This window comes from Nicotiana sylvestris, chromosome 10, assembly GCF_000393655.2.
Source record: "Nicotiana sylvestris chromosome 10, ASM39365v2, whole genome shotgun sequence".
NCBI lineage: Eukaryota > Viridiplantae > Streptophyta > Magnoliopsida > Solanales > Solanaceae > Nicotiana > Nicotiana sylvestris.
In genome coordinates, this window is record NC_091066.1 from 30,753,181 (window position 1) to 30,825,269 (window position 72,089).

The 72,089-nt window shown below is 37.4% G+C and overlaps 2 protein-coding genes across 2 annotated transcripts; one reads left to right on the forward strand and one right to left on the reverse strand.

Moving 5' to 3' along the window:
• The first annotated feature begins 35,774 nt into the window (after window positions 1-35,774).
• On the forward strand, window positions 35,775-36,116 carry LOC138879146 (uncharacterized). The gene has a single exon (XM_070158735.1). The coding sequence runs from the start codon at window positions 35,775-35,777 to the stop codon at window positions 36,114-36,116; it is 342 nt and encodes a 113-aa protein (XP_070014836.1).
• A 7,819-nt stretch (window positions 36,117-43,935) lies between these two features.
• Window positions 43,936-44,861, reverse strand: LOC104220146 (mitochondrial import inner membrane translocase subunit TIM23-2-like). The gene has a single exon (XM_009770962.2). It carries the CDS (start codon window positions 44,735-44,737, stop codon window positions 44,180-44,182), a length of 558 nt encoding a protein of 185 aa, XP_009769264.1. The 5' UTR covers window positions 44,738-44,861; the 3' UTR covers window positions 43,936-44,179.
• Window positions 44,862-72,089: the final 27,228 nt, after the last annotated feature.

Consider the following 72,089-nt stretch of genomic DNA (forward strand, 5'->3'; position numbering starts at 1 on the left):
ACACTTATAAACAGGAGGCTACATGACATATAGGATGTTATCCTCTCTTTTCATCTCAGATCGTGCAATACAAGAATTCATGTTCCTAACGATACATTATATTTTCAGCAATGCCTCCAAAGAGTACGGCCGCCCAGAGGAGAAAATCCGTGGCCGATGAGACTACTAGTCGAGCACCACGAGTTACCAAGGCTCGGGGAAAGTCTCATGGTGAGGTTCCATCTCAGACTTCACATTCCCCACCCTTTCCTGAAGAGATCCAAGGGGCACCAGCTCCACCGCTCGCCCCTGTACATTCAGCACCTCAGTCGGATAAGCCGGGTCAAGAGATGAGAGATGTTGTTCAGTTATTGACCCGATTAGTAGCTGCACAGGCTCGGCGTCAGGAAATAGGTATTGGTCATACAGATAGGTCCATGAGTGCGAGGGTTCATGACTTTATTAATTTAGACCCTCCGGTATTCACTGGAGCAGATCCAAACGAGGACCCTCGGGTATTTATTAATAGAATGCAGAGGACGTTAAGGGTAATGAAGGCCACTACGACTGAGTCAGTTGAGCTAGCTTCCTATAGACTTTGAGATGTTGTAGTTAAATGGTACGAGTCTTGGGAATTGTCCAGAGGTGGGGATGCCCCTCCAACGGTATGGCAGGAGTTTACAGAAGATTTTCTTCATCATTATCTGCCACCAGAGCTTAGGCGAGCCAGAGTTGATAGGTTCTTGACCCTTCGGCAGGGAAACATGAGTGTTCGGGAGTACAATCTTCAGTTTGATTCGTTGGCTATGTATGCTCCCACTATTGTATATAAGATGGAGGATCGGTTTCACCGGTTTGCGATAGGATTAGAGCCTCACTTGCTTAACGATTGTATGTCGGTTTCACTTCAGCCAGACATGGTTATTTCTCGTATTCAGGCATACGCTTAGGGTGTAGAGGAGCGTAAACAGAAACAGATGGTCGATCGTGAGTATGATAGGGCCTAGAATAAGAGAACAAAGTCTTCGGGTCCTTCTGGTGAGTTTTGAGGTGGTTAGCGGCAGCAGTATTCAAGGTATCCATCCCAGCCCTCGGCTAGCACGCCCCCTCAGTTTGGTGGTAAGAGATTTGATTGTTCTACATATTCAGGGTCTGGCCAGAATTTTAGGGCCTCAGGTTCTCAATATAGGGGTGAGTCAAATCAGATGAGGCCACCCTTGCCACGATGTACTCAATGTGGTAAGAAGCATACCAAGCAGTGCTGTATGGGGTTAGGTGTTTGTTATACTTGTGGTTATCTAGGCCACGTTATGAGGAATTGTCTAATGAGAGGTGATGCAAGCATAGCTCAGTCATCGGGATATGCAGCTGGTTTGTCATCATCAGTACACCCCCCTGGGCAAGGTCCCCAAGCACCAATGAGTTGTGGTAGAGGCAGAGGTGGAGCATCTAGCTCGAGCAGCCCTCAGAGCTGCATTTATGCGTTGGCAGGACGATAGGACTAGGAGTTATCGCCTAATGTTGTTACATGTATATTATCAGTCTCCTCATATGATGTATATGCACTGATTGACCCAGGTTCCACCTTATCATACGTTACTCTGCTAGTTGCTGGTAAGTTTGGAATAAAACCTGAATTGGTTAAACCTTTTGAGGTATCTACACCTGTTGGGGACTCGGTGATAGCTAAACAAGTATATAAGGGTTGTATAATAGTAGTTCATGGTCGACCTACCGTAGCAGACTTAATCGAGTTATATATGGTAGAATTTGATGTTATAATGGGTATGGATTGGTTGGCTTCTTGTCATGCCAACATTGATTGTAGATCAAAGATAGTCTGATTTCAATTTCCAGGGGAGACTGTTTTGGAGTGGAAAGGTAACATGGCATCGCCGAGAGGTAGATTTATTTCCTATCTGAAGGTAGGGAATATGATCAGAAAGGGCTGTATTTATCACTTAGTTCGTGTTCAGGATGTGGAAGTAGATTCACCAACCATTCAGTCCATCCCTGTGGTTAATGAGTTTCCTGATGTTTTTCCCGATAAGCTTCTAGGTCTCCCGCCAGAGCGAGAAATTGAGTTTTCTATTGACCTACTACCAGATACTCACCCAATATTTATTCCTCTCTATAGAATGGCCCCCACAGAGTTGAAAGAGTTGAAAGAACAACTAAAGGACTTTCTTGAAAAAGGTTTTATTAGACCTAGTACGTCACCATGGGGAGCACTTGTGTTGTTTGTGAGGAATAAAGATGGTTCCTTACGAATGTGTATTGATTATAGGCTACTGAATAAGGTGACAATCAAGAATAAGTACCCGCTCCCGAGGATTGACGACTTATTTGATCAGTTGCGAGGTGCCAAGTGCTTTTCAAAGATAGACTTGAGGTCCGGGTACCATCAGGTAAGGGTTAAGGATGAAGATATTCCGAAGACAGCATTCAGGACTAGATATGGGAACTTTGAGTTTCGAGTTATGTCGTTCGGTCTGACCAATGCCCCGGCAGTATTCATGGATTTGATGAACCATGTGTTCAGGCCTTTCTTAGATCCGTTTGTAATTGTATTTATTGACAATATATTGGTATATTCTCATTTAGAGGATGAGCATGCTGGTCATCTGCATACTGTGCTCAGAGTTCTACAAGAAAGGAAGTTGTATGCAAAATTTTCTAAGTGTGAATTCTGGTTGAACTCTATAACTTTCCTTGGGCATATCATTTTGGGTGGATACACAAAAGATTGAGGTAGTAAAGACTTGGCCTAAGCCCACAACACCGACGGAGGTTTGTAGTTTTCTTGGTTTGACAGGTTATTATAGGAGATTTGTGGAAGAATTTTCTTCCCTTTCAGCACCTTTAACAAAGTTTACTCAGAAGGGAGCAAGGTTTCAGTGGACTAATGCTTGTGAACGGAGTTTCCAGGCATTAAAGGATAGGTTAACTTCAGCAGCGGTTCTAATTCTCCCAGAAGGGACCAATGGTTATGTTATATGTCGCGGCGCTTTAGGCATTGGATTGGGTTATGTGCTGATGCAGCATGGTAAGGTTGTGGCTTATGATTCTAGACAATTAAGAAAGTACGAGAAGAACTGCCTAACCCACGATTTAGAGTTAGCCGTGGTAATTCATGCACTAAAGATGTGGAGGCACTACTTGTATGGAATTCACGTTGATATCTATACGGATCATAAGAGCCTCGAGTACATCTTCAAGCAAAAGGAATTGAATCTTCATCAAAGGACATGGTTGGAGCTACTTAAAGACTATGACGTTGATATTTTATACCATCTGGGGAAGGCGAATGTAGTTGTTGATGCCCTCAGCCGTAGATCTATGGGTAGCCTATCGTATTTGCAGCCAAAAAAGAGGGGAATAGCCCATGAGGTTCATCAGCTAGCTAGTCTTGGAGTTCGGTTATTGGACTTAGGTGACATTAGAATTACTCTTCAGGATACGGCAACATCCTCTTTAGTAACTAAAGTAAGGGAACGCCAGTACAAGGATCCTGTGTTAGTTCATTATAGAGATACCGCCCTTCAGAAGGAGAAGACACCGTTTGAAATTACAGAAGATGGGGTCCTCAGACATCGAGGACGATTATGTGTACCTAATGTTGCAGGGCTGCGTCGGCAGGTTATGGGAGAAACTCACTATTCCCGTTATTCTATCCATCCAGGAGCAACAAATATGTATCATGACCTCAGGGAAATATATTGGTGGGATGGAATGAAAAAGGATATAGCAAAATTTGTTGCTCAGTGCCCTAACTATCAGCAGGTTAAGATTGAGCATATAAAACCTGGTGGATTATTGCAGGATAAAGAGATTCCGACTTGTAAATGGGAAATAATCAATATAGACTTCATCGTAGGCTTACCTCGTACCCAGCGTAAGTTCGATTTGATATGGGTGATTGTTGATAGGCTCACAAAGTCAGCCCATTTTCTGCTCGTTAGAACTATATATTCCCCAGAAGATTATGCGAGGCTTTATATCAAGGAGATAGTACGACTGCATGGTGTCCCTGCATCTATTATCTCGGATAGAGGAGCTCAATTTACAGCTAACTTCTGGAGGTCCTTCCAAAAAGGATTGGGGACTTAAGTAAGTCTTATTATAGCATTTCATCCCCAGACAAACGGATAGGCTGAGCGTACTATTAAAACACTGGAGGATATGTTACGAGCTTGTGTAATAGACTTCAAAGGTAGCTGAGATGATCATCTGCCGCTTATTGAGTTCGCATATAATAATAGCTACCACTCCAGCATTCAGATGGCTCCATACGAAGTTCTTTACGGACGAAAGTGTAGGTCGCCTATAGGGTGGTTCGACGTTGGAGAATCTGGATTACATGGTCCAGAACTGGTTCAACAAGCCATAGAGAAAGTAAAGTTGATTCGGGATCGACTATTGACAGCTCAGAGCTGTCAGAAGACATATTCTGACGTGCGACGTCGAGATTTAGAGTTCGGGGTGGATGGCTGGGTATTTTTAAAGGTGTCACCTATGAAGGGTGTGATGAGATTTGGCAAGAAAGGCAAACTTAGCCTACGGTATATTGTGCCTTATAGGATCATTCGGAGAGTGGGTCAAGTAGTTTATGAGTTAGAATTGCCCTCGGAATTTGAGTTTGTCCATCCGGTTTTTCACTTATCTATATTACGAAAGTGCATTGGCGATCCTACCCGAGTGGTGCCCACGAATGATGTACAGATTACAGAAGACTTATCATACGACGAAGTTCCTGTTGCTATCCTAGACCGACAAATCCGCAAGCTGTGGAATAAGGAGGTAGCCTCCGTGAAAGTACTTTGGAGAAACAACAATGTGGAAGAAATGATTTGGGAGGCCGAGGAAAAGATGAAGTCTATATATCCATACTTATTTCCTCCTTCAGAGAAGGGTCCGACTGAGACGTCATAATCATAAGGTAAGAGTATAAATTCTTATGTTGGTTATTATCGTTGGTCATGTGAGGCTATTGTCATTATTCATAATCATGGTCCTTGTTGATACCCAATTTTTCCCTATATATATTTCTAAATATGCAAAATATCTTCAAAATGGCATATATATATGCATATATAAGCATGTTCAAGTGTTTTATTATTTTTTCCCATAATTTTAAAGCTTTAAATTGATTTATTTTCTAACTTTTTACTCATAAAAATCCCCAATAAGTATTTCCAAAATTATTATTTTGATAATTCAACTATTGTATTTCTATACTTATGCCAAAATATGGCTAAATTAATTTTTACATATTTTTACAATTTTATTTAGTATTTTTAAAACTAAATTGCACATAATTGCAATACTAACCTTTTTAGATTTAATTATGTTTTATACGCATAAAATTTCCTGTATTTTTAAATTATTAGTTAGGTATTATAAATCATTTTAGCCTTTTAAATTAGTTTTCAGAAACCATTTACTATTTTTATAATTTAAATAGGGGAAAATGGCTATTTAAATTATAGCCAAGTTTGGCGTTTAATTATAGCCAAATCAAGACCCCAGTTCCCAGCCCAATTATAATCCACCGGACCCAAGCCCAAACCCAATTTTATAACCCGGCCTCCAAACCTTTTAATCTTGGCCGTTGATCATAGAGATCAACGGCAACCGTTCACTCTTACCATAATTAATCCCAAACGACCCCCCCCCCCAAACCCTCTCATTCTCACAATCCGCGCCCTTGAATCCCCTCTCCTCTCCAACTTTCTCTGAAACCTAAAGCTAACTCTAGTCGGTGCCACCCAAACTAACCTTAATCCCCTTCGATCCTCGCTCAATCCATGGACTCCCATGGCTGTTTGAGACGTATATCTATCTCTTACGTCTCCTGGTTGCCCGTTTTTGTGGGTTCGTGGAAAGATCTTGAAGAGATCTAGTCCAGATCTTGCTCAACTTCTACCCATGGTCTCTTAAGCTACTTTTCGGCCATCCATGGCCGTTCGAGTAAGATCCATGGCTTTTCCGGCTGAAATCGGTAACGATCTAATATTTTCTCATATTTCTTGGGTTCTCTAAAACCCTAGCTCCTGAGATTTTCCATTTTTCTTTAGTTCTGTCTTAGATCTAAGTGTGTCCATGAGTTTTAACCGATTTTTTTTTCATCTTTGCTTTTTTTTTGAAACCCTAACTCACTATTGTTCGATTCTTCTCAGATCTTTATAGATATGAGATGATTCAAGTGTTATTAAATGTTTTCCTTAAACAAAATCTCCTGTTTTGAGTAACTATTTCGATTTTAGTTGCTCTTTTCTAAACTAGGGTTTACTGAAACTCATCTTCTCAAAGTTTTCATGATTTTCGAGTGTTAATCATATGTTCTTAGGTATTATTGATTGATTTCTGCTAAGATTGTCTGGACCCTAACTAGTTTGTGTTAAGGCCCCAATTTTCTTATGTTTTGCTTCGACTCTGAGTCTTTCCGAGCTACTTGTTATGTTGTTAGTGTTGTGCTTTGACTTTCATGATTTCCCCCTTTAGCCTAATTCAGTATCTCGTGACTTTTACCCTAGTTCATCTCTACTAAGGTTTCTGAGTCGATTCCTTGGCAAGTTTATGCATGCTTATGAAATTCTATTTTGCCTATTTGTATATTTACGGAAAAATGATATTTTCCCTCTCTTCAAATCAGTATTATATTTGAAATTTTGGTTGCTTGGTTTGTTCTGTTAAAGATTCTTATGCATGAACTTTATTTGTTTCCTTATTTGTAATTTTAATTGGTCACACTTGCCTTAACTATCCGTCAGTATGATTTTGTGACTTTTACTGATCCTTTACTTTGTATGATTGGGATTTTTGCCTTAATTAGACTCTCTTTTTATTACCATTAATCAATTACCCCTAATTAAGGGGTCTATTCCCGACTCCCTTATGATAATTGATTATGTGAATTATTGATTGATCCTTAATTGATTGAACTCTGATTCCCTTTACCTTATTAGTTCTACTCCTAAAGTGTTATATATACACTCTTGTTTTACCTCTCAAGACACGAACAATTAGTTCAGAACACATACATATACACTCAAACGCTCTCTTCTTTCTCTACTACTTGTGCTACTGCTTTGTCTAGCCAGCTGAAAGCCAAGGCTAGATTGTGGAACTCTGATTGCTTTACTTTTTCTGCACTTTGCTTCTTCAACTGGTATGTTCCTTGTTCAAATTTTGAAACTCAACTCTATGTGTTCCCTTGTTTGTCAATCCATGTCTCTTTCTGCACCGATTTAATGGCTCATGCTATTAAATTGCACTTCTTGTTTACTGCTTTACTCAGCATGCCTAAAATTCTGCCCTCCCTCATTCAAATGTAATTAGCATGTTTACTTGTTCCTGTTTATGTCCCTCAACTAGTATGTCTACTAATGTACTTGATTAATACTAATTCATGACTGATTATGTGTAATAGGCCCCCTGCATGGCTACTCCCATACCATATACCTATGTTTATTACTGTTATAATTTCAAGCATGATTCCCCTGAAGTAGTTGTTTGTGTTTTGAAGACCAATTAGCCCCTACTCACCCCTTGTATTTGTTGTTCTATGTGCATCTCTTCTCAGCCATGATTATGTGTTTCTAATTTGGACCCTCTGTGTCCCCAACCCCTACTTCCCTGTTTGTAACTTTTGAAGTTGTACTGCTTTTTGAACTTGTTCTGTATGTGTTGTTGTTGCTCCTATCCCCTTCCCTTTTGAAAATTGTTTTCCTTAAGCAACTGTACTGTTGTTTTACAAATTTATTTCAAACATGCTATTTTTAAAACTGTTTTCCAACTCAACTCCTTTAAATCTATGTCAAGCACTCTCACATATACTCTTAGACTACTAGGTTCTGCCCATTTTGTGTGAGCTTTGCCTTGGGATCCTAGAGCTCCCTCTGAACTTGGACACATAAGAGCTGGTCCTTCCACACTGCACTCACTCTACTTGGTTATGCAATCTGGGTGTGAGCACTACCCGGGATCCCTTGAGGTCCTTAGGGAACTCTGACACACCTAGATATAAGAGAGGCTATGGAACAACATTGACATTTGAGGTGGTTTATTACATAACTCAGAGAGGAAGTCCAAATCAGGCTTCCTATAGTTGTAACTTCTTATTTTTCATTTCTACTTATGTAATTCAAACACATGGTCTGTAATAATTTGTAAATAAGTATTGGGGTGGTTAGTAAAAAGGGATAGGGTAAAGATACATGCTATAATTTGTTAAGGGTAAAAGACATGTTATTAGGTTTATATTCCTAATTGTGCAATAGAAACCATGCTTAAGATTCATACAATGCATTAGAAATCATGTTCTTAGGGCCTGTGTTTCTTGATTCAGCACCTCATTCATTGATCCATGCTCTATGTCTATGCACTTAGAAATCCTGCTCTTAGGGAAATTCTGCAATCCTACCATGTGCATTTAGAAATCCTGCTCTAGGAATTCTGCGTCATGAGTTTTATACATACAACTTAGACACCATGTTTTAGGATCTTATTTGCACTTGCATTCACACTTAGTGTAAATTGCTGATTATAAAAGAGGTAAAAATAGCTTCACACTTGATTCTCCCGTTTAAAATAACTGGTAATAATCTCTGCATCTGACTAGAACATCATGCTCTTAGGGTAAAAAATAAGCTCCAAACCGTCTTTCAATAATCTGAATAACTGCTGCATCTTGATTTACGTCTAGGCAAGCCTTAGGTAATAACTGGAACTGCTTTTGTTTAATTATCAACTGTTAAAATCAGTAGGCAAACCTGATTCAAACTTTTTTTCTGAGTCATGTAATAAATCTGGTCCTGTTGTTATCACTTAAACACCCTGCTTTAAGATTTTAAATTCAGACCTTAATTGTATATAAGTCATGCTATCTATGTGCATTATTTGTGGAGGTATACTTGAGCCTTCTACTTGCTTCTATGTTTTCCCCTAAGTGTAGTCTTATATGTTTTGTATGTCGCTTTAGTATTTTGCGTTTAAACCTGAGGGTATGCCTAGAACCTCCTTCTTATAGGATAAGAGTCCTAAATTCCTCCGGTACTTATAGGAAAGGACGGGTAATAGCATGCAATAAAGGTCGAGACCAACCCTCGCTTTAATTACCTTCACGGGCGGGAAAGGGTAGATATGGATATGATAACCGGTGCGCTAATACCATGTGTAGCCCCTCTTTTGAGGAGTGTCATACAGGGTACTGCATTGATGTGATCCATATTACATAAAGACCTAGGACACCCCCTTTACATTCATAAGCATGTTTTAGATTGTAATTCTTTTTTCATAATTTCTCCTTTCGCTAATTGTTTTCAAACACTTGTGTACTTGAACTTAAATCCCCTATTATTTGAGCCCTACTTGTCTTTTGCTAATTGTACAATTTAAAAAACTCTCTGGTTGGGAACCACACTAGTAGATCCTGAGGGGTGTCTAACATCTTTCCCTTAGGATAATTTCAAGCCCTTACCCTATCTTTGGTTGCCAAAACGTAGTTATAAATGTACCTCATAGGTGTCGTAGCGCATCTTAAATCGTTTGGTGGCGACTCTCCAAAATTTCAAAAACCCTTTCCCAAAAGAAAAGAGTTGTCCCAACCAAATATCATGAACCCGATTCCGCGGAGGAAAAAGGGGGCGTGACAGTCCTGTGTGTCGTTGGATTATTAAGCTTCTACGGGAAGAGTTGATAGTGGTGTTGTTATAGAGGCGACCTTGCCAAAGTTATATAGATCACAGGGAGTTGAACATTCGAGGATGAATGTTTCTAAGATGGGGAAGGATGTTACATCTCGTATTTTTCGTGCATTAAAATTTCATTTTCAGTTAACCAACATACACTCGGGGATGAGATCATCTTGACGTTAATGTACTTACGATATTTATAACAAGCAATAAATAAGTGTTATGAAGGATAAATGGGTACACGGATTAAAGAAAACAAGTTTCGTAAAAGTGACCAATTTGGAATAAAATACGGGTCGAGCGAGAATACTCGATAATTATAAACTAGCACCATGCAAGGTACCATATGACCATGGTAGTATAATATATAAAGTATATATGAAGTATTTTAAAAATAAATAGAATTTGGAGTAATTTGTTGTAATTTTTAAATTATGCGGGTAATTGATTAATTACCGGGTAATAGGACATTACCCAGTTAAATAATAAGTGGATAAAAATTAATAAATTAAACCCCCACACGTGGAAAGAAGCCACACACCTAGAAAATAACTAAGTAGTCATGATTCTAGGTGGCCACTTATGAGTTAAGTCTTGAAAAGACTTAAGTAACTTTATCCAATTTCTTGCCAAATTAGTTTCAATTTGTCCTTAGCTCCATTTCAAAAACGTGAAGCAGAAAGACTTAAGAAACCTTATCCAATTTCTTGCCAAATTAGTTCCAATCTATCCTTGACTCCATTTCAAAAAAATGTGAAGCAAAAAGACTTAAAAGACTTTATCCAATTTCTTGCCAAAATTAGTTTCAATCCGTCCTTGGCTCTATTTCAAATACGTGAAGAAGAAACATCTTATTTCAATTCATTAGAAGTAATTTTCATTACTTTGGCATTGAGACCAAGAGAATTGAAACAGATCAATTCGTCCAACCTCTTAGCCAACAAATTTGTTCTTGGTTTTGTAACCAAGAACGTTGGACAGGTATGTTAAGCTCCTCCCTTCTTTCTTTTGGCATGGTCCAATTATACTGAAGAAACGAGCAAACACGCAGTTTCCATATATTACTCTAATAAAATTAGTAGGGGTGTCTACACTCTTAAGCCCCATAAAAATATTATTATCTTCTATTCATGGGTCTTAGAATAATACACAGTTGAAAAAGTTTATCCGAAAGGAATATTGAGATTATTACGTATTTTTCATGCATCTCACTCATTTATACATGTGCATTGACCCATGACCAGATGGCGTTATATTTGCGTATATATGTAAATATATGTATATGGTATATGGGAAAAGGTTATGGCGTTATATACGCAACACCACCTGATCAGCTGGTATATAATGATGATGTATCCTACAGTGGCTGAAATATGACTCAGACGGCGTTATATATGCGTATATAGGTATGTATGTATATATATATATATATATATATAGGATATGGGAAGAGGTTATGGCGTTATATATGCACCACCACCTGATTAACTGGTATATGTTGATGATGTGCCCATAGTGGCCAAGACGATATGATGTGATGCCCTCAGTGGCTGGCACAACATTTATACGCATGTGCATGATATTATAAACATTTCGGAATTTACAGAGTTATTCAGATTTAAAGGTATTTTTGTATTTCATGTTTCATATATGTCTTTTACGTACTTATTTTCATGCCTTATATAATCAGTACATTTTTCGTACTGACACCCTATTTCACGGGGCCTGCGTTTCATGCTCGCAGGTGCAGGTAGGCAAGCTGACGGTCCCTCTTCTTAGGATTCTTGATCAGTGAGATTGGCGTGCTCCACTTGATTCGGTGCTGCTTTTGTTTTGGTACTATACATTTATATATATATATATATATATATATATATATGGATATGAATATGATGTGGCTCAGTCCCGTCTTTGTACAGTTATGTTTCTATTAGAGGTCTGTGGACAGTGTGTCTAGTTGGGTTGTATGTGCCCTTGTCGGCTTTCAGTTTTGGATGTATTGTTGTCTATAGCAGCCTTGCTGGCTCACCCACTGTATTCTGCACGTATACGTACATATGTCTTGATGGCAGGTTTCCTTCACGTATGTTATTTTCGTAATGCAGAAGATGTTATACAGGTTCATATCTTAGATGCATGCTTAAGGGTGTTTGATAGATAGGACTCAGGCATCCGACGTGGCTCATCGGTTTGGGTTGTGACAAAAGACTTCTGTTACTTGTATTGAGTGTTCCCAGCCCCAATTACCCCCTGTATGAAGGTTTGTTATTTGAGTGTTGTTGAACCTGCTTGGCCCTATGTTTGATCTATTGTCTGTGTGATTACACAACTCTTGTCAAAAATTGTTTTACTGAACAATTATCCTATTCATAAAACTACTGAGACTTTTCAAATACTCTTTTCCTATTAAAACCTTTTCAAAACCATGTCAAGCACTCCCACTCTATTCTTAGGTCCTTAAGGTCTACCCCTCCAGTGTGTGACTACCTTGGGATCCCTTTGAAATCCCTCTAAACTATGATGCACTAGAGTTGGCTCTTCCACACTGCACTTACTCAGTTCTGGTTATAAAGTCTAGGTGTGAGCACTGCCCGAGATCCTTAGGAAACTCTAACGCACCTAGACTATGATATTGTGATGGAACTTGGCATTTGAGGCTATTGGAGGCTTGGGGAAGTCATTTGGGCCTGCTTCAGGCTCCTTATAATTAACTTCTTCTTTTCTTTATTGTTTATGTAATTTTTTCAGCTGGTCTGTAATAATTATTTGTAAACAACTTTGGGTGATTAGTAAAGAGGGTGGGTAGCTATATTTATTGGGTAATTTGGGTAAAGACCATGCCTATAGAATTGTATTAGTGCACTTGCCATATTTACTTTCACAACATTAGAGATCATGTCTATAGGATTTAAATGGATTCAATAATAGAAACTATGTCTATAGGTTTAAAATCAACTTCATGATTAGATACCATGCCTATAGAATGTAAAGTGATTGAGTTCAATTATGCTACTGCATGTGTTTACATTTGTCTCACTAAAATCATGCCTATAAGTTCCAACATCAGCTCTTAATAACTAGATACCATGCCTATAGGAATTAAAATCAGGAACCCTACCTATAGAATAAAAAGTCAATTTAGTTACACAAGTCGGTCTAATTTATGTTAGTTGGCTTTGAAACTGGCCTAATCAATTCTGTGTTTCCTTAAATGAATTTTTCAAGCACTTCCTTAATTTACTATCACTAGACAGCATGCCTATAAGAACTCAAGATTCCGTTTAAAAACTGTTCACTGTTTTACTACATCAACGTAGTTATCATGCTCTTAGGACATCATTGTTCTGCGTTTAGGCAAGCCTATATGGCATTTTAAATTCTGCAACTCTGAAACTATTTTTTTGCTACTTAAAGCTATTCAGATTTAACAGGTTTAATCAGTAGGCAAGTTGAATAGGATCTTTCACATATTGTCCTAATTCAACACTATGTAACCACTTGCTCACCTAGATACCATGTTCTAGGATTTTCTCTTAAGAATTTGAATGTTGTTTGAAGACGTGCACTTATTTGCTATGCTTGAGGAGGTAACTATGAGCCTCTAACTTGTTTCTTTAAATGCAGTCCTAATTGTTCTGGATTGATGCCTAGATTATTATCATTTAAAAACTTAGAAAAGTCTAGAACTGTCCAAAGAATAGAGGTCCTAAAATACCTCCAAGGCCATGAGGAAGGGACGGGTAGTGCACGCATAGGACATTCTCAAGGTTACTAGAACACTTTAGGCTATGACCAAGGGGAGGGACTTGGGTAGAACATAATATGATGACTACACGCTAATGTCACGTGTAGCCCCTCATTGAGGAGTGTCTACCGGGCATTGTGTGGGGTGATCCTGTAGGCTAACCAACCTAGGACCCCTCCTTCCCAAATTCCCTTTGCTTAAACTTTACTTTTCTATATGAACACAGTTTGTTCAAGTCTTTCCTTTGTCTTATTATTTGAGTCATGTAATGTCCAAAAAACCTGCTCTTATTTGTAATTATGTGTTTAAACAAATTATTTGTTAAAGGACTAGTTCATAAGTATAATTTCGGTCAGGACCCACCATTGTGGACCAAGAGGGGTGCCTAACACCTTCCCTTCTAGGTTATTTCGAGCCCTTACCCTAAATCTCTGCTAATGCAAACCAATCTAAGAGTTAATCGCTCTGGGTGCCCTAACGCACCATAATCCATTAGGTGGCGACTCTTCAAATACCCAAATCCCAAAAGAAAATGAGTTATTACCCCCATGAACGTCGGAACCTGGACTTTATCCGTGGAGGAAAAAGGGGCGCGACACACACTCGACAAGCTAATTGGCAAGGCAAGCTCGTAGGCCACCTCCCCAATCCTCCGAAGCACCTCAAATGGCCCAATAAACTGAGGGCTCAACTTTACCTTTTTCCCAAATCTCATAACACCCTTCAAGGGTAAAACCTTCACCGGAACCTTCTCCCCAACCATGTAAGACATATCACAGACCTTCCTATTATCATAACTCTTCTGTCTGGACTACGCAGTGCGAAGTCGCTCCTAGTTCAATTTCACCTTATCTAATGCATCCTGAACCAAGTCTTTATCCAAATGCCTAGCCTCACCCGAATTAAACCAGCCCACCAGAGATCTACACAGCCTCGCATAAAGATCCTCATACGGTGCCATCTGAATGCTCGATTGATAACTGTTGTTGTAAGCAAACTCCTCGAGCGACAGAAACTGGTCCCATGAACCCCCAAAATCAATGACACAATGCGTAGCATGTCCTCCAATATCTGAATAGTGCGCTCGGACTGTCCGTCCATCTGAGGGTGAAATATTATACTCAACTCAACTTGAGTGCCCAACTCTCACTGCACGGCTCTCCAAAACTGCGATGTAAACTGCGTGCCCCTATCTAAAATTATGGAAACTGGCACACCATAAAGGTGAACAATCACTCAGATGTAAATCTTAGCCAACCACTCTAAAGAATAAGTAGTACCAACTGGAATGAAGTGCGCGAACTTGGTCAGTCGATCCACAATCACCCAAATAGCACCGAACTTCCTCAAAGTCCGTGGGAGCCCAACTACGAAATCTATGGTGATCCGCTCCCACTTCCACTCTGGAATCTCTAACCTTTGAAGCAATCCACCCGGTCTCTAATGCTCATATTTTACCTGCTGGCAGTTGAGACACCGAGCAACAAACCCAACTATATCCTTCTTCATTCTTCTCCACCAATAGTGCTGCTTTAAATCCTGATACATCTTTGCGGCACCTGGATGGATGGAATACCATGAGCTATGGGCCTCTTTAAGAATCAACTCTCGTAGCCAATCTACATTTGGCACACATATCCGACCCTACATCCTCAATAGCCCATCATCAACAGTAGTCACATCTCTGGCATCACCGTGCTGAACCCTGTCCTTGAGGACAAGCAAATGAGGATCATCATACTGGCACTCTCTGATGCGATCAAATAAGGAAGACCGAGAAACCACACAAGCTAGAACCCGACTGGCTCTATAATATCCAATCTCATGAACAGGTTGGACAAGGCCTGAACATCAACTGCAAGAGGTCTCTCACCAACATTAATGAATGCAAGACTATCCATACTCACTGTCTTCCTACTCAAGGCATCGACCACCACATTGGCCTTTCCCGGATGATACAGAATAGTAATATCATAGTCCTTTAGCAGCTCCAACCATCTCCGTTGCCTCAAATGGAGATCCTTCTGCTTGAACAAGTGTTGGAGGCTGTGATTATCATTAAATACCTCACAAGATACATCATAGACATAATACCTCAAAATCTTCAATGCATGAACAATGACAGCCAACACCAAATTATGAACAAGGTAGTTCTTCTTATGAGACTTCAACTGACGTGAAGCATAAGTAATCACTCTATCATGCTGCATCAAAATACACCCAATACCGATCCGAGAAGCATCACAATATAATGTATAAGAACCAGAAGCTGATGGTAGAACTAGAACTGGAGCGGAGGTCATAGCAGTCTTGAGCTTCTCAAAGCTCGCCTCACACTCATCTGACCACTTGAAATGAGCACCCTTTTGGGTCAATTTGGTCAAGGGTGATGCAATAGATGATAAACCCTGCATGAAGTGATGGTAATAACCAGCCAAACCTAGAAAGTTCTGAATCTCTATAACGGAGGATGGTCTAGGCCAACTCTGAACCGCCTCTATCTTCTTTGGATCTACCTGAATAACCTTACTAGACACCACGTGCCCCGAGAATACCACTGAATTGAGCCAAAACTCACACTTGGAGAACTTGGAATAAAGCTTCTCCTCCCTCAAATGCTAGGCATGCTCTTCCCGGCTACGAGAGTACACCAGGATATCATCAATGAATACAATAATAAACGAGTCGAGATAAGGCCAAAACACAATGTTCATCAGATGCATGAACGTCGTTGGGGCATTGGTCAACCTAAAAGACATCACAAGGAACTCATTATGACCATAACGGGTCCTAAAAGCTGTCTTAAGAATATCTGAGGCCCGAATATTCAATTGGTGATACCCAAACCTCAAATCAATATTGGAAAACATCATCGCTCCCTGAAGCTTGTAATGATCGGACTGGTCATTTTGAGCTCTAGTGCATTGTTCGACAGCTTGAGGCCATGAGGAGTTTCATTTCAGGTATTATGACTCATACGCGTGGTTGGAATTGAATTTCGGGAAGTTTGGAGTCGATTTGGAAAAAGAATTCTCATTTCGGAAACCTTAAGTTGGAAGAATTGACTAAGATTGGATTTTTGAGTAAACGACCTCGAAACTAGGATTTGAAGGTTCCAGAAGATTCATATGATAATTTTGGACTTGGGCGTGTGTTCGGATCAAGTTTTGGATGACTCGGGAGCGTTTCAACGCCTATTGTGGAAGTTAGCATTTTAGAAGAATTTTATAAATTTGGGTTGAAGTGCATTTCAATGTTATCAATGTTCATTTGGGATTCTGAGTCTAAGAATAGCTCCGTACGGTGATTCTTGTATTGGGAGCGCATCTGGATATGGATTCGGAGGTCCGTAGGTCATTTTGGGATCATTTGGCGAAAGTTAGAAATTTGAAGGTTTTTGAGAAGTTTGACCGTAAGTGAGATTTTTGGTATCGGGGTTGGATTCTGATTCGAGAATTTGGAGTAGGTCCGTAATGTCAAATGTGACTTGTGTCCAAACTTTAAGGTCAATCAGACGTGATTTGATAGGTTTCGGTATCGGATGTGCAAGTTAGAAGTTCAATAGTTTATTAGGCTTGAATCGATGCAAAATTAGTAGTTTTGATGTTATTTGGTATGATTTGAGGCCTTGAGCAGGTTCGTATTATGTTATGGAACGGGTCGATGCGATTGGACGGGGGGGTCCCTTAGGCCTCGGGTGTGTTTCGGGTTGTATTGCGCTCTTATTTGATGTTGTAACGTCGTTTCTTTGGGCATAAAGGGTATCATATTAAGCAAATGAGCTCCAAATTCAGTTTTTATTGAACCACTATATCCGTATCATAATTACGGAGCCATAACAAAAAGAATCATCGAATTTGGACATCATATGAGGAAGTTATGCTCATTTCCGTGTCGGGAAAACTGCTGACTTCTGGTGTAGCCGCAATTGCAAACATCTCTATCGCAATTGCGATGCCCAGATTGCAACTGTGAACTTTTTGTTTCAAATGCGACTTTTCCAGCGCTTTCTTCGCTTTTGTGAGGGTTCACAATTGCAAACTCTGGATCGCAAATGCGACATCTACAACTTGTTTTCAGCTGTATAACTTGGGTTTTTGCTTCATTTTATCATATTTTGAACCCTAACTCCGAAAATGGGCGATTTTGAGAGAGAATTTTTGTATCAAATCATTGGGTAAGTGCCTCTAACTAATTTTCAATTATATTTTGTGATTATACCTTAGATTTAATATCAAAATTCATGAGAATCTAGAGAAAAATTTGGGGTTTTTAAGAAAAACCTAGAAATTGGTATTTTTGAATTTTGGCCATGGAATTGGAAATAAATTATATACTTGAGTTCGTGGGGTTATGGGTAAAGTTTATCTTTGAAAATTTTTTGGAATCCGAGTATGTGAGCCCGAGGGTGATTTTATCAACTTTTCGAGCGGAGTTGAGAATTGTTATAAATTGGATTTTAAAGAGTATTAGAGTATATATATATTTATGGGTTTGTACCTTTATTGACTAGTTTTAGAGCATTGGGCATCGGTTTGAGTCGTCAGAAGGGCTTGGGAGCCGATTATGGAGTTTCGGAGCGAGGTAAGTCTCCTTTCTAACCTTGTAAGAGGGAATTTACCCCATATGTGAAATAATTTAATATGTGCTTCTATTTGTAGAGGCTACGTACGCACGAGGTGACAAGAGTCCGTACGTAGCTACTATTCATTTTTATGTCTGGGTAGTTTTAGGTTTACACCATGCTTTGTGGACACCGTTACTTGATTATATTTGTTAATTTTATCAAATGGAACTAAGTTGAGGATCTTTAAGGATTTAAAATGCTTCAAGTTGAATTGTCTTTATTTTTCTAAAAGAATCAAGAAAAGGGTTATGACTTAATGTTAAATTTATATTTGACCGCGTCGCAAGTATGATCCGCGAGCGGGATGATTCCTTAAAATTATATTTGACCGTGTCGCACGTATGATTCGCGAGCGCGGCATTTTCTTCGTCTACTCTTATGGGATCGGGTCGTTTGTCTCGGTAGCATTTATGTACCACACTCTCATGGGAGTGGGACGTTCGCCTCAGTAAGTTAATAGATGCATCTATGGTTCGTGCTGTTCGATCCTTGGCAATCTACAATTTAATTTTATGTTGGATCGGGCCGTATGCCTCGGCATTTCCTATAAAATATCCTCATGGAATCGTGCGTAATATTTGGCAAGAAGCCAGTGTATCTGTGGGTTTTTACCCTAATTTGAATTATGACAACCTTTTTGATAAAATTCACCATATATATATATATTCTGGTTAAGGAGGGAATTTGCTAGTTAAAAGCTTGAGTTAATTGTAAAGAGGAGAATTGTACTACGTATTTTATACTTGTTTATTTCATTTATTTACTCTACCTCACATTTATTTACCTTTTTATTGTACTTGATATTTTTGGACCACTAGTAAGTGTCGAAGTCGACCTCTCATCACTACTTCTTCGAGGTTAAACTTGATACTTACTGGGTACGTGTTGTTTTCATACTCATACTACACTTACTGTACATTTTGTTGTATAGACATGTATGTTCAGTGGCCTTGTGGGCATAGCAGCGTGGTTGATGCAGGGACTTAGGTGAGCTGCATCTTATGAGACGATCCGAAGCTAGCAAAGTCTCCTTCAGAGTACTTGTATTTTCTTTTCTTTCCAAATTCGTATTCCGGACAGTTATTGTATTTTTCTTATTTCCTAGTAAATGTTCATGCACTTGTGACACCGGGTTCTGGGATGATTATAGGATATTCAATATTGAAATTGGAAAACCTTATTATTATTCTGTAAAGTTCAATTTTTACTAGTTAAGTTGAAGGAAATTTATGATTTAAAAATATCAAAATGAGAATTTAATTAACTATTTAGTGTTGGCTTGCCTGACAGTGGTGTCCGGTGCCATCACGACCTTTAACGGATTTTGGATCGTGACAACATGGTATCAAAGCACTAGGTTTCACGAGTCATGAGCAAGTATATTAGAGTCTTGCGGATCGGTACGGAGACGTCTGTGCTTATCCTCGAGAGGCTACAAGGTTGTTAGGAGCACTTCCCTTCTTGATTCCTCATCATGCGATTTGATTCCTTTGAGGCTTATGCCTTTATTTTCTTCCCATCCAGTCTTATGCGACGTGAAGCATTTGTTATCTATTGGGAATTGAGGAATTGAAATGATACTGCAAATGTGGTGCATGATGTTTCTCCGTGCATATTTGATTAGGCTAATGTTATCGCCTTGCGGAAGGATGTCTTGTCATTCCAGCTTAGTAACTGTATATCTGATGGTTTGAGGCTATGCACAAGTTGCTATGATATCCATTAGTTGTTATCGCCTAGTATTGATGCAATGGTAAGATGCTTGTCTACGCGTCGAGGGAGCGAATGAATTGAAGGGAGGTTTTACTCAATGCTTGATTCAAGGAATTCATTACTTCATTTCCGGTAGAGGAAAGGCAATCAAACTAGTTGATGGAGTAGCGGGACTTGGTATTTTCGACCGTGGTGGAATCTTCACCTGTGATGTGGCATCGTCGTCCGTGATTGGTTATAATGTGTTAAGTTCTCCGGTGTTATAGTTTCATTCAATTCGCCTTAGGCCAAGTATTATGAATAGTGCTGGGAAAGCGGCTGTCAGAGGTCGCAGCGTGTAGTGGTTCAGGATCGAATCGACATTCCTAGTATTGATGGCTCGACAAAGATGATTTGTGGAAAAGTTTAAAGTTGGTAGCGATCTATCGGTTCAAGTGCTACAGAGATGGATTTTTATTTAAGGCAACAACTGGGCAGCGAAGGATGAGGAAGGACATATGGGAGGTGCCTTGCGGCGGATAAACTTATAGAAGGTCAAGTGTGAGAAACAGGAGCTGGGTAGTTGCTTAAAGGAGTGAGTTTGACCAAAATAGGAGAGTGGCAGAGTAGCATGTGGGTTTTGTGATAGGATATCTACACACCTTGAGGAAATTTTAGAGTGATTTGGGATTTATGGCAGATAATGACTAGGTCTATGGGCTTAATTTGGAATGTTAGCTGCCTACTGGGGAGAGATTGGATGCGACAGAAAGGAGTTGTTTGATATGAAGAAGGATGCAACATGAATTTGGATTGGAATGTATTATCACACCTTTAGTTGACGTCCATTAGGAGTGAACAGACTTGTACGGCTAGTGAATGAGCACAAGCTCAGGATGGGTTACTGATCTTGTAGTAATTGTACCCAGTGCAGCGACGTTGGAATATGTCGGCATGTAATTTCCACATGTGGGTTATCTCCTATGAGTAGGCTAGTGGTCGCGTGGTGTTGACGAAGCTTCTACGAAGGATTCTATTGGCTTTCCGGTAAGAGGTCAAATATGTGATTGTGGTTTGTGATTCATAGTGTTCATGAAAGGTCAAATAGAAGGATTTCGAGGAATTTGGCGAGTTGGTTGTGCAAGATCAAGTCGACGATGAAGGAAGAATCTTGGTGGGTTCCAGAGTTATGTAATAGGTGGCTCCAAGCTAAGCAAGAGAGTCCCACCGCCTACGATTGGGTTGCATGGTTATCTACTTATGAAGTTTTTGGTTATCGGCATATTGGTGGGTTATTACAGCTAAGGGAAGAGAACATAAGTGGTAATTTGAGCAAAGGATTTGATAAATGTGTGCTATAATTGGCCTTATTGACTTATGTTTAGGGTTTGGGAAGATTGAGAATTTATGCTTCGTACAGAGGGATTTATAAGGGAAGTGATTCAGATAGGTGCTTCATTGAGAGGGTGTTCATGTGTTAGAAGAGCCTTGTAGTTGATTATATTCGGGACCAAGTCAGAGTGGGTGACTCTCAATAACGGTCCTAGTGGATTCAAAGGTTATAAGTGTGGTGCCCATAGTATGGTTGAGTATCGAACTTTTGCAATGGAGTATGAAAAAAGGCTTGGAGTGTTCTGTGCCATCTTTGGCGTACGGTGTAGCATGAGAGGAATGGGAGAAAATGACTTCAGGTTCATGGAGAGATTATCAGAATAAGTGTACTAGTTGAAGACGCGGATATGCAAGCAAGGAGGTTATGAGATGGTTCGTGATGTTTGAAATGTGGCTATTATTATTCCTAAGTCAAGCCCAGAATAAATTAGAAGAAGTCGAATCAGTTAGCAATGGTTGAATTGGCTTGTTAGGTGCAATGAGCGACATAAAATTTGAAAGTTGAGGATCAAGGTTGCGGTTCGGTGTTTACAAGAATGTCACGAGCTCGGATGAGCGGGAAAAGAATTTAGATATTTAGAGTAAGCTGGTATTGTATTCACCGTCACCTGAGATCGGTGTCTTGTGTAAGAGGCTTTGCGTCCTGGTTGCGGATTCTTGATTGCTTTACAACTTTAGTGCGGCCGATGGTATGGATGTGCGAACTAGTTACCTAGTGCGGAAGGTCGTGGGAGCATGTCCTAGGGGAAGATTGTATAAGAGTGGCATGTAGTCACTTGATTGAGTGAAGATTGACAACGAGTATGAAGATTGTGGTAATATTGCTAACTCAAGAATTTATGCTTGGAGGGTGCTTGGTTCATTTGGTTGTAGACTGTGGAAGTTTGTTCCGGTTATGATGGTTGTTCTTGTGTGTTATGGGAAAAAAGGGTTATTATGGATCCTTGAAAGGTTATTAGCCTAGTACAGTGCAATTAGAATCGGTTTGAGGTCCGTAGATGGATTTAAATATGAATATGGGCTCTATATTAGGACGGATATGTTCATTTTAGCATAGCGCTTCTTATGGAGGAGTATTCGGACACTGGATGTCGTATTGTCATTGGCTATTTCATGTGATACTATATTGTGCCATGTGAGTTGTGAAACGGCTTGATAAGTTTCTTATGCATTGAGGTTCCACGTAGCGATGGTGTTATGTGAGCATAATGGCTCTCGAGATTCAGATCATATATCGCACCTTAGTTGTGCTTGAGTTTTGTAGCATAGGGCGCTATCTGTCTGCTAGGGATGGTATTATGCACTTAGCGTGCTTGTGGCCGATATTCGAATATTTGTAGTAATGAGCATTCTATCTCGGTAAGTATCTCCTTATATAGATTTTATTTGTAGATCGGGTGGCATGCCTCCATAGGTATATTGTTTGGATCGGGTTGCACGCCGCAACAGTGTGATGTTGAGTACAGTTCCCTATGTTTATTTTTGTGTGTTTTGTTTCTCATTTTCTGAGGAAGGTTCATAACATCCTATATGTTGTTCAATTAGTTATGTTGGTTGAGTAGTCCCTTCCAGAGCTCGTTTTCCTTATGTATCACATTCGAGTTGGTAGCTTGTTGGCACATTTTGGCATCATATGAGACTTTTGGTCGTGTCTGGGGTGGCTTATTGCCAGAGTAGCTCGTATTGTGTGAGACGAGATTTTTGGATCTGGGATTAGTGCGATCAGATTATATGAAGTATATTAAAGAGCAAATACCATTATTTGGTTCATAATAAGGTGATGATTCTAGTCAAGAGGAGAGATTCAATGATTTGTTGACTCTGCAGTTGGTTATGAATTTCTACACATCTCTTCCATCGTAGCGGTATTGCAGGAGTTGGAACAGGACTTATATGTGTCATGAGGTGTGTTGTGGGCATACGATTCGTAGAATTTCGGCTATTGGCATCAAAGAATGATATTATGGTCACGTGAATTATGTGGTGCATGGTGTGAAATCATCAAAGCTATGCAATCATGTTTTGGTACAGTAGGTAGTGAATGATACGGTGTTCGTATGTTGAAAGCGGGCCTGGTGGAAAATTTCGGATGTTGGAATTTGGCTCTAAGACTAATTCGACTAATAAAAGGGGGAATCTTCAGATTTGCTCGAGCAAATGTGCTCAACTGAGTTATGTAGCACGGGTAGGGGCACGAGGTGATTCCAGACAACTCCGGCGCAGTTCTTAGCAAATTCGAGGACGAACATATGTTTAAGTGGGAGAGAATGTAGTAACCCGACCAGATGTTTTGAGCTCTAGCATGTCGTTCGACGGTTTGAGGCCATGAGTAGCTTCATTTCAGGTATTATGACTCGTACGTGTGGTCGGAATTGAATTTCGGGAAGTTCGGAGTCGATTTGGAAAGCGAATTCTCATTTCGGAAACCTTAAGTTGGAAGAATTTGACTAAGATTGGATTTTTGAGTAAACGACCTCGGAATCTAGATTTGAAGGTTCCATCATGTTCGTATGATGATTTCGGATTTGGGCATATGTTCGGATCGGGTTTTGGATGATTCGGGAGCATTTCAGCACCTATTGTGGAAGTTAGCATTTTAGAAGAATTTCATAAATTTGGGTTGAAGTGCATTTCAATGTTATCGATGTCCGTTTAGGATTCCGAGTCTGATAATAGCTCTGTATGGTGATTCTGTATTGGGAGCGCGTCCGGAAGTGGATTCGGAGGTTCGTAGGTCATTTTGGGCTCATTTGGCAAAAGTTAGAAATTTGAAGGTTTTTTAGAAGTTTGACCGGAAGTGGGCTTTTTGATATCGAGGTCGGATTCGGATTTTGGAATTTGGAGTAGGTCTGTAATGTCAAATATGACTTGCCTGCAAAATTTGAGATCAATCGGACGTAATTTGATAGGTTTCGGCATCGGATGTGCAAGTTAGAAGTTCAATAGTTCATTAGGTTTGAATCGATGCGAAATTAGCAGTTTTGATATTATTTGGTATGATTTGAGGCCTCGAGCAGGTCTGTGTTATGTTATGGAGCGGGTCGGTGTAATTGGACAGGGTTCCGGCGGCCTCGGGTGTGTTTTGGGCTGTATCGCTCTCTTATTTGATGTTTCAACATTGTTTCTTTGGGCATAAAGGGTATCATATTAAGAAAATGAGCTCCAAATTCAGTTTTTATTGAACCATTATATCCGTATCGTAATTGCGGAGCCATAGCAGAAAGAATTGTCGAATTTAGACATAGTATGAGGAAGTTATGCTCATTTTCCTGTCGAAAAAACTGCTAGCTTCTGGTGTAGTCGCAATTGCGAACATCTCTATCGCAATTGTGATGCCCAGTTCGCAATTGCGTAACTTTTTGTTGCAAAAGTGACACTTTCCAACCCTTCCTTGTTCACAATTGAGATGGCTTTCTTCTGGATCGCAAATGCGACATCTGCAGCTTGTTTTCAGCTATGTAACTCGGGTTTTTGCTTCATTTTATCATATTTTGAACCCTAGATCCGAGAGTGGACGATTTTAAGAGAGGAGTTTCATATCAAATTATTGGGTAAGTGCCTCTAACCAATTTTCAGTTATATTTTCTAATTATACCTTAGATTTAACATCAAAATTCATGAGAATCTAAAGGAAAATTTGGGGTTTTGAAGAAAAACCTAGAAATTGGTATTTTTGGATTTTGACCACGAATTTGGGCATGGAATTGGAAATAAATTATATACTTGAGTTCGTGGGGTTATGGGTAAAGTTTATCTTCGAAAACATTTGGAATCCGAGCACGTGGTCCCGAGGGTGATTTTATCGACTTTTCGAGCGGAGTTGAGAATTGTTATAAATTGGATTTTAAAGAGTATTAGAGTACATAATTTATGGGTTTGTACCTTTATTGGCTAGTTTTAGAGCGTTGGGCATCGGTTTGAGTCATCAGAAGGGCTTGGGAGCCGGTTATGGAGTTTCGGAGCGAGGTAAGTCTCCTTTCTAACCTTGTAAGAGGGAATTTACCACATAGGTGAAATAATTTAATATGTGCTTCTATTTGTGGGGGATATGTACGCACGAGGTGACGAGATTTCATACGTAGCTACTATTCATGTTTATGTCCGGGTAGTTTTAGGTTTACACCATGCTTTGTGGACACCGTTACTTGATTATATTTGTTAATTTTATCAAATGGAACTAAGTTGAGGATCTTTAAGTATTTAAAATGCTTCAAGTTGAATTGTCTTTATTTTTCTAAAAGAATCAAGAAAAGGGTTATGATTTAATGTTAAATTTATATTTGACCGCGTCGCAAGTATGATGCGCGAGCGGGGTGATTCCTTAAATTTATATTTGTCAGCGTCGCACATATGATTCGTGAGCGGGGTATTTCCTTCTACTAATCTTATGGGATTGGGTCATTCGCCTCGGCAGGATTTATTTACCACACTCTCACGGGAGCGGGTCATTCGCCTCGGCAGGTTAATAGATGCATCTATGGTTCGTGTCGTTCGACCCTCGGCAATGCACAATTTACTTTTATGTTGGATCAGGCCATACGTCTCGGCATTTCCTATAAAATATCCTCATAGAATCGTGCATAATATTTGGCAAGAAGGCAGTGTAGCTGTGGGTTTTTACCCTGATTTGAATTATGACAAACTTTTTGATGAAATCCACCATATATATATATCTGCTCCGGTTAAGGAGGGAATTTGCTAGTTGAAAGCTTGAATTAATTGTAAAAAGGGGAATTGTACTACATATTTTATACTTGTTTATTTTATTTATTTACACTGCCTCATATTTATTTACCTTTTTACTGTCCCTGATATTATTAGACCACTAGTAAGTGTCGAAGATGAACTCTCGTCACTACTTCTTCGAAGTTAGACTGGATACTTATTGGGTACGCATTATTTTTGTACTCATACTACACTTGCTGTACATTTTGTTGTACAGGCATGTATGTTCAGTGGCCTTGTGGGCACATCAACGTGGTTGATGCTGGAACTTAGGTGAGTTGCATCTTATGAGACGATACGCAGCCAGCAGAGTCTCCTTCAAAGTACTTGTATTTTCTTTTCCTTCCAAATTCGTATTCCACACAATTATTATATTTTATTTTATTTCCTAATAAATGCTCATGCTCTTGTGACACCGAGTTTTGGGATGATTATAGGATATTCAGTATTGAAATTGGAAAACCTTATTAGTATTCAGTAAAGTTCAATTTATACTAGTTAAGTTGAAGGAATATGATTTAAAAAACATATCAAAATGAGAATTTAATTAACTATTTAGTGTTGTTTTGCCTGACAGTGGTGTCCGGCGTCATCACGACCTTTAATGTATTTTGGGTCATGACAAAACTGGTCAAATAGATCATCAATACGTAGCAAAGGATACTTGTTCTTGATTGTGACTTTCTTCAACTGCATGTAGTCAATGCACGTTCTCATAGTGACATCCTTCTTCTTCACAAACAGAACAGGTGCACCCCAAGGTGATACACTAGGCCTAATAAACCCCTTCTTAAGGAGTTCCTGAAGCTGCTCCTTCAACTCAGCCGGTGACATACCGTACGGAGGAATAGAAATGGGCTAAGTGCCCGGCACCAAGTCGATACCAAAATCAATGTCCCTATCGGGCGGCATGCCCGGTAGGTCTGCAGGAAACACATCTAGAAAATCTCGCACCACCGGAACAGAATCAATAGGAGGAGTCTCAGCACTAACATCCCTTACAAAGGCCAAGTAAGAAAGACAACCCTTCTCAACCATCCGCTGGGCCTTCAAGTATGAAATCACTCTGCTGGGAACATAGTCTAAAAAACTTCACCACTCAATCTATGACAACTCCGGCATCGCCAATGTCACGGTCTTAGTGTGACAATCCAAAATAGGATGACATGGAGACAACCAATCCATACACAATATCACGTCAAAATCAACCATACTCAACAGCAAAAGATCAACTCTAGTCTCCAATCCCCCAATAGTCACTACACACGACCGATATACATGGTCCACAAAAATAATATCGCCCGCCAGTGTAGATACATGAACAGATGAAACTAAAGACTCATGGGGCTTATCCAGATAATGAGCAAAATACGATGATACATATGAATAGGTAGAACCAGGGTAAAATAATATAGAAGCATCTCGGTGACATACTGAGACAATACTTGTGATCATTGTGTCTGAAGCAATAACATCTGGTCTGTCAGGGAGTGCATAGAAACGGGCTTGATCGCCACCTGATTAGCCTCCCCCTCTAGGGCGACCCCTAGCTGACTGAGCTCCACCCCGATCTAGGTGGGCGGGTGGTGAAGTAACTGGTGCTGAACTCATAGGCTGGCTCATCTGCTGAGCTGGACCTCCCACTAGGCGGGGACACTGCCTCCTAATATGACCAAACTCTCCACACTCGTAGGAACTCCTAGGTGCTGGTGGTGGGGACTAAAGGGAGCCCCGAGCACCGGGATAACTGGTAGAAGGATTGGCACAAATGAGCCCTGAACCGATAGAGCACGGGACGAACTCTGAGCTGGAAGGGCACTGAGAGATGAGTGACCCTGATGAGAACTGTGTGAATCATGGCCAGATGATGCTCCACGGTGAATTGGATGAGCCGTCTAAGCATGCCTGTAGGGACGACCCCTGCCATGGTGGAATTAACCCCCAGAAGAAATACCACCAAAACTACTTGATCCACGAGACCTCTTGGCCTCCCTCTCAACTCGGTCCTGGCTGCGGACCAACTCTATCACCGAGCATTGTTAACAACCTCCTCAAAAGTAGTACCAGATACCCCCTCTCTAGTCATAAGTACCCACAGCTAAAATGTGAGGCCATCAATGAACCTCCTGATCCTCTCCCTATCAGTGGGAACCAACCAAACCGCATGACGGGCTAACTCAGAAAATATTATCTCGTACTATGTCACAGTCGTATCATCCTGACGCAACTGCTCGAACTATCTGTGCAGCTCCTCTCTGCGAGACTATGGCACATACTTCTCCAAGAAGAGAGCGGAGAACTCCTGCCATATAAGTGGCACTGCACCGACTAGCCTACACCTCTCATAAGCCTCCCACTAGGTGAAGGCAGCTCCAGAGAACTGAAAAGTAGTGAACGACACCCCACTGTTCTCTAGAATACCTGTTGTACGGAGCATCCTCTAACACTTATCCAAGAAGCCATGTGCATCCTCTCCCTCTGTACCACTGAACGTTGGAGGCTGGAGTCTCCCAAACCTCTCCAATCTACGCTGCTCATCATCAGGCATGACAGGAACTACATAGTACTGAGTAGTTGCAACCAGCTGGGCTGGTGGTGCCCCGGTGTCTGGAGTCCCTGCATCACCTACTCTGGTGTGCGGGTGGTGGGAGTTTGAGTACCTCCCCCAGCCTGAGAAGTGGCTGCTGCGATCGAAACAGAGACCGCCTGAGCAAGACTGGTGCACACGGTCAGGATCCGAGCTAAGGCCTCCTGAAGGCCTGGAATCAACTGGTGCCTGAGGTGGTCCCACTGGTGCATCCATAACTAGGACCTAATCCAACTGGGGCAATTGGTAGATTGCAGGTACTGCCCTAGCTATTGTGTGAGTTGCACCTCCGCACCTACCACGGCCTCTCACGGCCATGCCTGGTGGTACCGGTGGATGTCCGTCCTGCCCAGTAGTACGTGTCCTCACTATTTGTGGGAGAATATAGTAACATAAGTTTAGTCACTAGTATCAACAGGTTCGCACGATAAGAATTCAAGAATGTGAAGTTTCCTAAGGGTTCGGCAGCCTCTCGAAGATAAGTACATATGTCTTCATACCGATCCACAAGACTCTACTAAACCTGCTCATGACTCGTGAGACCTATGTAACCTAGGCTCTGATACTAACTTGTCACGACCCAAGTCCTAACCTGTCGTGATGGCGCCTATCGTGGAACTAGGCAAGCCGACATTCCCAAAACACTTTCAACATTTAACAGAAATAAATTAAGACATTTTAATATAACCGGAGTTTTTCATAAAAATAGGGTAAACCCAAACATAAGGGCAGAAAAATAGCCCCGATATCGGGGTATCACTAAGTCATGAGCAAACTAAACAACCAGCCGGAGGAGTTGTGTCTACAAGAGTCTGTATCAATTACAAATAGATGAGAAATCAAAGAGGGATAAATAAGGACTGCGAATGCCAAGAAGCTACCTCGTAAATCTCTGACAATCAATCGATCACGAGATCAATGCCCACCATGTCCAGAAACACCTGGATCTGCACATGAAGTGCATGTATAACGTGAGTACAACCAACTCCGTAAGTGACAATAATAAATAAGGAACCGAAGAAAGTGATGAGCTACACAATTATAGTTCATTTTCAGTAATTTCGGCAAGGGGTAGACATGCTTTCAAATCCGGCAAATTAAGTCAAATCAGTTTTATATAGTTTCAAGTTCAAGTAAAAACCGGATACAAAATCTTCCAGAAAATTTCAAAACAATGATAGATAGCAACTAAGCGCAATAACAAATGAAAGCAAGTATAGGCTCCGGAGGGGCTCCTTCAGCCCAAGCGTTATCCCGGACCATATATATATATATGTGTGTGTGTGTGTGTGTGTGTATATATATATATATACATACATATATATATCCCTAAGGCCCTGAGTACAAAACAGCAATAGCAGCTAATTCAACAAGTACATGACCACAGCGGGTCCCAACAGTGACGTCATATAGTCTAAGCATGATTTATAACATGGATTTTTGTCCAATTTCTATAACACTGGGAGAAACACATAGTTAACAACAAGTTATTCAACTTTACAGCTTCCCAGGATAGTCCAAGTCACAATCCTCTCAGTGCACGTCAGTCATCTAGCATGTGCGTCACCTCCAAAATAATCACATGACACAAAAATTCGGGGTTTCATACCCTCAGGACCAGATGTAAAACTGTTACTTACCTCAATCCGAGTAAAATGCTAATCCAAAATGTCTTTGTCTCGCGAGTCAGCCTCCAAATGCCCCGAATCTAGCCACAAGTAGTACAATACAATCAATATAGGCTAAAGGGAGCAATTTCACAAGAAAAGTACTAAATTATAGCAAAATCCGAAATCAGCCCGAACCCGGCCCCTGGGACTACGTCTCGAAATCCGACAAAAATCACAAAACCTGAAAGCTCATTCACTCACGAGTCTAACCATACCAAATTTACTCAAATCCGATAACAAAATCTCATTCAAACCCTCAAAAATCCATCTCAAGAACACTTCCTCTTTTTCCCCAATTTTCCATCCCAAATCACAAATTAAATGATGGAATTACAGACATAATCATGAAATTTGACCAAAATTAGATAGGAATCACTTACCCCAAACACCCACGCAAGAATCTCTCAAAATATCGCCTTCTACCGAGCTCCCACTTCAATTTTATGATATGAACTCGAAACCCTCGTTTTGAATATTTTAAATCTGCCCAGATACACCTTCATCGCAATCCCGGAAATAGCCTCGCGATCGCGAAGCACTAAATAGCCCGCCCCTCAGCTTACCTTTTACGAATACAGATACCTTTACACGATCGCGGAATACTGCCTCTCAAACCTACGCGATCACATCCAGCTTCATATGATCGCGTAGACCAATTGCCTCGCCTCCTCCTCTGCTCAAATCCTTCTATGCGAACGCGGCCTTAGCCACACGTTCGCGAAGCACAACTTATCACACTTATGCGATCGCGTTCCTGACTCCGCGACCGCATAGAACAAATTCACCTCTGCCCCAAATAAGCTTGTGTGATAGCGAATGAATTCATGCGATCGCGTACAAGGAAACCAGAACTAGCTAAAACCAGAAACTTCAGCTAACAAGCTAAGTTCAAAATGATCCGATGGCCACCCGAAACTCACCTGAGACCTCCGAGACCTCAACCAAACATACCACCAAGTCCCAAAATATCATATGAACTTAGTCGAATTCTCAAATCACCTCAAACAACATCAAAAACAGGAATTACATACGGATTCAAGCCTAATGAACTTTGAAATTTCCAAAATCTACAAACGACGCCAAAACCTATCAAATCACGTCCGATTGACCTCAAATTTTGCACACAAATCATAAATGACACCACGAACCAGCTCCAACTTCCGAAAATCCAATCCGACCCTGATATCAAAAAGTCCACTCCTTGTCAAACTTTCCAAAATTCCTACTTTTGCAAATTCAAGCCTAATTCTACTACGGACCTCCAAAACACAATCTGGGCGCGCCCCTAAGTCCAAAATCACCTGACGGAGCTAACGGAATCATAAAAATTCAAGTCCGAAGTCGTTTACACATAAGTCGACACCCGGTCAACTTTTCCAACTTAAGCTTCCAATTAAGAGACTAAGTATCTCAGTTCATTCTGAAACCACTCCGGACCTGAACCAACCAACATGATAAGTCAAAATACAGTTGTAGATCACAAAAGAAGCGAAAATGGGGGAACGAGGCTACAACTCTCAAAACGACCGACCGGGTCGTTACAAAGAGTCACCTTCGTTAAGGAGCGTTTCACTCTTAATATAGGACTTCACTGTGCGAATTCAGATTTAGTCGTATCTCATTGTCGGTACCAGACACTCGTGGGAAACCAAAGAAAAAAGAATATATAAAGATAATTTAATCAAATTAGGCTTCTACTTAAGGTTAAATATGACAAGTAAAAGAGACCAGAAACAACTACAGTCAGATCTCTCTATAATAATTAACAACATCATTATATAACAGTCATTCACTATAAAAACGAAGTTTTTTCGAAGCCGATCTTTATGTTATGCTATATCATATGTCCTGTATAACAACATTTCAATATAGCATCCAAAAAATATCGGAATATACGCTACTGTTATGGAGAGGTTTAGCTAAGACATCGGATTTTGCATGGGAATTCTAACATAAAACATGAGAGGGATAACAATTCCAACTTTCAATAAATTTCCAAGTGTCGTATAATGGGCATATTTTGAAACTCATTGAAGATTTCCTAGTACTAATTGCAAATGCACATATTTTGAGAAGCCTATTGCTTACTCCAAAGACTTAGGAATAGGACTTCATTCCAAGTTCCAATAGAGAGGAGGGTTAAGAGAAACCTCGCTCACTGTCACCACTGCAAATCTTCAAAGATCTCTTTTTCACTTTCTGTCCGTTACTCTTTCTTTGAGCTAAAGACAACAACTCCAATAGGGAGTACAACATTGGTTTATATTGATTTGTTAAGTTATAATATTTCCATCTCAAATTATATATCGTAATGTCTTAAATAAATGTCTCTAAGTTGTATGTCATTTTAGAAGTGCAAAATAAAATTAATTATTTTTCTTCTATTTTATACTTAGTAGTAATTATTTTTGAAGATTGAGATAACACATAAACAGAGTAAATATTCAATAAAGAGAGATTATATCTTAAGAAATAAATAAGAATAAAATAGTTAAGAACTCATCCTAGTTAATATATTCATAAGAGACATGTAAAAGAAAAATACAATATATAATTTGAAACGGAGGGAATATGTATCAGTAGTATAAAAAATTTACATTATTAGGGATCGTTCAGTTATTGGGACTAGGATTATAATCTTGAAATAGAATTTGAGATTGTATTTATCTAGTGTTTGATTATGAGCAGTAGCGTATGCACGATTTTACATAAGTGGTACCATAATTTGAAGAAATGGACATAGGAACAGATTACTATAATAATAAGCGATGTCATTTTCTATACGTATCCCCAATATTTTGATTTTTCTTATAAATATCTAGTGAAATTTTTTGAACAAGCGGTGTCCCATGACACCGCATGGTATAATGTCCATACGCCCCAGATTGTGGGTATTAATGATACCGGTAAAAAATTTATACTAAAATGATGGTATTAACTAACCCATATAGGAGTATTAGATATGGGATAACTATCCCAAGATTATAATTTTGATTTTATTTATCCCTAGATAACTCTCTTTAGAACCAAATGACCCCCGTAAATATCTTAATATGTATATAGTAAATTAATTAAGTACTACTTTGTCGATTACCAACTTATAATGATAGAGATTATCCTGTAATTTACTGTATAAGTGATCTTTTTATGTTAGTAAAGAGAGATTCACAGACTGAAGTATAAGAATTTACCGTTCATACAGTGTGAAACTTTCTAATATGTTCTGTAATTCGATCGGGTTAATAGATTACTCATCCATTGTTGACTCTGAGTGATATTATTGTACTCTCTTTCAATTTATTTGGCAAAATTTTATCTTTAGTCTGTCACAAAAAAAAAATTAGTTTTATAAATTTAAAAATAATATAACTCTAACTTTTTATTTTACCAGAAACTTTTAGGGTTACACAAATATTTATGACTTATTTTAGATTACAAGATTTAAAAATTTTCTTTATTTCTTAAACTCCAAACTGAATCAAACTTTGCCAGGTAAAGTGAAACGGAAAGAACATTAAATAGTGTAATAATTTTAGAATTTAACTATGGATAGAACGTAAACTCAAATCTCAACATAAAAAAAGTGTCAAATTCGACTGGCAAAATTGGCATATAATATTGAACTAGATGTACATACGTACATGTCTTTCAAAATAATATTCAACAATTTTTTTTAAGATAACAAGCTTCCCATTTCCAAATTACTCCTTCATGTTGTTCTCGATTGAGAGATTGATCGACCTATTACATAAAGTGATGTTTTTTCTGCAAGATCCATAACTATCTCCAGATATCTGATAAATTTGCTCTTCTTTTTCCCGTTGAAAAGGAAAAATTTGTATGTAAATGCTTAAACGTGAAAAGAAATGACAAGAGCCGTACTAACAAAGTATGATGCAAGTGATCCTAGCTTTTTTTCTTCCGTTGTTTATATCTGTTGCTCATACTCTTCCAAAATGTTATTGGGATCCTCCAAAAGTAGTATATTTTGAAGAATCCGACACAGGTGCAACCACATTTTGAAGAGTCTGTAACGTTTCCATCACATTGATCACCACCATCCATGGACAACATGGTTACAAGTATCTTTGATCCACCTAAAGCTCTTTCTTAATGAACCCTTCATCTTACCTTCCATAGCATAAGCTTTATATCCTACAACTCTTCTCTTTCTTTGCAATTCAAGATCATTCAAATTCCACCGTTTTATAGATGAAGATGACATCACTTTGCTCTTATTATTATTGCTCTTTTTCACCTTATTCACTTCCTTATCCATAGAAAAATAAGGAACATGAGAAGTACTATAACTCCTTAAATCTTGCATGTTTGTTGGTGTTGCTGCTGCCTTTTGCATTCTTCCTTCTCTTGTTGACATTGATCTAAAATTTTCCATTATTAGGAATGAAAATGAGAGGTTTAATTTGTGATGGGGTTTGAGTTTAGAGGAAGAGGCAGGGATTTAGAGGGAGGAAAAAGAAAGGATTGGTTATTACTTATTAGGCTTTGCTTCGAGATTTGGTTTTGAGTAACTATGGATTTATGTAGAAAAGGTAGAGGTGGCTTTATCTTTTTATTCTATTCTTGATTAGCTTTTCCTCCTTTTCCCTTTTTCTTTTACTTTTTCATGATTCTTTTCGTTAATGGAGTTATGTCACTCCGATAGTAATAGGTGCAAGATGTACACCGAATATTAATTTTTCTTATGCGAACTCTATATAAAGGTTTTAATAATCCTCATATATATTGGCAAGTCTTCAGTTATTACTTATAAATAGTGTAGTCTGTTGTAATATTTGTAGTAAAATTTTAGATCTTGAATCCGATTTTAAGTTAATATTACCACCATTTGCGAGCTGCATGGGTCAATGAGGACTGCTGACCGGCATCCGCATAATTCCGCAAAAATTCTGTATATACATATATATATATATATATCTTTAAAAATAGTAATATATTAATAGTGCTACCGAATTAACATCGCGTCAAACATGTCATCATTCATTTATTTTTTTCAGAAAGTATAACTGTGGATAATGAGGGGCGAGGAATAAGTTGTGGGGTAAAATAGTTTGAGCCTTTATAGACTAAAAGATAGATAGCACGCATTTTAGAAAGCAATCTAAGGTGGAAGTATTGCTCATTAAAGTCAGCTTAAACTCCCGATAAGTACCCTTTTTTTTTGGTAGATGAGAAATTCATTCTGAATGAAAACATATGCACATGTAAATATTTTTCCCTTAGGGGATGGTAGATAATCTACTCAACAGAATCGATGGTTACATCACATCAATAAATTCAATATATACATTAACACTTTTATTACTTAATTATGGTTAAATAATAAATATTCCCAATTTTAGAAGTTTAAAATTTAAACTTGGAAAGTGGGGGTATTGGGAGATATAACATAGCTGTAAATATGGTGTAATATTATTTTGGGTTTATTTTAGGAAGTTGTATATGTTTAGAAGACTATAGTAGTGGTTGCCTTATTTTCTACAATAGCTTTCTTAGTTAACAAAACATAGGTTTTGTATACATTAACACCTGATTATTTAATAGAAGACAGAGAACTTCATTCTCTCTTAAACTCTTCATGGTACCAGAGCCATAACCCAGAAGAAATTGGGTGAGATGGCCGGCAACGACAAGAAGAAGGATGGAGACAGAGACAGTGGATCACGAAGCATTATCGCCATATTTCTTGCTTTCGGCAGACCATACAGGAATATGCATAACTCATGTGGTTTTGAAGGGCGACAATTATGACGAATGGGCTAAGGCCGTGAGAAACGCTTTTATAGCCAAAAAGAGATTGGGTTTTATTGACAGAATGATTACAAATCCTAAGGAAGAAGGATTTGAACTCGATGATTGGTATGCCGTCAATTCGCTATTGGTTGCTTGGGTCTTTAACACCATAGATCCGCCACTTCGTTCTACGATCTCTTACATGGAAACTGTTAAAGAACTATGGGAAGACTTGAGAGAACGATTCTAAATTGGTAATGACATGAGAATACACCAGTTGAAAAACGAACTTGCATCTTGTAAATAAGGAGGACAGACCGTTGCTGCATACTATGGTAAATTGAAGAGCATGTGGGAAGAACTTATTGGTTACACAAAGAATCCGATATGTACATGTGCTGGGTGTAGGTGTGGGGCAGCAAAGGAACTGGTACAAGAACGCAAAAAAGAGAAAGTATATAAGTTCTTAATGGGACTTGATGATGTGGTGTGTGGGACTACACGTTCCAACATATTAATCATGGCATCCCTACCTGCGTTGAATCGAGTTTATGCCATGATTATACAAGAGGAGCGACATCGGAACGTTGCTCGAGCTAAGGAGGAGCGTGCAAACTCTGTTGCTTTTGCTGTGCAGTCCTTGTCTAATGCTCGCATCAACTACAATGGCAGAACATCTAATAATTTGGATAAACCAACATGTGGTAATTGCGGGAAACTTGGACATGAAAAGAAAGATTGTTTTCTATTGATCGGGTATCCTGAATGGTGAGGTACATGACGAGGAGGAGGAAGGACTACTGGACGTGGTCGTGGTGGACGATCTGGAAACTTTGGTAATTATGGACATGGTGGCACTGGACATGGGATTACAGCAGTTGCTAATGCTACACAAGAAACTGAGTAAAATAGTAAAATAGAGGCAAATGTTAATGCTTGGACGGGATTATCCAATGACCAGTGGAGTGCACTGGTTTCCATGCTTAATTCCCACAATAAGAACCATGATAAATTGTTAGGTAACGCTTTTGGAATTCGTTGGACTGTCGACTCGGGGACATCTCACCATATGAGTGGTGATGCCAAGTTATTTACAGATTTGTATGATGTGACACTATATCTAGTAGGCCTTCCAAACAGTTCCACGACTACGGCTTCGAAGTCGGGGACTGTTATATTCGAAAATAATCTGAAATTGCATCATATTCTTTATGTACCTCAACTAAAATGCAATTTAATTTTTGTGTCTAAGGTCGCTAATGAAAATAATTGCTTAGTCATATTTGCTGACATGCTTTGTGTGATACAGGACCGGACTTTGAGGATAGTGACTGGTGTGGGTAAGCAATGCGATGGGGTATATTATTTGAAGTCAGTGGCTCGAGCACACGCAAATAGCAACCATAAGGTGGATAATTTTAATTTATGGCATCGTCGGCTTGGTCATCCCTCTAATAAGATAGTTTCTCTTATTCTTGGAATCAGTAGTCATAGTAGAACAGATGAGTTATGTAATGTTTGTTTAAGAGCAAAACAAACAAGAGAAAATTTTCCTAATAGTATGAATAAAAGTACTGATTTATTTGAATCAATCCATTGTGATGTGTGGGGCCCTTATCGTGTTCCTTCTACTTGTGGCGTTGTATATTTTCTTACTATTGTGGATGATTTTTCTCGTGGTGTGTGGGTCTATTTAATGGCCAAGAAAAGTGAGGTTGAAAATAAAATAAAACAATTTTGTTCCATGGTTATGACTCAGTTTCAGAAAAGGGTGAAAATAGTTAGAAGCGACAACGGTAAGGAGCTCACTTGTCTTCATACTTTCTATGCGGAGCAGGGAATAGTCCATCAAACACCTTCTGTTGATAAACCTCAGCAAAGACGAGTGGAAAGGAAGCATCGTCATATTTTGAATGTTGTACTTTGTTTCCAAGCTAATTTGCCGATTCTCATTTTGAGAGAATGTGTTTTGACTGCAGTTTATCTTATTAATCATACTCCTACTCCCATATTGAATGGAAAGACTCCGTACGAGTTAATTTTTAAAGAGCCTTCCTATAAGCCTCTAAAAGTATCTGGATGTCTAATTGTCTATGCTTTGCTCATGTTAGGTCCCGTGAAAAAGATAAGTTTAGCTCTGGGAGCCGTCGATTTATTTTTGTTGGATATCCTTTCGGGAAGAAGGGATGGCGTGTCTATGATTTAGAGACTGGAGATTCTTTTGTGTCTCATGATGTTATTTTTTATGAAAAAGTCTTCCCTTATGTTAGTTCAGTGTTTGACTCTGAGCCTACCACTCCGCTGGATTCCTCTGGTGCTTCCCCCACTAATGATCATATTATGCAATATGATCACTCACCCTCTGTTCACTCAAGGGGGAGTTTTCATATTGAGCCTAACGTAAATGAAAGAAATGAGGAGTAGATGTTACTTCTCCTAGTCCCATTCAGGAGGAAAATATGAACACAAGTTCTACCATTGTGGATACAGAGACTCCTACTACTACTATTACTATTGTGGGTGAAGCTCTTGGTCGAGGACATCGGGACCGTCCATCAGATTAAAAGATTATGTATGTTACATAACTCAGTGTCATACTACTATGTGCATAGATACCCCAACACAAAGCTCATCACCCATTCATTCACAGTTTTCAGGTACGCCGTATCCCATAGCTAACTATGTGACTTGCAATAATTTTCTTCTAGACACAAGAGCTTTCTGGCAGCTGTTACTGCAGGTATTGAACCCACAAGGTTTTATGATGTTGTGCGTGATCCACTTTGGCAACGTGCTATGAAAGAAGAAATTGACGCATTGGAAAAGAATGCTTTATGAATATTAGAGTTTCTTCCCCCGGGAAAGAAGACTATCAGATGCAAGTACAACAACAACAATAACAAAAATCCAGTAAAATAAAATCAAATATAATTCTGATGATACAATTGAGCGATTTAAAACTCAGCTTGTGGTTCTTGGTAACAAGCAGGTGGCTGGAATTGATTACAATGAAACTTTCACTCCGGTGGCGAAAATGGTAATTGTACGAGTTTTTCTTAGCATTGCTGCGGCTAAAAATGAGATTTGCATCAAATGAATGTTCATAATGCATTCTTGCATGAGGATCTAGATGAAGAAGTTTATATGCAACTTCCAGCCGAATTTGAGACCTCGACTCAAGGAAAAGTGTGTCGCCTTCGCAAATCCTTATATGGATTGCGACAAGCTCCAAGAAATTGGTATGCTAAACTTGCTACTGCCTTAAGGACATTTGGTTTGTGCAATCATTTGCAAATTATTCTTTATTCTCTTGTATAAAGAATGGTTTAACATTATACATGTTCTTGTTTATGTCGACGATCTGATCATTGGCGGAGACGATTCTGGTGTTATTGCTAACTTCAAACAATATTTGCATCGTTGCTTTCACATGAAAGATCTTGGGCCATTAAAATATTTTTTGGGGATAAAGTGGCTAGAGGTATAAATGATCTGTTTCTTTGTCAGAGAAAATATGCAGTCGATATTTTGAGTGAAACTAGACTTCTTGGAGCCAAACCTGCTAGCTTTCCTATTGAGCAGAATCATAAGCTAGCATTGGAGAATGGTAATGAATTTGCTGAACCTGAAAAATATAGATGATTGGTCGGTTGACTAATTTATTTGACCATCTCTCGTCCCGAGCTGTGCTATTTAGTTCATATATTAGCTCAGTTCATGCATTGTCCAAAAGAGAGACATTGGGGGGAAGCATTGCATGTACTGAGAATTTTCTTACGAGCTGATAGCAATTGCTCTTACATGCATATTGTGATTCTGATTATGCAAGTTGTCCGATGACACAGCGTTCTTTAACTGGTTATTTTAGTCTACTGGAAAATTCACCTATCTCTTGGAAAACCAAGAAACAACATGCTGTCTCTCGCTCCTCGGCCAAAGCGGAATATCGTTCTATGGCGACAATAGTGTGTGAGTTAAAATGGCTCAAGGCTATATTACGATCCTTAGGTGTCTTTCACAAGGATCTTGTTCTTTAATATTGTGATAGTCAAGCTGCTCTACATATATCTGCAAATTCAGTTTTTCATGAGCGTACAAAGCACATCGAGGTTGATTGTCACTTCGTACGTGATGAAATAACAGTTGGTAACGTTGTTGCATCTCATATGCGCACTTCTGAACAACTAGCAGACATATTTACTAAAGCATTTGGGAAACAACAATTTTTGTACCTACTTCGCAAGTTGGCCATTCGCGATCTTCATGCTCCAACTTGAGGGGGAGTATTCAGAGATATAACATAGTTGTAAATATGGTGTAATATATTTCGTGTTTATTTTAGGAAGTTATATATGTTTAGGAGACTATAGTAGTGGTTGCCTTATTTTCTACAATAGCTTTCTTAGTTAACAAGACATATATTTTGTATATATTAAAACCTGATTAAACATAGAACTTCATTCTCTCTTAAACTCTTGGGGGGTTGGGGGGAGGGGCGAGGAGGTGAAAGCAAATAGTGTTGAGGGCTAAGTTTCGATAAATATGAAATAGAGATACCATAATGCCAGATTTCACATGCTTAACAGCAAAGGCATCATGTAATTTGCATCGTAATAATTAGCATTATAATACCTAAGACAGTCTTATCTGAAGCGCGGACACAGCAATCACTCAAGTGAATAGAAATTCATCATATCACTCCCTTGAACTTTTACCAAATACTTCATTATGCTAAAAACAAAAAGGTTTTTTTTCGGTTGACATCAGTAGTTGTAGTTTCTGCGTGCTTTTACACATATCTAAGATGTCATATATTTATACATTATCTTCTTACCAATATAAGAGAAAACGAGCTAAAATTTTCAGTTTTTTCCTATAACGATAGCCTCTAGGGCAGGATGCTTACACCTCAACTATTCCACCAGATGCTTGCCGAGCACAAATACCGATTAACTCTGACACCAAGGCTTAAGCAGATTGGAAAAAATCATCTAAAAATTTTATGCCTTATTGAAATATGAACCTGATCTCCAAAGTTTGCACCACTTCATTAACCACTAGATTACGTCCTTGGACTTAAATTGTTCGTTTCTTTCAAATTAATAGCAAGAAAACACCAAAATAATTACTACAATATAGAACATCACCAACAAGCTCTGCAGGAAATAGCATGCTCTTGTATGAGCTCCAAACTGTTCAATCCAATATTTCAAGAAATGATCACTTTCTCAGAAACAGTTAATGAGTGGTGGAACTTGATCAACAAGAACTTTGAACATGAGTTCGGAACATGTTCTAAGATTTGAAAAAGAACATGCGATGGTTGTTGAAGCAGTAACAAAAAACAAAAATTCAAGACAACATTACTGCTCGGACAATGATTTCCAAATCCTCTACTCACATTTAGTACAAGCCCTTAAAAATCGTATCAATATATAAGGGGAGAAATTCAAAAATAGCCAGATTTACAAGTGGTCATTCAAAAATAGTCACAGTTTCAAAAGTAATCTAAATTTGGTCACTTTTCATGTAAAGATAAATCTAAACGAAAATATTGTTCAAAATCCGAAAAATACTCCAACATAATATACTGGAATTCTAACATATTATACTAGAACTCCCGTATATTATCCTGGAGTTCCGGCATAAGTATACTGGAGTTCCAGTATAATATATCGGTCCAGCATAATATGCTGAAAGTTCATACACAGGTGCTCCAATCTCCAGTATATTATGCTGGAACTTTCTGCGTGTCGGAGTTCCAGCATAATATGCTGGAAGTTCATACACAGGTGCACCGATCTCCAGTATATTATCCTTGAAACTTTCCGTGTTGCAGCAAAATAGTGGCTATTTTTCAATAACTTTGAAAATGCTGGCTATTTTTCAATGACCAGTCCGAAAACTGGCTAGCCCGTGCTATTTTTCCATATATAAGCCAATTTAAAAAAAAAAAAAAAGACCATATGCACTGTCAAACAAATAAACAGCGATCCTACTGGGAAGATTAAGCAATTAACCCAACTGCAAAACAAGAAAGTATAATTGTCACAGTTCATATACAATAACAACTACTATTATGCCTCGTTCTCAAACGAGTTGGGAACTGATACATGCATAAAATTGATCAGCAAGAGAACTAACACTCTTGTAACTGTCAAAGCAAGTGATTTCAATGAGTTCATAGATCATAATCCAGACGTTGACCATCAAAGAATAAATGGCAACTACTACTTCTCAAGAACCCAAAATGACTACAGCAAAAATAATTATCTACTGTATGCCATCAAAAAGTGCAACTTGAATTTAGTTGTCCAAATGCTATCTACTGTACAGCTTTTTCAGTAACTAACAATTGGTACAAAACTAGTAGCAGAGCACCATTACATAGGTGTAGGGGTGGCAAAATGGTTAAAAGAAAACAATTAACCACCCATATTATCTACTAAAAAATGGGTTGAATAATGAACTTTTTAAAAATGGGTCAAATATGGATAAGAACCAATGGGTCTAAAGCCTCAAATTGGGGATTTTAGGGAGACTATTCTCCCAAAAGTGATCATATGGATATGATTATCCATATTATACGCCGGTTAACCCGTTTTTTGTCCGTATTAAATATGCGTCAGGTCGGATAATTGATTCGTTTTTCATTACCCGTTTTCGACCCGAACCATATCCGACCCACCCTGCCTGTTTGCCACTCCTACACAGGTGCATCCTTGAAATTTTGTGCAATGGCTAAAGATGCATTCTTGAAATTTTGCACAAATCTGTAATAAACACAGACAATTGACGGAGAACACAAAGTAAGGGAACAACCATTTGAAGGGAAAAATTGCATAGGGCGCTCTATTTGGTTGCCCTCATTTAACCTATACCCATTTTTTTAAAAACTTTTAACTTGTACCCACTTTTTAAACAACTTCAGGCCCCTTTCTTCTCCTCCTTCTCCTCTTCAAAGTTTTATCTTTTCTTTTTCCAGAAGTAAGGTTCATCCCTATCTAATTCTTCTTATTTCTCCTGTGAGTCCTATAAATTTTCACGCCAACCTATACATAACAACCAATTTGCTTTCTTCGTCACTTCCTATCACGTGACAATGCATATATATATATATATATATACACACACAAAACTGGTGATTTGTTTGATTAATTACAACTCGTAATTACCTAATCTGGTAAGTAGCAGCAGTAAAAGTCATGAAACTACTCAGGCAAATAATCGTACAGTTCTGTATAAGGACAAAAAGTGAATGAATGAATGAATGAATGAATGGATGGATTGAATCTGCCTCTCTAATTTCTCTGAGGATATTTACAGTGTTTCGTGGATCCTATGCAAAGTAAAGAATCTAACACAGTTTGCAAGTTTGTGGTGCAGTTGTTCTCCTGTTGTCTCTAATTAATTTTCTTTCAGTTTGGTCAAGATGGTGTGGCAAATGAAATTATAAACAAACAAAAACTTTCCCCAGTTACAAAGAAAAAACTTCAGCTCTAGAGCTGAAGCTTACAAACAAAAACTTGCCAGTTACAAACAAAAACTACAGACAGTTACAAAACAAAAACTTCAGGTCTAGAGCTTAAGCTTACAAACAAAAACTTCGCCAGTTACAAACAAAAACTTCAACTCTAGAGCTGAAGTTCGACAGTTACAAAACAAAAACTTCAGCTCTAGAGCTGAACATCAGGCCCGGCTACTAGAATGTTGAGGTTTTGCGTGATTGTCTTTGCTACTTCAGCCCCGTATGCTGAAGTTATGTGAAAAAGCGGGTACGCTTGCAATTTTTTTTGCAAAGCAGGCACAAGTTAAAACATGACACAAAAAGCGGGTATAGATGCAAATCCCCCCATTTGAAGGTGCTATATTCACTAGCAAATCTCTGTTTTGTAAATTACTCATACCAAGTCTCTTTTAAACCTAATTTCAGAGTATATGTTCAGAAGATAAGGAAACACCTCTAGAAAGCATACAACTTTCATGAAATAATTATAGCACCCGAGGTGTGATGCCAGTAGTCAATGAAGGAAAGGAGAACAATGAGATATTAAGTTCAAATCTCAATAGAGGCGAAAAACATTAAGTGATTTCTATTCAAGGTGCACTTTTGATGGCATGCAGCAGCTAACTAATCATACAATACAAGTGTCTTTCATACCTAACTTCAGAATATCTATTAAAAAAACATGTAAATACATCCAGAAAGCATGCAACTTTTCATGAAATAATTACATTACTGCTCAGCTTGAAAACAATTTCGCAACGTATCATCTAAAATTTCAGTAACAACAGAAATCTACCAACAAAAGCTCAGATGGGTACGTATCGTTTCACGGCCTGTTTCGCTGCAACACTGAGGCCAACAACAGAACCACCAATAACCCCAGCAACAGCCGCCGATCTCAGCCCCGCCGCTGCCCTATAAAAAGCTCCAGTCCCTAAACCCGCCACCACGCTATTGATCACATCATCCGTATCCCTAATCGCCACCATTCCACTCTCCATACCCGCATAAATCAGCCCAATTATTCCGACCCGGTTCCCGAATTTCCTTCCCGTATGACCTGACCCGTTTAAGATCCTGTTAACCCGGAGCTTTAAGGTATCCCCTGGCTCGGAAGCTTTTACGCCTTCGATGAATCCCTTACCGGCGCCGAGGACAGAACCGGAGAGGTAACCGATGCCGGTGAAGTACGTTAGGTTTTCTCCCCATGATCGGCGTTGTGCGAGAGATTCTTCTTGGAAGAGGAATTCAGGGGAGGTGGGGAGTTTGTAAAGGTTTTGTATAGGGACTTGGAGATCTTGGTATGGGTTATAGAGCCGCCGTTTCTGGCCGTCGCCGTCGTTGTCTCCGGCGTGATGTGCCATGGCCGTTCGGATTTACTTCTAAGATTAGGGTTTAGGGTTTAGGAATGTTAGAATTTGAGTAATTGGAGAGACACGTATAGAAAGAGAGAAGTGGTACCGAGGTTTCTCGTACGTTGGACCTAAAATAGAGTGACGTGCTCTAGCGGCGATTTCTAGGGAAATTTTATGGGTGTGTCCGCTAAAAAAATATTTTCAATTGGTTGATTTAAATATTTTTCTTATTAATTTATTTTCCGAGAAAAAAAATTTTTCTAGTAAAAAAAGAAAAAATATTTTTCAAAACTTCTTCTTAACTTTCCCACCATATTCTTCATCCCCACTAACCCACCCACCTTACCCTAACCCCCACCGCCACTTACCCACCCCTCACCCCTTCACCCTCTATCCTAAATGAAAATCTATCTATAATTAAAAGTAGAAGACAAAAACACCTCATGAAGCCAAATGGCAGAACAATAGAATGACACATGTCATAATTAGTTATTGGTTATTCTTTTTAATTTAAATATATCTATATTAATAAATATAGATTTCTTATCAATCTATAATTAAAAGCAGAAGACAAAAGCACCTCATGAAACCAAATGGCAGAACAATAGAATGACACATGGCATAATTAGTTATTAAATTAGTTATTGGTTATTCTTTTTAATTTAAATATATCTATATTAATAAATATAGATTTCTTATCTATATCTATATTAATAATTAACTATAATAAAAAAAAAGCTATAAAAAACGGGGAAAAAACAGAAGAAACTACCCATTCAAATCGGAGAATAGTTTCAAGTTGGAGTTTTAAATAATTAAAATAAAAAAAAGATATCTTATAATTAACTATAATAAAAAAATGAAAATATAAATATATAAGAAAATAACTACCCATTCAAATTGGTAGTTATTTTTAATTAATAATTAGTTATTGGTTATTATTTTTGAATTTAAATATATATAAAAAACAAGTAGTAATCTTATTTATTTTCCGGTGTTTGGTACGCAAATTAAGGAAAATGACTTCTCAAGAGTATTCATAAATAATCTATAATCTATAATTAAAAGCAGAAGACAAAAGCACCTCATGAAGCCAAATGGCAGAACAATAGAATGACACATGGCATAATTAGTTATTAAATTAGTTATTGGTTATTCTTTTTAATTTAAATATATCTATATTAATAAATATAGATTTCTTATCTATATCTATATTAATAATTAACTATAATAAAAAAATAAAAATCTATCTATAATTAAAAGCAGAAGACAAAAACACTTCATGAAGCCAAATGGCAGAACAATAGAATGACACATGGCATAATTAGTTATTAAATTAGTTATTGGTTATTCTTTTTAATTTAAATATATCTATATTAATAGATTTCTTATCTATCTATAATTAAAAGCAGAAGACAAAAGCACCTCATGAAGCCAAATGGCAGAACAATAGAATGACACATGGCATAATTAGTTATTAAATTAGTTATTGGTTATTCTTTTTAATTTAAATATATCTATATTAATAAATATAGATTTCGTATCTATATCTATATTAATAATTAACTATAATAAAAAAATAAAAATAAAATATATAAAAAAATAACTACCCATTCAAATTGGGTGGGAGTAGTTTCAAGTTGGAATTTTTAAATTATTTTAAAATCAAAACGCAAAAAAAAAATAAAGCTATAAACTACGGAAAAAAACAGAAGAAAAACTACCCATTCAAATCGGGGAATAGTTTCAAGTTGGAGTTTTAAAATAATTAAAATAAAAAAAGATATCTTATAATTAACTATAATAAAAAAATGAAAATATAAATATATAAGAAAATAACTACCCATTCAAATTGGTAGTTATTTTAAATTAATAATTAGTTATTGGTTATTATTTTTGAATTTAAATATATATAAAAAATGAAAATAAAACAAATACAAAACTACCATATATATATATATATATATATATATATATATATATATTGGTTACTTTATTTAAATTAATAAATATAGATATCTTATAATTAACTATAATATAAAAACGAAAATATAAATATATAAAAAAATAACTACCCATTCAAATTGGGCGGGAGTATTTTCAAGTTTGAGCTTTTAAATTATTTTTTTAAAAAAGCAAAAAAAAAAGCTATAAAAAACGAAAAAGAAGAGAAGAAAAACTACCCATCCAAATCGGGAGTAGCTTCAAATGTGAGATTTAAAATAAAAAACAAAATTAAAAAAATAATAAATTATCAATTCAAATTGGAGAGTAGTTTTAAGTTGGAGTTTTAAAATTATTTGAAAATAAAAAAATAAAAATAAAGAAATAAAAAAAACTTCAGAGAAAAATATTAAATAACGTAATATGCTAATGAAACTTTCTATTAACAATGTAGTAGCATTAAATATTTGAAAATATAATAAAGAAAAATACATAACAAAAAAGTTATTCGATGCGCTGCCTGCATAGTCCCGTTAGTTAAACAAAGATTTTATTCACTAAAATTTAGATAATCTATATATTACTAATAAGAGAGGAAAAAGCCCTTTCGTTAATCCAAGTGGCAGCTTAAAAAAAGCCACATGACATAATTAGTTACTAAATTTATTATTTAGTTAATAATTAATTATTGGTTATTCCTTTTGAATTTAAATATATATAAAAAACGAAAATAAAAAAAATATAAAACTACCATATATATATATATATATTAATTGATTACTTTATTTGAATTAATAAATATAGATATCTTATAATTAACTATATAAAAACGAAATTATAAATATAAAAAAAACTACCCATTCAAATTGGGTGGAAGTAGTTTCAAGTTGGAGTTTTTAGATTATTTTAAAATAAAAAAGCAAAAAAAAAAACTATAAAAAACAAAAAAAAAAAGAGAAGAAAAACTACCCATTCAAATCGGGGAGTAGTTTCAAGTTGGAGTTTTAAAATAATTATAAAATAAAAATAGATATCTTATAATTAACTATAATTAGAAAATGAAAATATAAATATATAAAATAGTAACTACCCGTTCAAATTGGGTGGGAGTAGTTTCAAGTTGGAGTTTTTAAATTATTTTAAAATAAAAAAGCTATAATAAACAAAAAAAAAAGAGAAAAAAAACTACCCATTCAAATTGGGGAGTAGTTCAAGTTGGAGTTTTAATATAAAAACAAAATTAAAAAAATAATAAATTACTAATTCCAATTGGGGAGTAGTTTTAAGTTGGAGTTTTAAAATTATTTAAAAATAAAAAAAACAAAAATAAAGTAATAAAAAAAAACTTCAGAGAAAAATACTAAATAACGTAATATGCTAATGAGACTTTCTATTAACAAAGTAATAGTATTAAATATTGAAAGATATAATAAAGAAAAATACATAACAAAAACGTTATTCGATGCGCTGCCTATATAAGTCCCGTTAGTTTAACATAGATTTTATTCACTAAAATTTAGATAATATTATTAAGAACAACAGAATAAAATTTAAAATAAAAAAAATCAATAGTAATAAATTATATATCTTCTCATATATTACAAAAAGAAAGCGAATACTAAATATTGTTTAATATAATAAAGAAAAATAGAACAAAAAAGTTATTCACTTACTATATAAGTACGTTTGATTTAATAGAGATTTCATTATTGGGTATATCGTATTGACAAACAAGATGACAATTGAATTTTATTAAAGCAATACGATCTAATAGGATCAAACAAGCCTGATCATAATTTAATTTAATTAATATTTTTTTAATATTGACCGTGCATCGCGCGGGTACGACTACTAGTATTATTAAGAACAACAGAATCTATATATTACTAAAAGGAGAGGAAAAAGCCCTTTCGTTAAGTCAAGTGGCAGCCTAAAAAAAAGCCACATGACATAATTAGTTACTAAATTTATTATTTAGTTAATAATTAATTATTGGTTATTCTTTTTGAATTTAAATATATATAAAAAATGAAAATAATAAAAAAATATAAAACTACCATATATATATATATATATATATATATATATATATATATATATATATATATATATTAATTGATTACTTTATTTGAATTAATAAATATAGATATCTTATAATTAACTATATAAAAAACGAAAATATAAATATAAAAATTACTACCCATTCAAATTGGGTGGAAGTAGTTTCAAGTTGGAGTTTTTAGATTATTTTAAAATAAAAAAGCAAAAAAAAAATCTATAAAAAAAAAAAGAAGAAGAAAAACTACCCATTCAAATCGGGGAGTAGTTTCAAGTTGGAGTTTTAAAATAATTTTAAAATAAAAATAGTTATCTTATAATTAACTATAATTAGAAAATGAAAATAAAAATATATAAAAAAGTAACTACTGTCACACCTCCTTTTTTCGCCCCCGCGGGGGTACGTAGGGAGTTCTTTCCAATTAAAGGACAATCGAAACGGGATTTATTTATTTATTTTAGAGTCGCCACTTGGGAGATTTAGGGTGTCCCAAGTCACCAATTTTAATCCCGAATCGAGGAAAAGAATGACTCTGTATTACAGTCCGCGAACCAGAAATCCGGATAAGGAATTCTGTTAACCCGGGAGAAGGTATTAGGCATTCCCGAATTCCGTGGTTTTAGCACGGTCGCTCAATTGTCATATTTGGCTCATTTATCTGATTTTTAAACAATTAAGAACTTATATGCAAATTTAACTTTTAAAACCGCTTTTATCATTATTTATTTTATACAAAATTGCAACGTCGTGAAAACGCATCTCGAACCACGCCACAACCAGTGCACACGTGATTTTTTTGACGCATTTTGACTTCGTCAAGATCGTGATTTGGGTTACATAAATGTACACCCGTATTTAAGAAAATAACCTTATTAAATATGCGCCAAAATACTACGCGTTATGATACTATTATGTAGGACTGTGAATTTTACTAAATCGCCCATCTCGGAATCTAGGTATTTTCTTATATTAAAAAAAAATAAGATTGGAGGACTGCAATTTTTTGTATTATTTATATTTATTTATTTTTTAGCGAGATCCTCCCTTATTTTTATGAATACCCTTTAATGACTACATCTTTATTATTACTAAGTTTGTATATAATTATGAAGTCAATCTCTACATACTTAAAAATAACATATTAATTACTAATTTAAAACGAATATTAATGGAAAGTAATATTACTAAAATTATAATTACAAACAACATGGAATTGTCAAAAAATAATTAAAAAAACTAATTATCCCATAGTTGGATTAAAATTCATATTGTTAGTATGATTTAAGTTTATTGAAATTAATTATTTGCAAATACTGAAAATTGGAAAAAAAAAACTTGGTTACTAAACCATATTTCTAAAAATTAAACAATTTAACCTTAACTAACCTTGTTTTAATTCACATCATGTCCTAATACTTGATTGGCAAACTAATTCATGTTTTAACTGAAATTAACTACATGATTCCGATTAACTTAACGTTGACAAAAAACCTTACGTTGACAAAAAACCTTATGAATAAGGAACTCAGTCAATTTTTGCCAAACTGATTCAATAACGCCATTTTTTACGTTATTTCTTCTATTTTGATTATTAAACAGTTTTAATTAGTAATCAGGCTTAAATATATTTCCTAATAATCCGGTTAAGGCGTTATTTAATATATCGCTATAACATGCCTAATTATGCCAAATGACAGTGATTTACAGAATAATAATACATGAATAATCTAAATACAATACAAAAAAAATTAAAACTAAATTAAAAATTTAACACTCCATTCTTCATTTCGGCTTACAAAATGCCAAAATTACAGTTGTGTACCTGATATTGGAAACAAAAGAAGATAAAGATGAGAATCAGCAGCAGTAATAACAATACAGCACAGCAACAACAGTCCAGCAGCAGTAACAACCCAGGAACAGAGTTTGCAAACCAGTGGAGCAGTAATCCCAAAAAACAAAAGCTTCAAGCTTTGATGAAACAACAATTAATTCTGATTTCAAACAATGAAAGAAAGCAGAAGATTTTTTTTTTAGTTTTTATTTTTTATTTTTTAAGTTTAAATATTTTTCGGAATTTTCTCTCTCCTAAATGTTCAGCCCTTTTTTCTCTCTCTTATTTTCTTTCTGTTCTTCTCTATATTCAGATTAGTTCTCTTATCTGTATTCTCTCTATCTGTCTGTGTGTTTTTTGTGTTCCCTCAAATCTGATTTCAAGACTTCTACTTATATCACATCTCATAAATCTTTTAATCAATTAAAATCAACCCATTTTCTCTACCAAACCCATTATCTTCCAACTCATCCCCATTACATTAAATAAATATATCATACCACCCATTATATTTTGTCCCTCATGCCTAACATAAACAAATACAAGATTCTCCCACACTAAAATTTGTCTTGTCCCCCTTTATATTAAATAACTATATCACAACCCACCCCATTTCATTTTGTCCCCCATGCTTCACATAAAATATTACAAAATGTACAATTCCTAAACTACCCCTCCGACCTTATTGCAATTACCATTTTACCCCTGAACGTACTACAAATTACCAAACTACCCCATCAACTATAACAATCAATTAATCAAACTTAACCAAAATATAGACAATATGATCAATTTCTAACAATGTTTAAACAACAAATCACATGAACATGATTTCTTCAATATTTCAACAACAAATCACATGAACATGATTTCTTCAACATTTCAACAACAAATCACATGAACACAAATTGAACAACAAAGAACAACTAAAATTTGATTGAACAATATTTTAGCAACAAACAATCCTATTTTCGGATTCAACAACAACAACAAACAAGTATATTTAGATTTCTAAATTCAATCATATTGAACTTAAAATTAACTCTAACAACATTACAACCAACAATTCCTATATTAAACTTAGACAAGATTATGAGACAAATTCAAGAAATAATCATAAATGATAAACAAGAAATCAAACTATACAAATTTCGGATTCAAGATCAACCAAACAAAGTATGAACATGAATGAATCTATTTTTTTTAAAACAACAAACATGACGGATTAAATGACTAAACCAACATAAATAATTTCTGGAAAATATATAACAACATGAAACAAATTGAAGAAATAATCAATTAAATTTCAATTTGAATCTAACAAACATCAAACTAACAAATTCTTACCTAAACAATAAAACAACCATGAAATAAACATGGAAAATCACTAATTAACTTTCCATTTGAAATCTGAAAATTAATTCAATCAAAACACATGAACACACTAGAAAATTATTTCAACGATGAACAACGAACAAAACAAGAATCAAATATTTAACGATTTTAACTTCGAGAAATATAAAAACGAAATATGGACAAAAATAAAACTCAAAAACAACTAACCGGAGATGAATCAACGACGAACTCGACTAAACAAACGACGAACTTGACTATGTAGGGACTGTTTTGACGAGCCTCGACCAAAGCTCGAACAAATGACGATGAAGACGAAGGCAAGATGAAGAAGCAGCCACAACGTTAGTGAGGCAGTAGCAACTCGTCATTTGCTCGACGTGAAGGCAGTATGAAGCAGCTGCAATGGTGAGCTCAAGCTGGAATGGAGCAGCAACTGGTCGACGCCGAGCAGCAGCAGCTCGACGAGGCAGGAGCTGGAGCAGTTGGAACGGCGAAGAAGTAGTCGCGACAGCCGCGGCGACGGAGTCGGAAGAAGCAGTCGCGACAGCAGCCATGGCGGAAGTCTTTATTTTTTTGGAGGAGGAAATGACGCAGTGACATTTGTATTGAAGTGAGGAAGAAGAAGCAGTAGGGTCAGCCATGGCTGGTCGTTTGGACTTGAGGTTGAAGGCAACCATGGACGTCGAGCTCAAGCTTGAGCTCGACGAGCTTCATGAATGGCGGATAGGGCTGGGGTCGTTTAGTCGAGTCGGGGTCGTGAGGGTGACGTGCGTGTGTGTGTGTAGCCATGGCTGCTTGAGGTTGAAGGCAAAGGGAAGCCATGGGAGGTGGGGTTTGGAGGTTGGAGAAGATGAAGCAAAGTGAGGGGGGGCGGGTAGTTTAGTGTTTAGGTTAGGGTTTTTTGATTTTTTTTTCTTTTTGTTTTTGTTTTATTTTTGAAATGCAAGATAATAAGGGTGTTGGGTTATGGACTGGGTCGGCCCATTTTGAAATGGACTGGGTCGTTTGGGAAGATTGGGCCATTTTTTGGGCCTGTGGCTTGAAATCGAAGAAGAGACCCAATTCCGACTTTCTTTATATTTTGCTCTCTTTTCTTCTTTTATTTTTCTAAAACTAAAATTATAAAAATACTTGAATTATTATTAAGAACTAAATTAAGTTATAAAAGCGCAAATTAACTCCCAATAACAATTAACGCACAATTAAGTAATAATTAAGCATAAAATTGTATATTTGGACATTAAATGCTAAAAATGCAAACGATGCCTATTTTTGTAAATTTTTATTTTTTGTAAACAAACTTAATTACTAACAAATTGTAGAATTAAATCCTACATGCAAAATGCGACATATTTTTGTATTTTTTATTAATTTAGCAAATAAACATGCACAGACAAATACAAATAATTATTCAAAATATCACAAAATATCACAAAATTGCACACCAAGGAAAATTATTTTATTTTTGAATTTTTGGGGAGTAATTCTCATATTGGGCAAAAATCACGTGCTTACAGCTGCCCCTCTTTGCCCGAAGACACGTAGGGTTTTCGTGCAAAGATAAAGCGAGCGATTTTTGCCCATCCGAGTACTCCGTGTGAAGCATTTTTGAAAAAGATTTGACCGAACCTTTGCTTCAAAGGTTTCCTACATATATAATAAATTACCAATTCAAATTGGGGAGTAGTTTTAAAATTATTTAAATATAAAAAAACAAAAATAAAGTAATAAAAAAACTTCAGAGAAAAATATTAAATAACGTAATATGCTAATGAAACTTTCTATTAACAAAGTAATAGTATTAAATATTGAAAGATATAATAAAGAAAAATACATAACAAAAACGTTATTCGATGCGCTGCCTGTATAAGTCCCGTTAGTTTAACATAGATTTTATTCACTAAAATTTAGATAATATTATTAAGAACAACATAATAAAATTTAAAATAAAAAAAATTCAATAGTAATAAATTATATATCTTCTCATATATTACAAAAAAAGAAAGCGAATACTAAATATTGTTTAATATAATAAAGAAAAATAGAACAAAAAAGTTATTCACTGACTATATAAGTACGTTTGATTTAATAGAGATTTCATTATTGGGTATATCGTATTGACAAACAAGATGACAATTGAATTTTATTAAAGCAATACGATCTAATAGGATCAAACAAGCCTGATCATAATTTAATTTAATTAATATTTTTTTTAATATTGACCGCGCATCGCGCGGGTACGACTACTAGTATTATTAATAATACTTTCTTTTCATGTTATAGATAGATTTTTTTTTTCATTTCAACAAATGAGTATTTTTGTATGATTTACGTTTTTCTTTCATTTTAACAAAAAAAACTCTTTCTCTTCATGATGTAGAAAAAGTATTTTCTTTTATTTCAACCAAAAAAGTATTTTCTTTGCATGATGTAAATTTTTTTTCATTTCAACAAAATGAGTATTTCTTTTCATGATATAAAAAAGTTTTTTCTTTTAATACTTTATTTTCATGTTGTAGAAAGAGTATTTTTGTTTAGTTATGGAACAAAAATTTCAACGTTATTTTTGCGTAATAAAGTAAAGCAGCATATTAGTTCCTTTGGGTTTGTGTGAATTTTTAGAAGAATAATTAAATTTTTGAAGAAAATAGTGTCCTGAAAATATTGGGTATTTGGAGGAGGGGGGAGGTGGAAGGAACAAGAAAACATGGGGACTTAGGGAAGGGGGAGGGGGTGAGGAGAGTAGCATAAAAAATATTTTTCTACTCTCTAACCAAACACTAGAAAATGTTTTCCAGAAAAAAAAAATTCACTCACCAACCAAATAAGAAAAAATCAGTGACAAAACCATTCATTTTCCATGAAAACGTAAATATTTTCCATGTATTTTAGTTCATACTAAACACACCCTGTATTACTTGAGTTATAATGATATTTGGGGTAGGTTTAAAATAGTCCTTTAAATATGCTTATTTCTTTAAATTTGCTAAGCACCACATTTTTTTTTGGGTATTTAGAGATTTTATATACCAGTGAAAAAGAAGTATTTACAAGCAATTCTAAAAATCCCTCAGTGTAGGCAAGAATGCCCCTCTCTATGATCTACCCAACTACAAAGCTTCAAAATTTATAACAGTCATAACTACTACATTCATAACTAGCAGCAACTAAGGATAGTAATTTATTCTGTTTAAATGACCTGCTATTCTGCTACTGCCTGCACCTCGAACATGTACATCTTGAACAATATGTCTCACCAGAGTAGCATCTTCTCTCCTTCTACCTTGAAATAGCCGTTGGTTCCTTTCTTGCTAGACATACTATGCACATCCAGCCAAACTCATTCTATAGATCTCTGCCTTGTCATTTTTACCATTCATGAACTAGATCGCCCAAGCTTTCTCATCCACCTACCCCATTGCTTGTCTATCCACACCCTACCATCTTAGCAATTGATTCCATATTGAAGCAGCAAATGAGCACTTGAAGAATAAGTGGATTACAGATTCAACTTCTACATCACATAAAGGACATATAATATTACTCGTCACTCCCCATTTTACCGGTCTATCTCTGGTTTATAACCTTTCATGGGCCACCATTCTAAGCAAAAAGATCCATTTTGGACATTCCATATTATTATAAACTACTCTATTACATGGAACCTTTTGAAACTCCCCTCTTAGCTTTATATACAGCTCCCTAATAAAGAACTGTTGTATCTTCATTAGTTCATCAAATGAAATGCCTGCTTGCTCCAAGAACTCTTTAGCTTTAAGGATTTTGTTCACCATCCACAATGTTTTTTAGCATATATTCCCCAAAAAGGTTTTCTTTTTATGTAATAAGTATGTAAACTATTGAATTTATAGTCTATCTTTCTTCTTACGGAGATTCCAGTAATGCTTACAAATTGCTACTTTATTCCATAATGCTATATCTATCACATTTAGTCCACCAGTCGACTTAGGTAAACACACTTTATCCCAAGATAATAAAAATTTCATGCTTAATTCATTTCCACCCGTCCACAAAAACTTCGTACATGCAGTCTCAACCAATGTAATAATCTTTTTAGGTAATACAAAAATTTGTGACCAGAAAGCCTGTACAGAAAATAAAATACTTTCAATAAGCTGACTCACCCTGCATAAGACAAGTATTTTGTAGTCCAAGAGGTAACCCTTCTGTCATGACCCCGGTTCGCCCTTCGTGAACTATCGTGACGGCACCCAGTCTCTACGACAAAGTAAGCCTAAAAATGCGAAAGATAAACCAATTTGCGGAAGAAAAACAATTTAAATCTGAAATAGTAAAATAAAACAGCGTTTAAAAGTGCCTCTCGGCATACACAATATCAACTCTCAAAAACTAATACATTTTCCAAAACCCGGAATCTCATGATCACAAGCCTTTGAATGTCTACAAGCATCTAACTCCAGAATGTCTAATAAAGAAACGAAAATACAGAAGGGCTAATACAAAAGGGAGAGTAGAAAGGGATGCGGCAAATATACCTCGGAGTCTCTTCAAGCACCTCGTTTCAAGCGTGATAAGTATGAGTATAAGTACCTGGATCTGCACATGAAAAACATGCGCAGAAAGGGCATGAGTACACTACAGCGGTACTCAGTAAGTGCCAAGCCTAACCTCGGTCGGATAGTGACGAGGAAGGTCAGGATCCTACTGAGGTTAGATAAAATATAAGGTTTGACAGTGTAGAACAAAACAATATAAATAAGTACAACAGTAAAATAATACAGGATATAAAGTATAGCAACAACTACAACAGAGGCCAAGTAAGCACAGAAAGAAATACGGCTCAATACAAGGATAACAACCGGGGATCTCCCAGGATACCGTCCTGTAGTTCCAAATATAAATATCCGGTAGATCTCCCGGGATACCGTCCCGTAGTCCAACACATAATGCAAGGGGATCTCCCGGAATACCGATCCGTAGTCCCAAATATAAATACTCAGTACAGGGGGAATCTACCGGATGTAGTCCCGTAGTTCCAATGTAAATGTGTAGGGGGATCTCCTGGAATACCGTTCCGTAGTCCCAAAGTAAACATACAGGAGGATCTCCCGGGATACCGTCCCGTAGTCCCAAAGTAAACACACAGCAACAACAAGAAGAGTGCAAAGTTCAATTCAAGTTTCATACCAAGGTAAAATAGGTATTTCTAACCTAGCATGTTGCACATAATCCAAATAAGGCAGTTTGAACACATAAGGTAATTAAGTCAATTAGACATGCTTTCCTAAGCTAATAACAGACTTAAATTGCAAGTAATATAAACAGGAAGAGGAAACATACTAGTAATTACTTAATGAAAATCGGATTTTCAATAATTACCACAAGTACGCACTCATAACCTCACGTACAAGGCATTTCAATTATCAATAATACCAAATCCTAAGGGGAGGGTCCCTCACACAAGGTTAGGCAAGCCACTTACCTCGAACCGGCTCAAAGTCAACCTGAAACCACGTTTTTGCCACGAGTACTCGACTCCAAATGGTCCAAATCTATTTAATTCAATTGCATAATGTAAATAATACTTCAAGTAACTAATTCTACAAAGAAATTCTAAGTTGATACACAAAATTGGGTAAATGACCAAAACACCCCTCAGGCCCACGTCTCGGAATCGGGTAAAATTTATATTTCCAGAATGCTCACACTCTCACGAGTTTAGTCATACCAAAAGTACCAAAATCGAACCTCAAATGGTCCCTCAAATTGTCACTCAAAAGTCTCTAATTAATCAAGCCCTAACCCCCAATTTACCACTGATTTTCCTTAAATTTTCGTGCTTATAATGATAAAAATCACCTCATAACGAGTTTAGGGACCAAAGACCTTACCCCAATGAATTCCTCTGAAAACCTCCTTTGAAAATGCTCCTCAAAGCTTCTTCCCGTTTGAAAATAGGTGAAAATAACTCAAATTCGCGAAGGCAACTATTTATATGTTCTGTCCAGCAAATCTGCATCTGCGGTACCGCTTCTGCGGTACCGCTTCTGCGGTCAAGAGGACCGCTCCTGTGAATTCCACTTAAAACCTCTTCACCACACCTGCTCCCTAGAATCCGCATCTGCGGTCACGTAGGTGCGGTACATCTGCTGTTTCTGCGGCTCCTGACCCTTCCTTATTTGGCCGCTTCTGCGGGAGTCGCACCTGCGGCCTCTCAACCGCAGATGCAGTTATGACAACAGTCATAACTTCAGCTACAACTCCAAATTCCAAATCCATCCGTCAACCAACCGAAATCATCTCGAGGCCCCCGAGACCTCCACCAAAGGCACAACCAAGTCCAATACAACTGTCCAAACTTATACCAATCCTTAAAACATCTAAAACAACATCGAAACGACGAATCAACCACGGATCTAAGCCTAAGAACTTCAAAACTCTCAATTTACACTTTTGATCAAAAAGTCTATCAACCTTCGTCCGAATGACCTGAAATTTTGCACACACGTCACATTCAATACTATGGAGCTACTCCAACTTTCAGAATTCCACTCCGATCCTCGGGTCAAAATCTCACTATCGAACGGGAAACTTCAAAATTCGACTTTCGGTATTTCAAGCCTAAATTAGCTACGGACCTCCAAAACATAATCCGAATACGCTCCTAAGCCCGAAATTACCCAACGGAGCCAACGGAATCATCAGAATTCCATTCCAAGGCCGTCTTCACACTGTTACAACTACAGTCAAATTTCCAAAACTTAAGCTCTCATTTAGGGACTAAGTGTCCCAAAACTCTCCGAAACTCAAAATCAAACATTCCGACAATTCAAAATAGCAAAAATAAACATGGAGAAAGCAATTAATAGGAGACCGGGACGTAAATTCTTAAAATAACCGGCTGGGTCGTTACACCTTCCAACCATCTTGTCAAGCAAAGGATGACATTGTATTACTGTCAATCTTTTGGAATTTAATGGCACCCCTAAGTATATGAATGGAAGTGCTCCTTTAGAAAATCCCAGCAAGCTAAGAATCTCTATCTGAATATCCTCGGGCACCCTTGCAAAGAAGATTTGAGTTTTTGGCCTGGTAAATAATCAACCCCGGAGACAATAAAAATTGTTGAAAAACAATCATATATCAGTTTGACTGATATCACATCACCCCTATAAAACATCAGAAGGTCATCAGCGAAGCCCAATTACACTATCTGCATTTTGCTACATCTAGGATGGTAGTTAAAATTTGGTTTATGTCTTAAGGTTTTCAGCACTCTAGTTAAATATTCCATCGCTAGTACAAACAAGAAAGGGGATAATGGATCCCCTTGCCTCAGGCCTTTCTTGGCATCAAATGGTATAGTCGGCATCCCATTTATAGGAATAGAGTAAGACACTGTCTTCAGACAACTCATGATCCATTTAATATATATTTCAGGAAAAGCCAACCCAATAAGTATTTGTTCTATGAATACCCACTCCAAGGAATCATATGCCTTTTACATGTCTAGCTTCATCATACATCTAGGTGATAAACCCTTTCTTTCATACCCTTTAAATAGTTCATGCCCCCATAATAATATTGTCTGTAATGACTCTCCCTAGGACAAAAGCTGATTGGCAGTTATCAACAAGATCATCCATAACTCCTTGTAGTCTTATGGTTAGGATTTTAGAGATGATTTGGTATATTGTCGTGCACAAATATATAAGTCTAAAGTCCTTGACAGTTGAAGGGTTCTTGACCTTGGGAATTAATGTCACTGATGTGCAATTTATGGGCTGAAACATCTTATTTATATAAAAAAGTGAAGAACAACTTGTGTAACTTCATCACCTATAATTGGCCAGGCTTTCTTGAAGAAATATGCATTAAGCCCATCACACTCAGGGGCCTTCATATCATCAATATTGTTAAGTGCTTAAACTACTTCCTCACTGCTAATCGGACTGATTAACTACTTCTGCTGACTTCTGTTAAGAATAGTCTCATCTTGAATAACTGTAGGATTAGTTGCAAGTAAAGCTCAGCAGATGTGCCCAGAAGACTCCTATAAAAAACCACCACTTCTTCCGTTATAACAGCTTCAGTGTGTAGCAATCCCCCTTGGAGTGACTGTAAAATCCTAATGGAGTTCCACCCACACCTATTCTTCATGTTAGCAAAGAAATAAGCAGAGTTAGAATCTCCTAACTCAAGCCATTTGATTCTAGATTTCTGCTTGTATATACTCTCCTCAATTGTTCCCTATTTCTCTAACTGTACTCTCAGCTCCTTCTCTTCTTCTATTAAATTAGCATGTAGCAAGTGAATTCCCATTTGTTGTTGTACCACCCGGAGATCTATCTTATTTCTTCTAGCTTCCTGTCTACCCCTATAAATTGTCATGTGTTCAATTTCTTCAAATCTTGCTTCACCTCCTTGCGCTTATACCACTCCTGCCTCATACGTATATTTGTACCAATACTATCCCAACAGTCTTTAATAAATGGTAAATGTTGGTCCAAGTGAAGTTTGTTTTGATGATTGGCAAAGGAACTCAAGCATGAACCAGGTCCATATACAGTGTACACAGACACGGGCAGATTCAAGCACAAGGCATGCACGTGAAGGAGTAAGATTAAGTGGTTATATCTGATATATCCTGAACGAAAGATTGAATAATTGATAAGGAAAAGGATTCCTTACTTGAAGAGAACTCTACCCTAGATAAGGGAAGAAACTCAAGCATGAACCAGGTCCATATACAGTGTACACAAACATGGGCAAATTCAAGCACAAGGCATGCACGTGAAGGAGTAAGCTTAAGTGGTTATATTTGATATATTATGAATGAAAGATTGCATAATTGATAAGGAAAAGGATTCCTTACTTGAAGAGAACTCTACCCTAGATAAGGGAAGGGGCTCAAGCATGAACCAGGTCCATATACAGTGTACACAGACACGGGCAGATTCAAGCACAAGGCATGCACGTGAATGAGTAAGCTTAAGTGGTTATATCTGATATATCGTGAATGAAAGATTGCATAATTGATAAGGAAAATGATTCCTTACTTGAAGATAACTCTACCCTAGATAAGGGAAGAGTTAGAAGTTAAAGATATTTAGAACTCTTCCACCAAGGAAGAGGATAGCATTAGAACTCTAGTTATTTCCTATTCTACTAACTCTATATATTTAAGGATGTTCTCACTTTACATGTATGCACAAATGCTGAAGTTAAACGTGAGTTGAGAGTAAAATAGCAAGGCATTTTGCAAGCAATTCTTGTGTGATTCAAGTGTGTGAACCTGAAGCTACATGAACTATATAGAAGAACTAGTTCCAAGTGTTTGTCTTCTATTCTAGTTTCATTGTTGTAGGTATTTCAAATTGTACCTTTAAGCTTTATCTAGAAGTAATTGTATTAGGTACTCTGACTATTGTATTCAAGTTAGAGTTAACTTGAAGTTTGTCGTAACAGTTAGAGGCTGGTTTCCACATAGGGATTATAGGTAATCCTTAGGTTTATAAAGAGTTTTATAAATACTGTTTTGGCTCAGTGATTTAGTGAAGTGTTGGAGAAAATCCTACTGAGTAGTAAGTCATGGTTTTTTACCTTTTGAACCGGGTATTCTCCACGTAAAAATACTTGTGTCCTTTACTTTTTGTATTTATTATTTCCGCAACAGTAGTATGAGAAATACATAGAAGAACCAGGTCTTTCTATAATCTGTGCACGCAAAAATTGAACACCACACAAATCACCTCCCCTCTTGTGTAGTATTAAAGTATAAAACATCAGTAAGAAGTATTGATGCTCTGCTTGGTAATTGAAAAATCTAAATGACCTAGCACCTTCCCCTGCATCCCTTCAGTAGTAAGTTTTAAAGGGGAATGATCTGAAAAGAAAGGCTCCATCACTATAACTTTCCAAGTTGGCCATAAGTTCATCCATTCTGCATTCATTATAACCCTATCGATCCAACCATATACACTATTGTTGTCCAGGCATCGTCCCTGCCAGTGTATTATAACTCAGTCATACCAGTGTCACACAAAAATTATCTAAAATCTCTAATTTTAGCTTCTTGTACAGAAGCCCCAAATTGTCTATCCTCAACATACAATATAGTGTTGAAATCACTCATTACCAGCCAAGGGCCTTGTTGTACTCCTGCTAGTTCCCTGAGTCTCTCCCATCAACCCCTTCTATCTTGTATTGTGTGGTATCCATATACAATAGTGAAATTAAACAACAAGTTGGTTGCATAAATTCTCACCATTCCATGGATGCATTGAGCACTTATGTCTATCACATTAAAGTCAAAAATATTAGGATCCCAAAAGACCCAAATTCTTCCCTTGCTGGTACTTGTAGCATTAGAAATCCAGCTCCATCCTCTCACAATCTTAGCAATTATTTTAGCCTCCTTCATTGTTTTAACTCTATGCTCTAATACAGCCATAAAGCCCAATTTATTCTCCCTTAAAAACCCTTTATCTCCTTTTGCTTATGCGACTTATTCATTCCTCTTACATTCCAAGTAATCAAAGTCATACTAGAACAAATAGAGAAAATGTGTTATCCCCAGCTCCTATCTGGCTACTCTGGAACAAATAGAGAAAATGTGTTATCCCTAGCTCCTATCTGGCTACTTTGTCCCCTTTCAAATGATTGACGAACCTGCAAAGTATGATCGCATGTTGGCTCAATTAATGGACTAAATCCATTCTTTATGCTAATGTTTTCACCTTCATTACTCGCTATTTTATTTGAATTATCAGATGAGTTCCCTGTAACAACTTTCCACCCTTCTATTTGAGGTTGTTCATTATTATTGTTTCCTTGGCTACCTTCGCTGGTTGTTTTCGTTGCTTTTGTATCCCCTGTTGTTGAACATGTGTCACCTTTCGAATAACTGCCACTGATTCACAACATTTGTCGAACCTGTTTGGTGATGACATTCTTTCCTTTAGCTAGCTTAGGCTTCTTTTCAATCACTCGACATGCCTAATGGTTAGACATGTTGAGCAACATTCTGGCTTCCAATCATAAGCTATCTCCTGCTCAAATATCTTTCCTCTAGGATCCTTCATATTCACCTTTTTTGGCAGGGGTCTTGTAATGTCGACCTCAATTAACATTCGAGAAAACGAGATACGAGCGACTAAAGTAGTACACTCATCTACAAAAAGTGGTTTGCCTTGGCTACTACCAATACGACTAATAGTCCGCATTCCCCAATAATTAAGTGGCAAATTGCAAAATTTTACCCATAATGGCACAGTTCGTAGCACTCCATCATAGAAATTAAATTCAGAACTCCATGGCTTCATTATCACAGGCCTATTGTTAATTGTTTGTGGAACAGAGAATAATACCTCATTCCTTTCCTCATAGCAGCTGAACCGGATAACAAAATAGTCTTAATTGTGATAATAGATTTGTGATTTTTGAGCGAACCTCCATTGAGCAAAAAGGAATTTCTCAACAACTCCAATTGTTGGTGAAATGCCAATGACATACAAGATAATAGCATGCTCCCACTTCTAATTTTCTTCTTCAATCTCCTCTTGGTTCAATTCCACAATTATCTCCCTTTCTTGTATCATCGGAGCTATGAAGTCCAATTTCATTCCCCTAGAAGCCAACTTATTCCCGGTGACAGTATTCGCCCAGGTAGGGACACATTTGTTAGCATCAGTCTGATCAAGCTTCATTATCTCTTCAGTAGGGGTCTCCTGCTGAAACTTATCAGGAATAGCTCTTCCGGACTCAGACATGGACTTTGAGTTTCCTTCAATTGCATTACAATTCCATTGTCTCCGCTATTCGTAACCCTTTGTTTAGATAAGCTTAGTTATCCCCGATACAGGAGCTACTATCCCTATAGTGTCATCATTCCCTAGTAAATCACTTATAGCTTCCTTGCCCCCTTATGGGCGGAGTGTGCGTGCCCTCATCATTGTTTCTTGGAATCCCAGTTGACAATTGAATAGACCATGTTCCCGATCGATTTTCCAATAGCTCAGGCTTCTTAATTTCTCTATGATTCACCTTTGCTATCTTCATATTTGATAATTGAATTTTGTTTGCAGCTTTTTACGTCTTGCCCTAGCTATTTCTGGCATAGGTGTACGATAGGTTTCACCACTAATGTGCGCTGAGAGGAGAATTATCTAGAGAGTAGAGAGTATAGAGTACACCATCGCTTTTGGTATGAGTCAAATGGTTGATTCTATGAACAAAGTGCCACCTTGGTAGTTGAAAAATTTGAAAATTCACATATAAACTGTAGGGATTTATTAATAGTGTTAGGCTTTTGGGAAGTCGCGTGGCAAAGCTTAAAGAGGACAATATCACAACATATTCATAAATTAGTACGGCGTGAAACCCCAAAGGGGATGGTCTTGGTGAAATGTCCCAATTTTTTATGGTCTTAGCAATACATCCTCCTTTTTTACTTGAACATCATAGTTCTTTAATTTTTAAAGCTGAAAATTCTTATTTGATGGTGAAAAATAAAAGGTAATGATTGATTATTGTTAAAATCGTTTGAATGTTGATAATTTATGCTTAAGCTATTAGTTCAAACATAGTTTTTTTGTGATTTGCCGTGAAAATCTCAAGACTCTATTGTTGGACCTTAGAAAGTGTTGGGTATTTTTTAATTTGGTGTTATTCGACTAAATTAATGATTGTTTGTGCTGGTATTTGAAAGCTTTGTTTCAAAGTTGAGATCATTTGGAATAGATTTGGGGTTTTTTGATTGAAATTGAAATCGCAAATTCGAAGAACACTTCGTTAAAACAACCCGGAAAAAGTATGCAAATCCGGTAGACTTCTATGAACAACTTAACAGATAGGTAGACAAACTATAACATCAACTCTACCGATCCGGTAGCGGAAATATCCCTGAAGAGCAGAAGTATGACAATCCGATAGACTTCAATGAACAACTTAACATATAGGTAGAGTAATAATAACATCAACTCTACCGGATTGGTACAAAAATCCTGAAGTGTGATAGAATAACAATTCAATAGATTTCAATGAACAATTTAATCTGGTAGAAAAACACATAAAGAGCTTGTGCGGTTCCGGGCTCATTTTTTGAAATACTGCCTATTTTGAGACATTTCGCTAAGACCACCCCCCAAAAGTCCCTTTTGTATTAATCACCTCACCATGTTAAAAGTATCTTTAGGTTGGTTTAGCCAACAATTGGTGTCAGAACCTAAAATCGCCAAATGAGTATGAAGATGACAGAGTGATGTTACGGGGCTCGATTTGATCATATTAATGGTAATAATAAGAATCGGGTTAGAAGGAGTAAACCTATGTGGGTTTGTGTCAGGCATGAAAGTAAATGTTCTCACGGGAAATATTTTGTTGAAAAATGACTTTTAAAAAATATGTAATTTTTTATTTTATTTTAAGTATTTAAGTAAAAAAAAAGGGAAATCGGTGCACTAAGCTCCCGCTGTATGCGGGGTCCCGGCCGGAAGGGTCGCTGCTTATACGGAGATATAGTTCAGAATTTTATATTTCTTGTTTGGGAAATATTTTCCACTGTTCGATTGAAAGTCTTGAGATTCATCTTTATATGTGCTTATCCAAATTACTAGAATTGTTTTCTTTTTGGTTGGTCAAATGAAAAACTTGAATTATCCAAATTACTAGAATTGTTTTCTTTTTCGTTGGTCAAATGAAAAACTTGAATTTTATTCATTAAGAATATTGGTTGTTTGTTGTAATCTCAAATAATATAATAGAAGGGACTACATGACATCTCATTGAAATTTTGTTGAAAACAAAAAAAATAGTTGTAACTACAAATTTTGGTTTTTCACGGTTGGAAATTCGTGATTTCTTAATTATGAGAAATAATTCAAAAGAACGTCTGCAATTGGTTAAAAATCGAGAAAATACTGTTAAATATTTGTTTTGTGAGGACAAAAAATCTGGAGATAGTTCAAGTAATATATATCTACTAACTAACAGAACTCAAACATACTTGCACCAAATTTATATTATTCGTGAACGGCCTGAGCCTGTTAAATAAATGTTTTAACAAGAAATAACAAATTTAAGTGTAGCCAGGGTCATCATCTAGGAAATCTGTAGTCCAGCCTAATTTCTTGTCCATTACCACTGATGCTTCTAATCTTGATCATAGATATTGCAAATACTTTGAAGAACTCCTGAGAGCCATCATATTTTGAAACTAGTTTTTTGGTCCTTGAAATTGTAAGCTGTAAACGGCAAAATCGGAGGGTCCAATTTTCCGTCGTTAAGATGCCTCGCAAGCACATTTCACAAGTTTCGAGACTAGGGTCGAGGTTTACCCTCGAGGGCTATCGATACTCGAACTCGGGGCGATGCAGACCAACGACTATGATGGGAAAGTGGGGAGTTCCCAAGGCGCACAACTAGGGCTGACAAAGTCTAGTGAGCTAAGTTCAGACCCGAATCATGGTGTCAACTAGCTGTCCCTTCCCCTTTGTAATAAATGCACTTGTACTATGTTGGAATTCCCTCTCATATATAAAGGGGACGCTTGTCATTTTATAATCATCTGTTGCTCCATACTAAATATACTAGAACATTCTCTCTGCTCTCTAACATATTTTCTTGATCTTATTACTTCATTTATTGCTCATACTTATTGTGTTCTACTTAAAGTTCATCATTTATTGCTTATTATTGGCCATAAAGAGCCGTTATTGATTTATTTATAACTGTTAATCTCCATCGACCACCCTCGATATCTCCCAGCCGAGCTTCAGACTCGACCCCGAGGCCCTCGAATAGGCAAGCTCGAGGCCCGATCGACAACGATTCAGTTTGGTTAACATCTCGCCTTTAAGCTCTTATCTTGTTTCTAAGTCTTTCACATAGCATCAACTGCCTTACAACTAGCATAAAAATAGATCACGTATTTTTAGAATCACTTAATCAAATTTAATTGGTATTACCATTTTCACGGTAAACAGTTTGGCGCCCACCGTGGGGCTAAAAATAATAGTAATTATTTTCTTGTTGGTTTTACTACACAACGCAAGTTATCTTTCACACTTTTTCTTGTCCAAGATCTTTGATTTCAGGTCAAAATGCCTAAACCAGTAAGTGTGCCCGAAAACAACAGCCTCAAAAACTATGGGAAAGGCGGTACGGTTATTCCAGGTATGAGTGTGCCACCACGAAACCCTGAGAGCATACCGGAGCCGATTCCCAAGGGTACGACCTCGTGCGACACCTATGGCATTAACGCCGATCCTCACATTAACCAGGGAGCGCACTGAGAAATTCAGCGGAAAACCCGGAAACATCCAACCTGGGCAAAAAGAGAGATTCTTCGGCATGTCGTTCATATGATTATCGGGGGGACCGACATCCCCCAAGGCCCCGTGATCAAACGGATAAAAATATCCACTGCAATCGAGGGGCCGATCCGAGACCGCATGACCGAAGACACCCTCGCATTCAGTGAGGAGGATCTCGAGACCTTGGCAGAACCACACAACGGCGCGCTGGTAATTTCGTTTCTTTCAAGCAACGTTCGAATTAAACGTGTGCTCGTGGATCCAGGTAGCTCGGCCAACGTAATCAGGTCAAAGGTAGTAGAAAAGCTTGGGTTGCTCGATCAGATCATACCCGCCTTTCGGGTCCTCCACGGCTTCAACATGGCCGGCGAGATAACGAAAGGAGAGATCGTCCTCCTGGTTGGCATGTCCGGTACAGTTTAGAACACCAAGTTCCACGTCATCGTTGGTGACATGAGGTATAATGCATTGCTTGGCAGGCCGTGGATACACAGCATGAGGGCGGTGCCGTCAACTCTGCACCAGATGATAAAATTTCCAACAAAAGATGGTATAACAACCATTTATGGAGAGCAACATGCGGCAAAAGAAATGTTCACAGTTTACCAAGAGGCACCGAGCCCCATACGCTCCACCTTGGATGAGTCTAGAAGCATACAGACCCCTGAGGACGATAAAGAAGATTTCCTCGCCCCTCGAACTTTTGTTTCCCCCGAAGAGTCGGATGCAACGAAATCGACAATTGAAGAATTGGAGCAAGCTGTTTTGATCGATCATCTCCTGGATCGGAAGGTATACCTGGGAACGGGATTAACCCCCAAACTCAGGAAAAAACTCATTCAATTCCTTATTAACAACATCAACTGTTTCGCTTGGTCCCATTTAGATATGACAAGAATCCCGACGAAAATAACCACCCACCGATTGAGTGTCGACCCCAGGTTTAAACCGGTGAAGTAAAAAGAAGACCCCAGTCCGAAGTAAAACATGCATTCATCAAGGACGAGGTAATGAAACTCCTTAAAATAGGGTCTATGAGAGAGGTAAAGTACCCCGAATGGCTGGCCAACATAGTGGTAGTGCCCAAAAAAGGAAACAAGTTAAGAATGTGCATAGTTTATAAAGATTTAAATATGGCGTGCCCCAAGGATTCTTTCCCATTACCTAACATCGATCGTCTAATCGATGCTACGGCCGGCCATAAGACCCTCACTTCTCTCGATGTACTCGGGATATAATCAAATTCAGATGAACCCCGAGGACAGGGAAAAAACTCCATTCATCACGAAGTATGGTACCTACTGTTACAATGTAATACCCTTCGGGCTGAAAAACGCCGGGGCTTCATACCAACGTCTAGTTAATAAAATGTTCGAGCATCAAATAGACAAATCCATGGAAGTTTATATTGATGACATGCTAGTTAAATCCCTGCGCGCAGAGGACCATTTGACTCATTTGCAGGAAACATTTGACATCCTCAGAAGTTACAACATGAAGCTTAACCCCGAGATGTGTGCCTTCGGAGTGGGTTCAGGCAAATTCTTAGGCTTCATGGTGTCGAACAGGGGGATCAAGATCAACCTCAAGAAAATCAAGGCCATCGAAGAAATCACGGTGATAAATAATGTAAAGGCCGTGCAAGGGCTGACAGGGCGAATAGAGGCTCTGGGCAGATTCATATCAAGGTCGTCAGACAGGAGTCATCATTTCTTCTCTTTACTCAAAAAGAAAAAAAACTTCGAGTGGACTCTAGAATGCCAACACACCTTAGATGAACTAGAGTGGTATCTGACTAGTCTGCCCTTGCTCCGCATGCCAAAAGAGGATGAAATGGTGTATCTATACTTGGCCATATCCGAGATAGCGGTAAGCGGTGTGCTGGTTCGGGAAGAGCAAGGTACGCAATTTCCTGTATATTATGTAAGTCGGACCCTGGGGGATGCCAAAACCAAGTATCCGCACCTAGAAAAATTAGCTCTTGCATCAATAAGCGTATTGCGAGAACTGAAACCCTATTTTCAATGCCACCGCATTTGCGTTTTAACAATGTACCCTCTCCAAAGCATATTGCATAAGCCTGAACTATCAGGACGATTGGCCAAATAGGCTATCAAACTCGGGGCGTATGATATCGAGTATCAACCCCGAACGACCATCAAGTCCCAAATTCTGGCAGACTTCGTGGTCGACTTCTCACCCTCCCTCGTGCCCGAGGTAGAAAGGAACTCTTACTAAAATCAAGCACATCTTCTAGGGTATTGACCTTGTTCACCGACGGCGCCACAAACGTAGAGGATCCGGGCTCGGTATAGTCTTGAGGCCGCCTACAGGTGGCATAATTAGGCAATATATAAAAACTGCAAGATTGACTAACAATGAAGCCGAGTATGAGGCTATGATTGCAGGTCTAGAATTGGCCAAAAGCTTGGGAGCTGAGATCGTCGAAGCAAAATGTGATTCACTTTTGGTAGTAAACCAGCTAAATGGGAGCTACAAGGTCCGAGAAGATAGGATGCAAAGGTATTTGGACAAAACATTATGTCGTTTCAAAGAATGGACCCTGGTCCACATACCTCGTGAGTAGAACAACGAGGCCGACGCCCTCGCAAACCTAGGATCATCTGTTGAAGAAGACGATCTACTCCCGGGGGGTTGTTATTCAGCTGTCCAAATCAGTGGTCGAGGAAGGTCATGCCGAGATTAATTCTACTAGCCTAACATGGGATTGGAGAAATAAATACATTGAGCTATCTGAAAGACGAAAAATTACCCACGGACCCAAAGGAATCGAGGGCCCTGCGAACCAAAGCAGCCTAGTTCTCGCTCGCTAAAAACGGGACTCTATACAAAAGAACTTTCGATGGCCCCCTAGCAGTATGTCTAGGGCTAGGAGACACGGACTATGTACTCCGAGAAATTCACGAGGGTACTTGTGGAAACCACTCCGACGCCGATTTCTTAGTCCGAAAGGTGATCAGGGCAGGCTACTATTGGGACAACAAGGAAAAAGACACTAAGGAATTCGTCCGAAAGTGCGACAAATGCCAGAGATTTGCCCCTATGATTCACCAACCCGGCAAACTGCTACATTTGGATTTATCGCCATGGCCATTCATGAAATGGGGAATGGACATCGTCGGACCCCTACCAATGGCACAAGGTAAAGCTAAATTTATTTTATTTATGACTGACTATTTCTTGTGAGCACGTGATTTTTTTCCTATATGAATTACTTCCATAAATTCAAATAAATAAATTTTTTCCATTATTGCAATTTCGTAGATTTTTGTTAATTGTTTGCATTTTTCTGTGCCTGTTTATTTTATTTAAATAAAAAAAGTATAAAAAATCATGCTTTACATTTAGGTTTTAGTCTACAGTTCCAAGATTAATTAATTAGTTATTTGTTTTGTTAAAAAATAAAAATCACAAAATTTGGCCCACTTTTGCATTTTAGCTTTTTAATTCTAAAATTAGTAATTTTCTTTCTTAGTTTAGGAGTAATTAATTTTCATGAATATTTTAGTAGATGATCAGTCTTTATTTTTTCAAATAATTATTTTAGGAGTTTAATTTAGGTTTGAATTAACTAAAATAGGAAAAGAGAAAAATAGAAAAAAATAAAAAAAAGAAATAGAAAAGAGAATTAAAAAACAGGGCTTTGTGTAATGGACCAAAAATGCAAAGCCCAAATCATTTATCCTCACCCATCCGCCCAACCCAATCCCATTTAACCCGGTCCAGATCCCCTTTCTTAACCATACGACATCGTTTTGAACCCCCATCTCAACCGTTGATCTCCTTTGATCGGATGGACCGGAACTCCTTACCACCCAGCTATATAACTGTCCGAACCATAGTCAAAACCTAGAGACCCGTCCCTCATCTTCCTCATCTCTAACACAGGAACCCCAGCCGCCGCCCCAAAATCCCCATTATCTTCGGCGGGCGGCGCAGCTTCAATCTGCCCCAAAATTACACCCTAGAATCCCCTTCATCTCCTCATCCCAAATCTCTAACCCGTTTCCCTCGAATTCCTCTCAAACTCCCCCGATTTTAGATCCAAACTCGGAATCCCAAAACCCTAATCCCTCCAAACTTCCCCAAATCGATACAAGGCAACTGTTGTCCTTTCCTCTTCCCACTTTTATCACCAATTTCCTCGGAAAAACCCCCAAATTGTCCAAATCTCGAATCTGAAATGTTGAGCCCTGATTTCTGTTTTCCCTTTTCATTTTTTTGGTCGTGTGATGTTTGAGTGAACTCAAAACATCCGTTAGTCGACTGTTCTTGTTAAGAACAGTCGATTAATGGTAGTTCGAGTTCACTTTTTGGCTTGTGGATTGAGCGAGAATTCCAATATTGAAAGGGAGAGTATAGGTAATTTTCTTTTCTTTTTCTTTGTTTGATTTTGTTTTCTGCATGTTATTGTGGATTTGGCTGCATGTTTAGTTATCACCATATTTAGATTTTATTTCTGGTGGTTCATAGTTTTGATTCTACTTAGTTGTTTGTTCATTAGGGAAATTGAAATTGCGGCATGCTAGTGTTTAGGGTTTATTAGTATTGTGTCCAGTTAATTTAATCCAAATTGTGCATATTAGTTTCTTGTTGTTATTTGGTTCCCGGACTAGGTCTAATTCTCTGAGAATGGCCCTTTAGTTTTTAATTCCGAATTCATATTAGATTCAAGTGTTCATGTGTGTGTCATTTTGATTTCAAGTTCACTGATAAATGGATTCAGATTTAGTTACAGGTTTAAAGTGAATTAGTATTTATTTTCTAGATTTTCATTGTTTCTTTGATTCTGGGTTTTGTTGTTAGTCCTAGTTTGTTAATTAGTAGGAACTCCTAGGGTCTTAATTGTAC

Excerpts from the sequence above, each read along its gene's own strand:
- LOC138879146 (XM_070158735.1), top strand. The coding sequence starts at position 35,775 with ATGGAGACAGAGACAGTGGATCACGAAGCATTATCGCCATATTTCTTG.
- LOC104220146 (XM_009770962.2), bottom strand. The coding sequence starts at position 44,737 with ATGGCACATCACGCCGGAGACAACGACGGCGACGGCCAGAAACGGCGG.